Raw genomic sequence first — 72,089 nt, 5'->3', positions numbered from 1 at the left:
CCACTCCCTTTATCAGCTTCCCCTTCCCAGCAATTCACTGTGGCCCCCTCCCCAGGGCTCCATGGAAGACTTCTCATTCTATAGACGAGGAAACTGAAGCTTAGTGATGTTAAGCAACTCATCCGTTGTCACACTAGCAAGTCTAGTTCCTGGAAAGGGACCTGCAGTGGCGCCGCTGGCAGGACACGAACGCATCCTCACATCACGGAAGTGACCAGCCACCTGCAAAGCTCTTTCATAGACAGAATGTCTCCCAAGAATAAGGAAGAAAGGCAAGCTCTAGACCAGTGGTCGGCAAACTGCGGCTCAGCAAACCGCAGCTCGTGAGCCACATGCGGCTCTTTGGCCCCTTCGGTGTGGCTCTTCCACAAAATACCGACTTCTGCGCATGGGCCACGAAGTTTCAATCGCACTGTATGTGCATGCCCGCACATGGTATTTTGTGGAAAAGCCACACTCAAGGGGCCAAAGAGCCGCATGTGGCTCGCAAGCCGCGGTTTGCCGACCACGGCTCTAGACATTTAATAAGATAGGATGAAATGTGGAAATGCTCACTGTCCTTACCAAAGACACCATCCCTAAAGCTTTAACTAAAGTCACCCCCCTCGCCCAGTCCTCAACGCCTGTGTTCAACATCGAAGAACACTCAGGAAGCCTTTGCTCAGCGGCTGCTAGCTGCCCCACTCAGTCCCCGGCAGGCCTGTGTCTGAGCCAACGCGGATGCTCAGCACCTGGAACAGGGCCTGGCACACAGCAGCGGACCATACAACCTAGCGCTGAGCGATTCCCAAGTGGGAACTGGAAGAAGCGCTCCCCACTCCACCGCCCGGTGGGAGACACTGACCCCATCCCTCTCAGGGGAGTCAGCGTGCGGCGCCTCGGGTGTGCTGGGCCAGAACCAGGGCCAGCCTCTGACGTCCAGCCTGAACAGGCCTCAGCACGTTCTTCGGAAGAAGAGGCCAACACAGAGGGACGCTCAAAGAAAGAGCTGCCACTTTCCCCGTGCGCACTTCAGGCCAGCAAAGTCTCAGTGCTTTACAGTTTACAGTTTGCACATCACTGAATTCTAATGACTATCATATGAGGGAGATGGTATATCCAGGGCAGGCAAAAGTCAGTTTATGGTGGTTCGTATGGAAAATAGTACAATAATTTATAAATAATAATACAAGAGTAAACTCTGTTTTACATATTCACAACTGTAAACCTACTTTTGCCCCCCTCCCCCGTATTACCCCCCTTTTGTAGATGAGAAAACTGAGCACAGAGAAATTAAGTAACTTGCCCAAGGTTGCCCAGCTACAAAGTGGGATTTGAATCCAGGTAGTCGGGTTCCAGAGCCCACACCAGGCAATACCGAACAAAGTGGCAGATTCAAGACGCCCATGGATATTCTGACATTCCTGCCATCCGAGGGTGGACTCTTGTACCCTCCCCTTAAACCCAGATGGGCCTACAGCTGATCTGACAGAAGTAACCAAGGCCTAGCTTTTAAGAAGACTAACAATTGCCATTTCTGCCCTCTGGGAGCCTTAAGCCTCTAAGTAAGCAGCCGGACCACCCTGCGGGAAAGGCCAGGGGAGAGGCCCAGGGACTACGTGGAGGACAGGTGTCCCTTGTCAGGCACCAGGTGGAAGAGCCATCTCCAACCCTCAGCCCCGCCTCAGACTCCATGTCACATGGAGCTGGCCCGTCTAAATGCCTGATTCACAAAACAGTGAGCTATGATGAAATGGTGGTGGCTTCACGCCACTGAGTTTGGGATCTTTGTCAGGCAGTTGTGTTGTGTCAACTGGAACAGTGTGCTCTGAACACTTGGACTGTGACGCGCAGAAAGGATACATTTTCCAGAAAACACACGTACCTGGGGAAACCCCGAAGTTCAGCACTGGCTCCAGACTCTGAAAGTCCGAGGGGCCGAATGCCTACCTTCCATATCTTCATCAGAATTAGTGAGGACAGCTTTAGCAATAGGTTTTAAACTAGTTCCCATTTTTTCGTAATTTTATACAAAATCTTTATTTTCTAAATTGCCTTTGTCTATTTGATTTCTTTTGTGGGTTTTTTTCCCCTTTTTTATTTTTTGAGGATCAGCTTTTTCCTAAGGAAGGCTATTAATTTTCCAAATTGTTTTTGTCCCACATCACATAAATTGGAATACATCTCTTTAAACACCAGGATGGTCATGGCAATGGGCTTGAGAGGTTTCTCAGCTGGACGTGAGGTCTGCACAGACCTACGTAATTAATGTTTTCATTAAAAATAACCTCAGATTATTTATTTCTTACTTCTTGCCAGGATAGGAGATGAAGAATGCTCGCACTTGAGCAAAAATCTCACACAGGAAACCTGAAGATCAGAAAGGGATGATGACTGTGACAAGAGCAGCAGTAATTTAGTGCCTTCAAGCAGCTGCACGGTTCCGGGATGGAGTATTTCCCCCAGCGCTGGCTTAATAAAAACAAAACAAAAGAGTAGCTGCTAGGGAGAGCCACATGAGAAGGGGATGAAAGGATAAAGGTCTTAAAAATGAGCAAACCAAACCTTACAGAACTACTTAATACAAACCTCGAGGCACTACGACTTGATGTTGTTAGTCATTTCAAAAAGGAAAATTAAGGTCTTCTTCGGAGCAGTGCACAGGGTCCAGGGGAGGACGCAGAAGGCAGAAAATGCATCCAGAATCGAACCACCGGTGATGTATTCGACCTGTGCCAGTTTTTTTCTTCTTATCCTCTGGCCAAATGTCACCCTTGGATGTATGTAAAGGTTCTTACTAAATTAGAAGGAAGTTAAATGTGCGTGTGCAAAGGACAAATTGGGCCCAAAGGATCTTGCCGAAGATATTAATAAAGCGCTAGAAGCGAAAATGATTGTTGGGCGATCAGAGTTCGTGCTTCAGATGAGAGATGCTGGGAGAGAGGGGAGCAGTTCATTATTTTCTCCTTTGGAGAGGCTCCATCCCTGCATTCCCCAACGCCAGTGCCTCCTCACTAACCCTGAAATGTGTCCACAGGAGCATCATCTGTATCAGTGATGGCGAACCTTTTGAGCTCGGCGTGTCAGCATTTTGAAAAACCCTAACTTAACTCTGGTGCTCTGTCACATATAGAAATTTTTTGATATTTGCAACCATAGTAAAACAAAGACTTATATTTTTGATATTTATTTTATATATTTAAATGCCACTTAACAAAGAAAAATCAACCAAAAAAATGAGTTCGCGTGTCACCTCTGACATGCGTGTCATAGGTTCGCCATCACTGGTCTATATCAAGGCAACGCTCTGATCTCCGGCAGAGGAAGGCTCGCTGCCAGACGACGGGAAAGCTGAGCGGATTGTGAAGACATCAAATAAGGGGAAATGTAAACTTTTATTCCAAAGAATGAAAAAGTCAGCTATCACACCTTTCTTGATGAGAGAAGTGGGATGCTACAGGGGGAAAAGCACTGGTTTGGGAGTCCACACAAGTGGTCTGTGAGCCTGTTGTCTGTTACCAGTAAGTTGCCTGACTTTGTGTGCACAGCAAATGGCTGTGCTGCACTAAGCTTTGGACTTGTATCTAGAATAACATGGTTGGTTGACAAGCTAAATAAGATGTCTTTAGCTCTAGTATTCTTTGATTTTATGAAATATCAAATTATCTATAAAGGGTCCTGCTAGCAATGAAAGGTGATGATAAAATTATAAAGAGGGAAGAAAGGAAGTTAAAACAGTGCTTTATAGGAGAAGATTCTGAGAACACTTAGAAAAACCCACACTGAATTATGCGAGTAATAATGACACGAGTAATAACAACATACTTCATTTAGCAGCTACTACATGAATGTCAGGCTGTGTGCCAGGCACTTGACATTCACCATCCCCAGCCGTCGTGATAGTCGGCACACTATGGCCACAGTGATATGCCCCATCCCGTACACTCTTCTAGAGTTTTGTCCTTTCACCATCAAGAGGAGAAGACTAGTTTCCTTCTCCTTGAATCTGGTGTACTTGCAACTCATTTGTAGCCAAGAGGATGTGACAGAAGCCATTCTGGGTGGTTCCTGGGACTAGAGCATAAAAGACGGTGCAGCTCTGGCTTGTGAGCTGGAACACTTGCTCTTGAAGACTTCAGTTGCTAAGTAAGCAATCTGGCTGCTTACATGCTGGGGGCTGCTACGATGTGGGAAAGCCAGACAGAGGCCACCTGGCAGGTCCCGAGACAACGTGAAAGGAGATATCTAGACAGCTCCCAGCTTCTCCAGCAGCCCTCTCCCCACGGTTCCAGCTCCAGCCACCACATGAGAGACCCTAAACTGCCCAGACAACCCCTTCTCAAAATCCTGATCCAGAGAAACCATGAGAGATAAAATTATTGCTATTTTATACCACTAAGTTTGGAGTGATTTGTGACTTGGCTGTAACTAATCAGTAGATGTGGCAGTGGTTCTCAACCTTCCTCATGCCGCGACCCTTTAATACAGTTCCTCATGTTGTGGTGACCCCCAATTTCATTGTTACAAATTGAACATAATTGAAGCATAGTGATGAATCACAAAAAAAATATGTAATTATATATGTGTCTTCCGATGGTCTTAGGCAACCCCTCTGAAAGGGTCATTTGACCCCCCAAAGGGGTCGCGACCCACAGGTTGAGAACCGCTGAGATGTGGGGAATTTTGGTACCTGGAATTGGGGTATTTTGTAAATAAAAACCTATAACATGTCACACTGGCCTTGGAACTAGACAGCAACAGGCAGCCAGGAGGGACCTGAAGAGTCTGCTAGTGAGAGCCTGAGAGCTTTAAAGATGTGTTAGCAGAAGCCCCCGGAGGCGATGGGTGAGGGCTTAATGAAAAGTGAGGGAAATATTATTCGAGCTGGAGGAAAGGAGACTCTTGGTATGTATTAGGGGGGGAGTTTAGCCAAATTATCACCAGCAATAAAATATAACCTTTACCCAATGACCTCAATGATTTAGCTAGGAAGACTTCAGGAGGAGTGTCAGGGCTCTGCCTGCCTTCTGGCTGCCTACACCAAACCAGAGGGGAGGAAAATGAAGAAAGATACAAGATATTCAGTTTTTGAGTAGAAGTTGCAGGAATTTCAAAGGGTCCAGAAGAGAATTTTCTGCCAGCAAAGGGTTCTTGAATTAAGGAATGGCTTCCTGGAAAAGATGACATCTGGGGTGGGACAATAGATCCTTTGTTAAGACCCCATAAAGATCTCTTTGATCCTTTCAGACAGACAAAAGAACTCCTCAGGATCATAAATGAGGGCATGCCTCACAGATCCTTATAGAGGTAGAGAAGGACTTACCTTAAGGAGCTTCATGGGTGTGAGTTTTGTCTAATGGAGTGGATTATAAATTGATATACAGGCATTCCATAATGTTTTTAAGGAAATTGTATCAGTTTGGGCTGAAGGAGACAGAGATAGGGCAACATATAAAGAAGCCTTTGAACCCTCAACCATTTGTGGGTAGGAAGCAAGCTGAGAAGTTGTTCAGTTGCAAATGCAGGCCACTTCTTATTGAAAAAAGCAGATGCTTCAGAGACTGGACCCAAGAGAAGAGGCAAAGCCATGGAAAACAACTCCCAGGAAGTTGGTTGGGTTCTAAGGAAGGACTGGAACTATGTGCCTGGATAGATTTTATATTTGAAATAGCCCAGTGCTTGCTGTGTGCCTCCCATTCTCCCCGTTTCTGAATGGCAGCATCCATTGCAGTTATCTGGAGTTTGGCAGTAAGTTCAGCATTGTATGTTATACTAGAGGCCCGGCACGTGAAATTGTGCGCGGGTACGGTCCCTAGGCCTAGCCTGTGATCAGGGCCATCTTCCCCGGCACCCACCCTGCCCCCTGCCACCACCCTCCCAGGTTCCCAGTTTGGCGACTAGAGCCTGATGGCCGGCAGGGGAGGGACAGAGAGGTCCTCCACCTGCTCGCCAGTCCTGCCCCCTGCTGCCACCCACCCTGGTTCCCCATTTGCCAGCAATGGTAGCTGCTGGCCTGCGGGGAGGAACCGAGAGGTTGGCTGTTCCCACCCACTTGCCGGCCCCACCCCTGCTGCAGGCCGCCCTCTGTGTGTGGGGCGACTGGCAGGGCGCAGGCCTTGGCCTGGCACCACCTGCATCCCCTGCCACACACCCCCGGGTCCCCACTCACCATCAGGCGATGGGAGCCTGCCGGCTGAGGAAAGGGACCAAAAAATGGTCAGGGCACCTCATAGAGACTGGTCAAGAGGTCGTTCTGTTCATTCTGCCATTATGGTCGCTGGGCTTTTATTATATAGGATGTGTTGAGGCAGGGAACTTGTCTCTACTGCTTTTCAGTTGGGAAAGTACCCAAGGAAGTACACCAGGACCTGACTTAGAGCCCAGACCTTGAGTTAATGCTTTCATCAAGCTCTTGAGTTTTATAGGAAAAAACATAACTCAAAGCACAGAAACTGCCATATTTAATAGCTTGACTTCCTTTTCTTCTTGACATCTAAACCATTAACTTAGGTCTTACTTCCTCCATGAAGCTGACTGCTTTCATTATCTTGATGATAATAAAAATCGTGATGAAAGCTTTGTGCCCTTCCTTCTCCTTTCCCAGAACCTAGGGGGTATACTTCTTGCTGCAGAATTTGTAGTTCCAACTCGTGAATGACTCAGAAACTACTTATGGAAGAGAAATCTTGTATGTTCTGGAATTTTAGAGCTGGAAGGAACCTAACAAGTCCAATAGTTCAACCCCTTCATTTTACAGATGAGGACATTGAGGTTTTATTTGTCAGTGGGATGATTTACCATAAAGTGGTTAAGTGACCTGCCCAAGGTCATGTAATTAATGACAGAGTCAAGACTAGAAATTTCTCCTGTCATTCCACTCCCGCGTTCAACAGGCTTTCCCAAGAGCCTGCTATTTGTAAGGCATGTGTTGGATTCTTTCCTTCTCTGGTTCCCTTTCATTCTCACTAGATGATGTTGACCAGAATCAGGAAGTACACAGGCATCCAAGCCAGTCTACCGAATCCCTTCTTTTTCAGTAGTTCTAGACAAAGTTTGATGGGTGGAGATGTGAAAACTATTGCCTTTGGCATGGGGTTGCATGGATTTCTGATTATTTATGCCAGATGGCTCGTGTACCACCGATATTCAGGAACTAAATAAATAGGGCATTTTCCAAGTAGAATATTCTTTTTTCTCATATAGCCACCTTCAAATTATACAAACTCCATTTAATTAAAAAAGGTACAGCAACCCTTCTTACCAGCTGCATTAGCCCATTCCCCCACCTTTCCCCAAACCCATCCCTGCAGCTTAGCAAGACGGAGCTCAGCTTGGAGCTCCTCCTGGCTTGCAGAACCTTCTTGTTTGGTTTCTGTCTACACACATCTCGATGAAGTCCTGGCATCTTTCAGCAACATTTTCCCCACTCTTGGCACCAAACCTCTGTTGCACAACTCCCTACATGAGGAATATTTTGTTTCCAAGAACATTAAGAACTTTCTTGATATCTTTGGGAAAATCTCAGGAAACCACTTCCTCTTTAATCCTTTAGGGACTATAAGTGTGGGGTGTGGATTGTCCCATCCTTCCCACTTTCTTTCTTGTTTAGTGTTTATTATTGACTTGATGGTTACATGATTTAGAAAGGAAGGATGATGTCTGGTGAGTGACTCTGGATGGTGCCTGGTATACCTGCACTGAAGAGAATTTAATATTATCCTTAAAAATGTTTTTATTGATTTTAGAGAGAGAGGAAGGGAGAGGGAGAGAAAGAGGAAAACATTGATGAGAGAGAAACATCGATCAGAAGCCTCTTGCACATCCCCACTGTGCCTGACTGGGAATTAAACTGGTGGCCTCTCAGCGCATGGATGATACTCAACCAACTGAGCCACACTGGCCAGGGCTTAGCACTACTTTTTTTTTTTTATTGCTTAAAGTATTACAAAGGGTATTACATATGTGTCCATTTTTTTTTCCCCCGCCCTAAGCACTACTTTTTGAGTGTAAGATTCAAGAGAATCTTAAGTCCTGGGAATAATGCTTGGTTTTATCACTTGGATGTTTATATATTAAGAAGTAGCTACAGCCTCTTTCTTAAGAACTTTCTAAAATAAAATGTTTATAATAAAATAAGTGACAAATTAAAAGAAATTAATACTCAGTACCGCATTGTGTTTTGTTTTTTGGTTTTTTTTGTAGATTAAATAATAACAGAACTTTTTGGAGCACAAGAGAAGGGGCAGACACTTGAAAATATTTTTACAAAAGAAACGTGAGGAACTACATCATTCAAGCCAAAGCATATGTTAAATTTGATAGCAAACAAATTAATGCTTTTAGAATTCTGAAATTTTTAAAGAAAGTGTAATATTAAGATGTAAAAGAATGGGGTATTTTATCTATGGAGAGAAAAAAATATTGCAGTTTTTTCTTATTCCTTGGTCCTTTCTGTAGAAAAAAAAAATCCATCTGAATGAATGGTGAGGTATATAAGCAATGGCAGATAGTTAAGGCCTATAAGGATGCCTTTTGATTTTATGGACAAAGATGATAAGACTCTATGAACTGGTGAATCCTCAGAAGCTTTCTCCCCAGGCAGGGTGGCTGCCTGGATCATCCCTGACCAGCCTGCAAACATACTGTTCACATCAGGCAGCTCCTCAGAGGAAGTGGGGATGGGGCCGCCAGGGGCTGCAGAGCTGCCAAGCTTATTCAGGGAAAGGAAACAAAGGTGGAAAAAATCTGCATCCGTGTCTCCCACACCCCGTGCTGGTGGTCACTCCAGGACTAGTCACCAACAGCATTTTTGGTAGATGAAATAGCTGCATTCCCAAACAGCCACAAAGTGGGCAGATTACTGTAATTAAAACAATCTCCAGATTCTAGGTCTTTTAAGGCCCAAATGAAGGGACAATGGAGAGGACCTGGTCTGGGCTCTGCTCTCTGTGTCTCTATTCCAAAGTGAAGTTAGAATGGGGAAGACACACAGCTTCGTAATTCACAGCGACAAGAAGAGCAATAGACACTTGGTCAGGTGGAGGAGGGAGAATTAGTACAAATAGGGAAGCAGGAGTGGGCTCATGGAGTGCTGTGCCTTGCTCAGCAGCTCCCTCCTCTCCCAGCCCTGGATGGATGTAAGTTTCCTGAGGGCAGGCAAAGCGACCATCATTTCTATACTCTGCATTTCTTTCCTCCGTGGCCACGTTGGTGCCTGTACCAGCATTTCCTGCAGTATGCTGCCAGGAATGTGAGTCCCTGCCCTGTTAAAGGCCTTATGCATATAAAAGGGCGGGCAGTGCAGTGATCAAACAGGCCTTAAAATGGTGCGTTAAACAAAACAAACAGTTGAATGGGGTTGTCCTAGGTTGTCCTGGACCGTTAGTAAATCAATGCACCATCTGACTCGTTAAAAGGGAGGGTGGATTACTTTGGCTTCTCTCAAGCTTTCTGACCAGAGAACACCTCATTCATGGCTTTTTGCAGGACTCTACTTTACGGACAGCGCCTTCCATGTGGTAGATGCTGCACAGTGTTGGAACTGAATGAGCTTACGTCTTACCCTTTCACTGGTTACCCCTTCAGCATATTTTGCCTTGATTTTTCTGTGTTAAATACTTTCTTAGGCTTATTCTCCTGTAATCATTATCATACTTTTTAAAATATATATTTTTATTGATTTCAGAGAGGAAGGGAGAGGGGGAGAGAGATAGAAACATCAATGATGAGAGAGAATCATTGACCAGCTACCTCTGGTCAATGACCCACACTGGGAATCGAGCCTGCAACCTGAGCAGATGCCCTGACCGGGAATCGAACCTGTGACCTTCTGATTCATAGGTCAATCCTCAACCACTGAGCCACGCCGGCCGGCCTATTACCATACTTTCTATCGTTCATTACTTTTTTAGTCTGTCTGCCTTCCCCACTGTAAGGCCTGTGAAGGCAGGTTCACCCCTTGTCCCCATGAGCTCCCTCTTCGTGGATGTTCATAACAACCTTCAAGAAGGGGTGTTCCAACTGAATCTGCCATTTTGAGCCGCCAAGGCAATCCCGTAAGTGCGGCTGTCACTATTGCTGTGCTCTGCACACTGCCCCTCTCCAACTCCAGAGCCCCGTTGGCCATGGCGGCAGCCGCCGCACGATCCCCCGCTGACTCACAAAAAGCCTATGGAGACCTTGGCTCCTGAAACCCTGCTTTTGCCATTTTCTTTTTGTTTGTTTGAAACAGCTTTACTGAGATATAATTCACACAGTACAAACTTTACCCATTTAAAGGGTACACGCTAATGATTTTTGGCATCATCACAAAGTTGTGCAACTATCCTCACAATCACCATTGGAACATTTGCATCATGCCGAAGAGAAACGCTGCGCCCGTTAGTTATTAATTCCCGGCCTCCTCAGCCCCTCAGGCCCTAGGCGACCACTAATCTACTTTCTGTCTCCGTAGACTTGTCCATTTTAGACATGCCACTTAATCAGCATCATGTGTCTTTCTGTGATGGGCATCTTTCACTGAGCATAATGTTTTCCAGGCTCATCCATCTTGTAGTATGTGCCAATGCTTCATTCCCTTTTGTGGCGGACTAATGTTCCATGGTAGGGATATCTCACATCTTATTTACACATTCATCAATTTATGGACATTTGGGTTGTTTCTACCTTTTAGCTATTGTGAAGAGTACTATTCTGAGTAGTCCTATATAAGTTTTGCTTTCAATACATGCTTTCAATTTTCTTGGATATATATACCTGGGAGTGGAATTGCTGGGGGTCATGTGATAAGTCTATGTTTAACTTTTTGAGGAACTGCCAGGCTGTTTTCCAAAGGGACTGCACCATTTTACACCCCACCAGCAGCATGTGAGAGCTCCATTCCCCTGCCTCCTCTCCAGCACTTGACTTTTTGATCTAGCTACCAGCGTGGGTGTACAGTGGAGTCTTGTGGTTTTGATTTGCTTTTCCCTGATGACTTCAGTATGTTCTCATTTGTATATCTTCTTTGGAAAAATTTCTATTCAAATCCATCTTTTTACCATCACTATACCGTCTCAATTACTGTTGCTTTGCAGTAAGTTTTGGAATTAGACAGTGGTGAGTCCTCTAACTTTTCCTTTTTCAAGAACATTTTGACTATTTGGGTCCTCTGAGTTTCCATATCAATTTTAGGATGAACTTGTACTTTCTACAAAGAAGCCAGCAGGGATTCTGATAGAGATGGCATTGCTTCTGAGGATCAATTTGGGGAGCATTACTAACTTAACAATATTAAGTCTTCTGATCCATGAACATGGACAGCCTTTGTATTTATTTAGATGTTCTTTAATTTCTTTCAATAATATTTTATAGTTTTCAGAGCATAAATTTTGTATTTCCTTTATTGTAGGGAGCAGCTCTAGGGTCAAGCCTCAGGCTGACCTGTGGCAGGGCCACAGACAAGTCCCAGCCTGGAGGGCAGGGCTCTCCTAGCATAATTAAGCCTGGCCTTGTAGCCCTCCCTAATTCCTTCCTAAGTAGCTAATGGGCTGTGGGAGGTGCAGCAGGTGTTGCCAAAACAAGAACATTTGTATACATGTTAATCTACCCTTGTTTTAATCAGACTATAAAATAAAGCATTGGTTTGCAGGCTGGGTCCTTTGTGTCTTCATCCAGGCACAGGAGATCCACCGAGCCCCAGCTGTATTCTCTTGTCTGTCTTTTCTTCAACCCATCACCGCCCCTCCTCAGGTTCACCCTTGGCTGTGCTGGCGCAGCACACTTTATTAAATTTATTCCTAAATATTTTTTTTGTTTGTAAATAGAATTTCCTTATTTTTATTTTCAAGTTGTTCACAAACAAATGTCTAGAAATACATTTTACATATTAATCTTGGACCATACAATCTTGCCTTTGTTAGTTCTAATAGTTTTTAGTGGATTCCTCAGAGTTATCTATATGCCAGATCATGTCATCTGCGAACAAAGAGGTTTTCACTTTTTCCTTTTCAATCTGAAGGCCTTGTATGATGTTGACTTTTTAAAACTAAGAGTAGAACTTTACATTTACTTCTATCCCGTTTAATTTTGTTTGTCTTCGCCCCGGGTTCTTTTCATTTGGATAGTTTTTCAGTGCATTTTGTTTATAATGCATCATTTTATTACCAGTAGTGTCTGGTGTTTTGCATTCAATAAATGTTTGTAAAGTTAAAATGTGGCATAAATCTGCAATTTTGGTACGCTATTACACTCTGTGTCTTTCATTGCTATAACTGTTAAATAATATTGGTGCCATTAAAATGTCTAAGGCCCCAAGATGTCAGCAGTGGTGGCAGTGGCACCCAGAACCTGCCCTTTCACAGCACCAAGAGGCCACACCAGAGGCCAGAGAGCAATGAAGATAAAGCCTCAAGAAGCTTTGGGGGTACAACCATTATTAGAAGAGTATGGGGGTTCTTCACAAATAATTAAAAATAGAACCGTATATAATCCAGCAATTTCACTCCGGTATATCACCAAAGGAAATGAAATCTGTAATATGTTAAAGAGCTATCTGCACTCCCACATTCCTTGCAGCATCATTCACAATAGCTAAGATACGGAAACGATCAGGGGATGAGTGGATAAAGAAAATGTGGTATATATACAATGAAATATTATTCAGCCTTCAAAAGAAGGAGATCCTGTCATTTGCACAACATGGATGAACCTGGAGGACATTATGTTAAATGAAATAGTGCGGGCACAGAAAGACAAATACATCATGATACCACTTACACGCGGAACCTAAAAGTGTCAGACTCAAAGATGCGGAGAGCAGAACAGTGGCTGCCAGGAGCTGGGGCGATGCGATGTTATTACCTACGGCCACCACGCTGTACGCTAGATCTTCAGAGCCTCTTCATCCTGCATGTAGGATTTTTGACCGCTTTGACCACCCTTATTCTTATAACTTATTCAGAATTAGCTCTGGGGATCTAATCTACAACATGGGGACTATCGTGAATAATACTGTAGAGCATTCTTGAAATTTGCTAACAGAGTAAATCCTACATGTTCTCATCACACACACACACACACACACACACACACACACACAGGCAATCATGTGAAATGATGATATGTTAATTAGTTTGATTATAGTAATCATTTGACAATGTATACATATATTAAAACATCATGTTGTGTACCCTAAATATGTATATTTTTTATTTGTCAGTTATACCTCAAGAAAGCTGGGAAAAAATAATGAATAAAATGGGAAAAAAAGAAGCAATGTAGACAGCGCGGGCACAGACCTCGCCACTGGCCTCGAGGACACCGACATCAGGGGTAAAGGCCTGGCCTCCTCGCCTGGCGTGGACAGCAGGCGGCACTGGGGGAGCCAGAGCAGGGGAGGAGGAAAAGCAGCTGCCAGGATCCGGGTGAGAAACCTCAATTCTGTGAGATGTGAAATGCTGCCTGTAGGATCTTAAAATTAATGGAAGGGGACATTCTCAGGGGGCTGAGGACCCCAGAATAAATAGGTCGGGGTGAGTGTCAAATGTGAGAGCTATTTGCCATTTCACCTCAGGTGGCAGTGGTCTGGGAAAATGAGCTAGACCTGCAAAAATCTACCACAAATGATTTCTTTGCTTTCTCCTTCCCCGCAAGGTGCCAGCCCATTTTTCTTCTTTCTGTTAATTTAAAACCCTTAAGCTGTCTGCTCTACTTCTTCAAATCCCATACAGACTGCAATTCATTACTTTTTGGCTCCAGCATCTGCCATCTACTGAGGGAGATCTACCTGAGTCCCTCAGAGTTTGCTGTCACGCCACTTCACGTACCACATGGCCACAGGGCCTTCCACAGCTAGCCTGTGTGCTCAGGTGGCTCCATGGCCTCCATAGTAATAGTTACTATTATGTATGTAACTGTATGTCTACATGAATGCATGTGTATGTATGGCTATATATCAATATGTTCATATATAAAAATATGTCCATATCTATGGACATTCTTAAGACTCACAGGTGCCCTCTAAGGGTAAAGACACTTCCTCTTTCCTGGTACATGGCAGAGTCCAGGCTCCTACCCCATTCTTCCTGCTCACACACAGTTGAGGGAATGAAGTTTAGATAAAAGCGAGCTCCCCCATTTTCAAACCTGAGATGGTCATAGGGTAGGTTAATCTACTTTTATGTGACAATCTTGTTTACAGAGAAACTACCCATTATGCCCAATGTCTAAAGTCAACAGAAGCCACTTAACAATGGTAAATCATTATTTTCACACTGAGCCTGGAATGATGAGTATAAATTTAGTTAAATTATTGCACAGCTAAAATAAGTCAAAGCCTGGGTTAATACAGGTTTATGCTTCAGGAATTCTAACTTGTTTCAAGAGCCATCAGAAAATTAGCAAATTCAGGAATTCTGCTTTGATCTTTGGTATGTAATCAAATTATGTACAAAAGGCTAACTCTTGTACCAGATTTACAAACCCATCACCAAGCTGAAACAGTTGCTGGGACCTGGCCCATGTGGCTCAGTTGGTTGGGCATCTTCCTGTGCACCAAGAGGTTGCTGGTTGCATTCCCGGTCAGGGTCAGGGCACTGGCCTGGGTTGCAGCCTGGGTTGATTCCCTGTGGGGCGTGCAGGAGGCAGCTGATGGATGTGACTCTCACACTGATGTTTCTCTCTCTCTCTCTCTCTTTCTCTTCCTCTCGCCTCTAAAAATTATATATATATACATACATGTATATATAGTGTGTCCCTAAAATATATATATATATATACTTTAACAGCTGATAGCTCAATTTTGAAAATGAAATATATTTTAATAAACACTGTCTTTATAACTATTCAAAGTGTGTGTGTACATTGGGGGGGCACCCTATATAAACATAAAATAATTGCTTGGGTCACAAAATAAAGATTGCAAACTGAAGTTTTAAGCTCGTTGCCTGCTTGACCCGTGCTGGCTGAATGCAGAGCCACGTGGCCACGAGGGCTCCTCCACGGCAGCAGCTGGACCGGCTAGAAAGGGAAGCTGCTCCTTCTGCATCGACTCCCTTTTGCAACCTCGGTGAGTTCCTCAGTGGCGGGACCCAGCCTGCCAAAATGTCAGCACCGGGCCTGGTCCAACGTAAATGCCGCACTGCGTGGCCCCCGCACTGAATTAGTTATGCCGCCACCGCCATTCCTGACTCGGAGGTGACTTCCCAGATCCAAGGTCTGTCAGCACGAAAGTTGGTACAGCTGTCAGACAGCGAAGCCAGTGCCGCTCACACCCACTGTCACCAGCCAGGTCTGAGGAAGCCTGGAGAACTGTGGGCTCCGACAGACCATACATGGGTCACGGGCCTTACTGTGACACCCCCACCCCCACCCCCTGGGGCAGAGGGCCTGGGTGGAGAGGAAGGGGTGCTTGGGTCCGTCTGCCAGGCAATTCTCACAGGTTTCTGACCACCAGTCTAGGAAGGCTCGGAACCGAACTTGCTTCATACATTAAAAAGTGAGACATTTCAGCCACAGTGACAGCTTCCATGGGCCTGTGGGGCCAGGCCTCCAGATACAGCCACAGGAAGTCACGCTGACAACCCTTCGCTCCTCATCACCCCCTCCTGCCCCCATTCACAGCCCCTAGCCTTCCAGTGTTCCCAGGGATGCCTCCACTCTGCTTCCCACCCCCACCCCCCACCTGCATTCTGCGAGGGAACATTAACAGACGGATTAAAAGGCTGGCGCCTAGAGTCCACGTCATTATTTTGGAAACTTGTTCTTGGTTGCTCCTCTTACAAGAAAGGGTCTATCCTGTAAACTAGGCCCCGGGATGTCTTACTCCAAACTTCATGATGCGTCAGACTCATAACCTGGGACCAGGCAGTGCGCCCGCAGGGGCCCCACATTCACCAGCTGCCCGCACGGAGCTGGGGATTGGGCGCTTTGGGAACAGAGGCCTGGACGGAGACCGGACCTTCCCTCCCTCCCTCTCTCCCTCCCTCCCTCTCTCCCTCCGCCCCTCCCTCCCTCCCTCCCTCCTGAACCCTGGCTCTGCCCGCACAGTTAGCCCCTCAGATGATTCCAATGCAGCAGCTGAGCCACACAGCTCGCCTGAAAGCACTGCCCTGCAAGGTTCCCTCACCTCCCTCCAAAATACCCCCTGACGGGCTGCTCAGAGTGCCATGGGCTGAACATTCTCTCATAGGCGACACAAGGTTGAGGGTGGGAGAGCTGGCCACTTAGAAGGTGCAGAGAGAGACGGGACAATGAGTGCTGGGCAATCAAGGCTGAAACAGAAAGAGGGCGCCGATGGCCAGACATATTCTGACCACGTCACAGTTCCTTCCAGAGCAGGGCCAGCACGCTTCTCCTGTCAGTGGCTGCGTGCAAGGGTCTTCCCCCCGTGGGCCATGGGCTCTGCAGCATCTGCTCAACCTGCCGTCACGTGAAAGGACAACAGGCACACAAATGAGCATGACTCCTCCAGCCGAACCGCATTCATAAAAGGGGAGGCTGCAGGCCATGGCTGACGCCTGTTCCAGAGTCAGTGTTACAGTAAGTATCTTCATTTTATTATTTTAAAAATATATATTTTTATTGATTTCAGAGAGGAAGGGAGAGGGAGAGAGAGATAGAAACATCAGTGATGAGAGAGAATCACTGATCGGCTGCCTCCTGCACGGTCGCCACTGGGGATCGAGCCTGCAACCCGGGCATGTGCCCTTGCCCGGAATTGAACCCGGGACCTTTCAGTCTGCAGGTTGACATTCTACCCACTGAGCCAAAACTGCTAGGGCCAGAAAGTAACTTTAAACAAATCATAGAGGAGGAGGAGATGGTGCAGTGTCGGGTTCTAACTACATTTAACAGAGGATTTAAACACAGCGGGTGGGGAAACTGACCAGCACGCTGGCTGCAAGAGGACTCCCCTGCAGGTGGGGAGGACTGCACACCCAAGCCCTCTGGCCTCCCCTGGGAGCACGCGGGAGGGAAGCAAACAGAGAGGGGAAAACAAACATTAACGTAAACAGAGAACAGCTGATAAATGCTCTGGAAATAATGAGTATCACTCACCGCTACAGAGGCTGATATAGAGAAGATGGAGAAAGAACAAAGGATTTAGAGCCAAATCCAATTCATCCAAGTGCGATGGGCACTGCCTGTGAGCTGAGATCCTGCCCTTGGGGAGACTGAGGTCCCGCAGGGGACAGGCTCCCAACCAGGTGGTTGAAACTGCACACAAGGGGAATGGAGACCCACACCTACCTCAGCCTGCAGGTGCAGGAGGCTTCCTGGAGGTGACACAAACAGAACCTTGCAGGATGAAGATCAATTGGCCAGATATATTTTTAAAAATAAAGGAGGAGCAGAAAGGTCGTTACAAGAAGAGGCAAAAACACGAGCAAAAGCATGCAGGTGACAAGTGGCAGAATGGCAAGCTCAGGCTGGGGGGTGAGTAGGCCCAGGCCACCGGGAGCTGTGCCCCCACCGCAGGGCCAGGCATGTCTGGTTACTGCCAGGTGGGGCACAGTTCCCCAGCAGCCCCTGTTGGTTCCCTTAATCCCTGCACACACTTCCGTTAAACAGTTCCTTCCTTTAAAACCTCTCCCCACACCCAGATGAGCATGCCATCGCCTTCCTGCAGGGACTAAAAAGCATGCCTTGAGGAGATGGGTAAGCACCTGCCCCTCCCCGCTGGGGCCAGCGGTAAGAAAGTCACCTTCCTTCAAAAGCACCCTCTTCTAGGTTCCTCAACTTCCCGTGCATAGCCTCAAGGTGGGTGGTTGGAAGCAGCTTATAGGACAAATGGGTTTGGCTTCTCCTGTAAGAGCTCATGATTGAGTTCAGGAACTAGGTATGCAAATTACTTCTGACAAAAAAAGGATGAAGGAACTGCTTGGTAGAGGTACAGGCTATGCCCTGTGGGTCCATGGGGACAGGGATGAGTAGTGGCTGGCGATGTCCTGACCCCACCTAGGGAGTGTGTGTGTGTGTGGGGGGGGGGGGGGGCGGTGAGTGTGGACGTGTGCTTGGGGCATGACAACTGGGGTGGCCTCAGTCTGGGAAAGGCAGAGTGGGTGCACATGGGGGATGGGCTCAGGGCTGTGCTATGCTCTGTACAGACCCTAAAGTGTCAGGGATGGGAAGACCGTAGTCCCTAGCAGCCTAGACTTGGAGACAATCAGAAACAGAATTCTGGAAGAAAGGCAAGGGTTGGGGTTGGGAGAGTTCTAGTACAGACAGGAGCGAGTCTTGCAAAGGGTGTGCAGCATTAGCAATGCAGGGTGCCAGGGCCCACTCACAAAGCTCTACAAGCGACTCCTATGTGCACTGGAGCTTGATATCCTGCAGACTAGAGGGGCAGGTGCCAGAGGTACCAGCGCTGCCACAGAGGCCACTATAAAGAATCAGGAATAAAGAGGACACCCTTTCCTCTACAGAGACTAAACGAGTGCTGGCGGTTGGAAGCAATACCATTTAAAAAACTGTATTCTTTTGCCAGGTGATGCTTCTTCATTGTTTAATGGAGGATCTTGTAGGTTTTAATTGCCATCCTTTGTTCATCTTGTGATGCTGGTGGAGCATACAGAGGGATGTATTCCCAGGTTCTCTGGGGTTGGCTGGTCCATCTTTTTCAGCCTGGAGGCTCTTCAGGCTCTGCAGCCTCCCACCTGCAGCCTGTGTCTGTCCCTGCCCCGGCAGGTTGCACATTAGCAGCCTGGGCTGCTGAGCTCTAGGGCGAGCCTCGCCACTCCATGCCAGTGTGCTGATGCCCCTAGTGAGGGCCTAGGACAGTGGTCGGCAAACTCATTAGTCAACAGAGCCATATATCAACAGTGCTTCTTCAAAATAGACTCGCCCAGGCCGAAAACTGACTTCTGCGCATGGGCCACCAAGTTTCAATCGCACTGTACATGCGCGCCCGCACGTGGTATTTTGTAGAAGAGCCACACTCAAGGGGCCAAAGAGCCGCGTGTGGCTCGCGAGCCGCAGTTTGCCGACCACTGGCCTAGGAGCTCTGTCTTCCCTTTCTCCCTCCATGCAGACAGGGGGTATGTGAGAGCATTTTGGCCCAGCTTCTCTGCCTATTACATCGGTTCCCCGCCAATGCAGGCCCATCCTGAGCTTCATGGACCCTGGCTGAGACCTTGACAGCATCTTGGCCCCTGCAGATCCTTTCAATCAGAGGACTAGCTTCTATTTCTTGTACCTCTAACCACAGGCTTGGATCTTATTACAAACTGACTGATGAAGACCTGCGGGAATGTTCCCACCCTGACTTGAGTTTTGCTTGCCTCCTGGAAGGAAGTCCACTGAAGTTTGGTACTTGTGAGCCAGGCACATCTATATGTTCTTATTTCCCAATAATTTTTTCAACAGCCCGAAAAGGTAAGTATCACTTTAAGTTTTATATAGATAAGGAAAGTGGGGCTCAGAGAGGTTAAGTAACGTGCCCAGGGTGACACAGCTACTGGGGGCATATAGAAGATTGGAGTCCAGATCTCCAAGAGCTCAGTTCTTCCACACTGCAGTGGCTGGCTTCCTGCGGGCCCTCCTATCTGAGTTTACCAAGACGCCTGAGATCTGACAGCGAGTAATCCGGCTGCCTTTCTTTGGGTCAGACACCCTGTAGCTAGGTTTGTTCCCTACTGCCTGTGGCATCTGCATCAGGCTTCCTCCGCTCCCTCCCTACCAGACTCCCATGTGCCCAAGCCTGCCCAGGGCACACAGATAGCAGGCACTGGCAGCCTGATTACTCTACACCAGCGGTTCTCAACCTGTGGGTCGCGACCCCTTTGGTGGTCGAACGACCCTTTCACAGGGGTCGTCTAAGACCATCCTGAATATCAGGTATTTACATTACGATTCATAACAGTAGCAGCATTACAGTTATGAAGTAGCAACGAATATAATTTTATGGCTGGGTCACAATATGAGGAACTGTATTTAAAGGGCCAGAAGGTTGAGAACCACTGGTCTAGAGGTTTTTCTGGATTCTGTTATTTTCTTTTAGCTTTTTAAAAATTTACAATGTGCTATTATTTTTTTTCATTATTTCATAAAGATTTAATTTTCTTTTTACTTTTGAATTAATAAGTTTGTATTCTTTTTCTTAGAACTCCCCAAATTGCATAAGCTTCTGGACCCATAAAACTTTGGTCCTCCCCAACAGTGGCATTTACAAAAGGGCTGTCTAGATCTAGGGCCACAGCATGTAAAAGTTGGCAAGATTTTTCTTTCTAAAAATTTTGCTGCTGTTGTTCTCTTTCCTTTGGGAAGTTAAAAGGCTCAAATGAGGCACAAATTGCTGTCCTTTCCTTGCTGGTACCCAGGTGAAGTCACTCCATCAGGCATCAGCATTTAGACAGACAGAATGAGAGCAGAGAAACCTCCTCATGCAGGGAACAAAGCCGGGGAAGAACGCAAATGCGCCCTCTAAATGCCTATTAATTACACATGTACACAAACACAACATGCATGAGATTTAATTTTTGCATTCCTTAGACTAACCCTGGAATACAAAGAAACAAAATCATCAAAACTTCAATTAAGTCCACCACAGTTTTTCTTGCTAATAAATACAGATAGAAGCCATAGATAATATTCACATAGAAAAAAAGAGATGAAGCACATCTGATTATCCACTTATGAAACTACTTGAGTGAAGTTCCCCCAAATACTCATCTAAACTCCAGACTTGATGATTTCCCTCACTACTTGGTTCAATCGTTTTCAGGTTTAAGTGAGGGCATGGAAAAAAAGGAAAAGCACATCACATAATTTGAGCACCGAAACTTGATTAATGGTGGGGAAATCAGCACTGTTTGCCTTGGTGATTAAAGTGAACAAACCAAACGAGAGACTTCAATAATGTTCTTATGTTAAGCTGTGATGAAGCAGGTCTATAATGAAACAAATGCCCCGAAACCTCAACTGGAAAGAGAAAACGATGAAACCTATTAATTTTTTAACTGCATGAAAACACTTTTATGTATATAACGTACATAAAATTCATGCGGGTGGGAATGAGGGAAGGAACATATTTCAGTTATGAGGCCTGTGCTTCATTCTACACTTGAGGCTCTTCTACAAGTCTCACTCTATTAAGACTGAAAATGTCTGGAGACAGGAACGCAGGTTAAACACAGAAGTGGGTGATGTTGTGAATGGGAACCTACTGGAAGATGAAAAATGGGAGTTTAACACCAAAATGGGCTTTTCCCAATCTCTGATCTGGACTCAGATAAAACTGGCACCTTGCTTCTCTGGCATGATCGCATCCACCTGCTGGTCTAGGCCAGGGGCTGCCATCCCTGCACAGGTCTTTTGCCCACAACTCTCTTCCATTTCTACTCTCCTGGTCCCCACTCTAATTCTGATTCTTACCATGAAAACCTTGATGCGTTGTCCTAAGTAGAAAAAGAAATCTTTCCTTACCAGCCCTCTCATACGTGTCTGCATTGGGTCTCTGGTCTGACAACACAGAATGCACCTGACAAAACCATCACAAGTGATGAAGGAGGCACCGTCATATCTTTCCAGCCAACTGTGTAGAGATATCCAGCAGGCCAGATGCTGGTCAGTTCATGACAGTAATCCCATAAGTATGGGGCTGCCTAAATCATGGGATACAACCACATTTACACATCATTTAAAAGGGCTGAGGTAGGTCTATATGTATGCAAACGGATAAGCCTCCAAGACATATTATTGAGTGAGAACATTCCAGAATGATAGCATTTGCACGACAGTGGGATCTTTGTTTTACTGAGTTCACCTGCCAGAACCTGGAACAGACCCAGTGCAGAGCAGGCACCTAAACTTGGCTGAATATCCAGACATGAATGTTGGAGCTTGTACAAAAGTATTCACATTAAGTAGTGTCATATATCTTCTATTGGTTTATGATATAGATAAAGAACATGTATTTATACATAATAAATGTATTCATATTCTCTACATATCTATAATAATAAAAGCATAATATGCTAATTAGACTGGACATCCTGGATGTCCTTCTGGGATGAAGCCGGGGCTGAGCCACTGGATTGAGGCAGCCGCCACGGCTGTGAGGGAAGGATCCAGGCAGCTGCCCATGGCTGAAATGGAGGGATTCAGGCAGCCACCCACAGCTGCAAGGGAGGATTGAGTCAGCCACCTCCGTGAGGGAGGGATTGAGGCAGCCTGGCTGCGAAGGCCTACTCTTGCATGAATTTCATGCATCGGGCCTCTAGTCTTAATTATATTATACTAGAGGCTCAGTGCATGAAATTCGTGCACAGGTAGGGTCCCCGGCCTGGCCGGTGATCAGGGCTGATCAGGGCCTTCTTGGCTGCCAGCCAGAGCCTTCCTTCCCCCAGTTGCTGGCTGCCAGCTGGGGACTTCCTTCATTTCATGCCAACCCCCAGTGGTCAGCACATGTCATAGTGGGTGGTTGAACTCCTGGTCTGTCAAAGTACCGAGGGGACAATTTGCATATTGGCCTTTTAATGTATAGGATACCACATTATACATTATGTAAATATGTTGTATATTATAAAATAAATATTTATAGCACTTACATATTTTGAATATTATTTGTATGCAAATATACACATATATATGTGTGTGTAAGTATATACACATGTATGTGTATATAGAGAAACAGTAACAGAAATGATCTCATATACAAAGTTCTAATTGTGGAGGTGGCGATAGGGAGATTGGTGTAGGTTCTCAAAGGAAACTTGATGTTATTTGTAAGTTTCAGTATTTTAGAGGGATAATATGTGCAAGCATTACTTGTAAAAGTAAAAATTCTTTGGCATCATTTCTTGCTAGGCTGTGTGGAAGTGTGGCCATGTGCAGTGCAACATAAAATAATCCTAAAACTCCTTCTACACGCTGCGCACAGCAGGTGTGGGGTCTGTCCTGACAGCAGGCTGCCCAGGTTTCTGTATCCAGTTGTTGCGAAGCCAGCCAAAGGGTCCTGACCCCTTTCCTGCTCTCTCCTGTCATCCAGGAGTTACTCCCAGTAGGCGACACTGTACCTGACTATAGTGAGCTCTGGAGGAGAAAAGGTGAGAGCAGCCACGTTTCTGAAGAGCAAACTCCATTCTCCTTGCTCTCCCACTGTACCTGCTCTCCCACTGTGCCCCCTCTCCCAGTGTGCCCACCCTCCCAGTGTGCCCACCCTCCCACTGTGCCCACTCTCCCACTATACTCCCCCTCCCACTGTGCCCACTCTCCCACTGTGCCCCCTCTCCCAGTGTGCCCACCCTCCCAGTGTGCCCCCTCTCCCACTGTGCCCACTCTCCCACTGTGCCCACCCTCCCACTGTGCCTGCCTCCCACTGTGCCCGCCCTCACTGTACTCTCCCTCCCACTGTGCCCACCCTCCCACTATACTACCTCTCCCACTGTGCCCACCCTCCCACTGTGCCCACCCTCCCACTGTGCCCACCGTCCCACTGTGCCTGCCCCCCCCACTGTACCCGCCCCCCCACTGTGCCCACCCTCCCACTGTGCCCACCGTCCCACTGTGCCCACCCTCCCACTGTGCCCACCGCCCCACTGTGCTCCTCCTCCCACTGTGCCCACCCTCCCACTGTGCCCACCCTCCCACTGTGCCCACTGCCCCACTGTGCTCCTCCTCCCACTGTGCCCACCGTCCCACTGTGCCCACCGTCCCACTGTGCCCACCCTCCCACTGTGCCCACCCTCCCACTGTGCCCACCCTCCCACTGTGCCCACCGCCCCACTGTGCTCCTCCTCCCACTGTGCCCACCCTCCCACTGTGCCCACCATCCCACTGTGCCCACCCTCCCACTGTGCCCACCATCCCACTGTGCCCACCCTCCCACTGTGCCCACCGTCCCACTGTGCCCACCCTCCCACTGTGCCCACCCTCCCACTGTGCCCACCCTCCCACTATGCCCACCCTCCCACTGTGCCCACCCTCCCACTGTGCCCGCTCTCCCACTATACTCCCCCTCCCACTGTGCCCACTCTCCCACTATGCTCCCCCTCCCACTGTGCCCACCCTCCCACTGTGCCCACCCTCCCACTGTGCCCGCTCACCCACTGCAATGCGTCTGCTCTCCAGGCTTCTGGAAAAGAAGCCTCCATCACTGTCGTGCCCCCCCCCCACCATGTCCTTCCCTCCACTGACCTGTTTGCCTTAGCTGGGAAAGGAGTTGACTAGGTGAAGTGCACTAGGTGGAAGGAGGCATATTTCTACAGCTTAACCTTAAATTTCACTCACCCAGTGGAACTGGAACAGAGGCAAACTTTGAGCCTCGGGGAGAGAGGATATTTGGGGCAGAGCACCCAGGGCCCCAGAAGGTTCTTTATGTGGGACCAGGAAGGGGTGGAGAGCAGAGAGATATATGGAGAATCCCGGCCCCAGCAGGGTCGGCTGGCCATCTTGCACCTTAGTGGTGAGCAGATCTGGTGTTGACAGTGAGCGGCAGGGAAGCAAGGGAGTTCTTCTCCCTGGATACGTCAGACACCGCCTACAGCACCATCATCTGCCTGCCCCGGTGAAAGACGGGGTTTTACACCCCAGAGTCAACCTCCTGTCCGACAGAACTATTCCGTGAAAATGGTTCCCTCACTACCAAAGCGGTGAGCCTGAGGGTAACGAGGCCCTGCGGGTTCTGTTTGGTTATTTCGCATGGCATATGTAACTACAGTAGAAGGGGTAATGAGCAACTAAGTTATGAAATGCATACAGTAACCAACTAGGTTTCTACTTCTGCTTAAACCTTTTTTAAGGAGCCCATCCCTTGTATATCCAAGCGAACCTACTAGTTCCCAGGCCTTACTGACGTGGGAGAGAGGAGGGGGCTGGTGAGTGCTCTCCCTGAAGGACCCGATCAAACACCGCCGTGCACCTCGGTGAGAGAGACACAAAGCCCCCGTTCGGAGAGCATCACGTTCCATGATCTCATTCCGACCAAAGGCCGCTCTGATCCTGCTGTGCTCACAGAGGAAAGTGGGTCACAGGAATTCACTGAGATCATAACGGGCCAGAGAAATGCTGGAGGACAGCGGCCCAGTCCTGCTGGACTTCATGGAATGGAAAGAAATGGAAATTTAACCTATGAGTCAGTAAATCGGCCATTTAGATAATTCTGGACCAGTCAGCATGGCATTTGTTTAATTCACTACAGGCTAGGAAGACTGGAACAGGGCCGGGTGCACTAGAGAAGCACAAAAAATGAAAGGGTTGGTGTGTGTGTGTGCATGTGTGTGATTGTGGTGTGTGTGTGGTATTTTATGTGTGTGTTGGTGTTGTATGTGTGTGTGGTATGTTATATGTGCTGTTTGAGTATGAGTGTGTGTGGTAAGTTATGTGTTTGTTGTGCTGTGTGTGTTTGTGTGAATATGAGTGTGTGGAGGGTGTGCATGTATGTGGTGTGTTATGTGTATGTGTGTTGTGTGTGCGTACATGCATGTGTTGTGTTATGTGTGGTGTGTTATGTATGTATGCTGTGTGAGTGTGTGGTGTGAGCATGGAAGTACATGTACATACACACATATGTGCACTGCTGTGATTGGAGGAAATGAGTTAGTCACGTTGTTATCTGAGTTAAGTGATGAGCATTGTAGACAAATAGTTAAAAAGGCTCCATTGCTCTTTCTCATGTCACATCGGTGGTCTGTGATATACTGAGGTGACACGCCTCACTGCGATTTTATTATGGGGGAATTGTCACATGGGAGAGTGACTGAGCAACGGAGGACGTGAAATACGAACTCCTATTCCACGCTCTTATAAAGAGAGCAGGCTGGGCATTAGCGTGTGATCACTGACATACATTTCTCCTGAAAGGAAAAGAGAAAGATCCCCGCAGACACTCAACATGCAGATGGCGCTCACTCCTCCTCAGGTCACTGCTTGGTGGTGAGGTTTGAAGGGAGAGCCAAGTGCTCCACGACACTTCCTGCAGGGCCGTTGTCTGGCTCCCATTACACCCCTGTGCGTAAGGCCATTCATGTGCTGCAGATGTCACTCAAACCACCCACATGGCAAGTGCTGAATTCCTGGAAAAAGAAAACCCTCAAAGAGAGATATTCAAACACATCCCAATCACACGCCCGGAGAAGGGGACCCGCCACCTGAAAACTCAGCATAGCCTGGTGCTACTTTCATCATGTAGCCCCAATGATAAAGGCCAACATCAGATGCTCCACGCGCAGAACCGGGCCGGGAAGCCTCCGCATCCGGCTGCCTCCATAAACACCCCTGGGCATCCCAGTGTAACTAGTGAGCGTGGAGAGTCCCTCATGGAGAGAGCAGCACATCTACGCGTTCTATTTTGGTTTGTCAGCAGAGGAGACTAGCCAGGCTCAGAGTATAACTGGGCATCTGAAAAATTTCCCAAAGAATAAGCCACGTTATTAAGAAAAGTATTGGTCATAAAACTTATCTCCAAAAGTTGCCACATACAAAGGCCTGGGCTGTGGGGAGACTCTCACAGGGAGACAGGGAGTGCATCAGGCCGCGGCTAGAGTCAGTGCTGGGAGAATAAATCGCTGGATGCGGAGGTACCGGCCACCAGCAGCACGTTTTCCCAAACAGTGTCCTCACAGGCAGCAACCTGAGCGCGCGGACAGGCGTCCTGAGGCAACAGTTGGGAAACACTATGCACTATGACTCCCCTGTCCCTTCCCGGGACGAGAGCCTGGAGCTCCACTCGTCTAGGAAGAAACAGGTGGAGGACAAAGGATGGAAGCTTCAGCGTTTGGTGGTAACATGAACATGAACACCAACCCCACCTCCCTCACCCCCTACGCCCACCCCCACCCCCCAAAAGAGAGCCCTGCAGCAGTCCGCATGCTAAGGAGCCCACAGACCTCCTTATCCTCTTCTGGGAGAAGCTTCTTAAAGGCCACAGAACCCCCACCCCAGGGAAACACCCCAACCAAGCACAGGCCTGGGCCAGTGCTGTCAGGTGCGATACAGCACTTCCCAGTTAAGTTTGAATTTCGGGTAAATAACAGATAACTTTTTAGTATAAGTGTGCTCCAAATATTGAAGGGACCCATTTATACTAAAAAAATAAAACGTATTGTTTAGCTTCAGTGCAGATGGAAGCAAGTGCCCTCGGTTTCTGCCTCCAAGTCTGGCAGCCGCAGCCAGAAGCCGTCCCCCTTCTGTGAGTTTCAGGACAGTGCTCCGCACAGCACAGCTCACGAGGCGTGAGATGGTCAGAAGATGGGGTGCTGGAGGATCCCCAAGAAATCTCCGCTCATCAAAAGGAAGCAGAATAACCGAGAGCAAAGAGCTGAACAGATTCCCGGAAGCAGAACTAGGAATGAGGGGATGGGCGAGGAGAGATCAGCCTGACAGGCAGCGGGAGGGGCGGAGCAGCGTGGCCCAGCCACGCATCTGGCTGGGAGGCTGCCAGGCAGAGTAACAGGCACCGAAGGGCTTGGCAGACAATGACTGAGGTTCTAATAAAAAGCCCCGCCTCACAGGTGCCCAGCAGAGAAAGGCTTATTGTTTCCCAGGTGACCTCATGCGTCCCACCTGCCCCTCCCCGTCAGCATGTGCACTGACTGCAGTAAATATTAAGAACACGATCAGAACATGAAACCAGCTAAGCCGAGTGTTGTGGGCGCACAGCGGTAAATTCTGCCCGGGGCGTCAGAGCAATTGATAGATGTTTTAGAAAGGTCATGTCTTGTGCTACAAAGACAGTCAGCGTTCGTCTATCATGTTTCCAAAATACACTCCCTACTGAACACACTGACAAAACCATGTTCACCTTTGTTTCTATAAATCTTGGAAAATCATATTTGAAAAAGGAAGTGCCGATGGAATTCTCACGCTCGGGGTGGAGGCGAGAGATGCAGCTCAGTGCAATTAGCGCCTCTCATGGCAGGAGGAAGTCTGGCTGTTATGGCCGCGGGACGTGGAGGTGTAGGGGTTCTCAGCTCTGTGCTTGACCCAAATAAAACAGCTCAGAAAAAAGAGTCTCCTGGATCCGATTCCGTTTCTCTTGCGTTAGTGTCTCTGCTACCTCCAGGTGGGGGTCCGAGGAAACCCCTGAACAGTGAGGACATATTTAGGAGCCTACGATTCAGGAAGTACAACACTAAACTGGTCAATATCAGGCTTGGGAATGACTCATATCTACAAAGTCACACAATTACTCCCCCTGATGCACGAGCAGCCCCCAAATTGGTGCCCCATCCCTGGAGGAGCTGCCGCGGCTGCAATGGCTAGGACTCAGCAGGAGGGGAGCATGCTGGGCGTGCCCACGCCTCCCACCACGCGGGGCACACTAACCAGCGGGGCGCTCCGAAGCCTCCCGGGCTTCCCCATGCTGCGTGCTTTCCCGAACCTCCCCGGGTCCTGTGATGTCACAGGAGTGCGACACTCAGAGACCGCTGATCGTCCCCACCCACTTCCGGCTTCATCCAGGGAGAGTTCATTTCTAAGGGAATCCTGGGGAGCCTCCTGTGGAAAACCGCTGAGACTAACCTGCTCCCCTTACCAGGCCCGTGGCCGCAAGAATAATCGGTCTTACCAGGACTTTTCTCCCTGCCATCTTTTCCACCCACGAAATGCAAGCTCCCCCCGCCCCATGCCCTCTCACATATTATTCTTGCCCCCCCCTACCCCTGCCCTACCTGTCTCATCCCACCCATCCCTCCTCCACTGCTGGCCTCCCTCATTCCATGGCTAATTCACCATCCCCCTGCCTTCCTCCCCCCCTCCCATCAGCTCTTTTTTGTCACTGAGACCTGTTTCCCCTCCAGGGAAACGGCCGGCCCGTCTGGAGCCTCTCGTAGACGCCAGTAGGGCAGAGACAGTGCTGGCCTCTGACTCACCAAGACCGTTTCAGAGCCGCTGCTCTCTCATGCCAAGGCCAAACGTTTTCCTCCACTGAGATCTGTGCCATGTGGTCCTGCTACCCATTCTTTCCGTCGCTGAAATGTAAGGCTACTCGGTATATGTTGGTCCAACCAGGGAACAACCCTCCCAGCTCCTCTAAGTGGACTTGGGCTCCTGGCTCACAGTTTCATTTTCCACCCCATGGGTTGCCAACATCCCAAATGACTTCAACATCCACAGAGAGACTCCATTTAACAAGCCTGGCCTCAATATTCCTTCACCTCCGGTGATCTATCTGCGTGACCATTCCTGCCTGTCTCACTTCCTTCCCGCCTACTCTTCAACCTGGCCCAGGGCGCCTTCTGCCTCTGCACTCTTTGAAATTGCTTTGGCAAAGGTCGCTCATCACTTACCATCCAGACCCAATAGACTTTGTAGTTCTCATCTAACCTGACCATTGACCACGCTGCACCATTCGATGCTGTGAACCACCCCACCCCCTTGACACACAACCTCTTGCCTGGCTTCTGAGATCTCACTCTCTCGACCCTCTCTCTTGCCTTTCCTACTTTTCCTTCGCTGGTTCTTCTGCTTCAGCCTCCTCCATCAATACTGGGGACCCTACGTGCTCTCCTGTTGGTCCTTTCCCCCTTTATCATAGCTACCCATCTCTGTGGGCCATCGTATCCATGCTCCTGGGTACAGGTCCATGATCCATCTCTCTAATTAACTTCTTGCCTTGAGCACTAGAGCTCTATATATTACCTTACCTTAGACACCCACCTCATACTCATTCTCACCATACCCATAATCAGACCATAATTAAACTCTCCCTCCAAACCTGCTCCTCTTCATGTATTCCCTGCCTTGGTAAATGGCACCATGTCCACTCGGAAACTGGGAGTCACTTTGGACTGTCCATCTCAGCCCCATTCTACTCAGGGCAGGTCAGTTCTCCTTTCTCCACGAACCTCGGACTCACTTCCCATCTTTCTACTTCCTACTGTGGCTGGTTTGATTCAAGCCCTTAGGACTTCCTACCTCGAAGGCTAACACAACATCCCACCCGCCTTCCCTCCAGCTTCCGATTGACTCAGCACGCTGCTCTCATGAGCTTTCCTTAACAGAAATCAGACCATGTTACTCTCCAGTTACAAAGCTGTAATGGCTCCCCACTGCCAAGAAAATACAGCTCTAAACTTGAAAGCGTGGCTTTTTAGCTTCTCATGAGCTGATCCCCCTTCAGCTTTATCTCTTGCTAAACACCACTGTATCCATACAAACCCTGCAATCCCGCCAGACCAAGTGCTTGAAACCTCACAAACACACCCTGGGCCCCACACCTCCGTGCTTTTGCTTGAGAAGTTTTCCAGGCTGCACTGCGCTGTCCTTTCCCTCCCTCTTCGATTCACTCTCCCAGACATAAATGTGAGTAGTTTTTGAAGGTTTTGTTTAAGTATCACCTCTTCCGTTCAGTTTTCCTAAACCTACCCAGGGAAGGTTGGCTGTTCCTAGATTGTAAGCCCTCTAACAGGTCCTGGGTCTCCTTCACCTTCTAATCTACAACACCCAGCACAGTGCCTGCTAACCAGCTCGACCTCAGTGACTGCGTATGAAACGAATCAACAGTAGCCTCTGCTCTTGCAGCTACGGATAGACCTTCAGTTTTCCCAGAGCCGCTGGTATGGAATGCTCACATTCTCCACCTCGTCTAGAATGGCACGGAGCTTTGCATGTTCTATAGGGGAAATCCATAACAGGTGAAAGAGTAATGCTATTGCCCAAGTCTGGACAAGACTCTGTATGTATATGTGCACATACCCGTGTATGCACATGTATCTGTGTGTGTGTGTGTGTGGTGTGATAGAGAGAAAGATAGATAGATAGAGAGAGAGAGAGAGGGAGAGAGAGAGAGAGAGACCTACCTACTGTTTCTTTGCTGTCTCTGCTGCTAGAGGCACAGGGCATGTGTTTTTGGGATTCCAAGTAGGAATGCAGAATATACTTTGTCATGAAAACAATACTAAAATTAGTGATTACACAATTCCTATATTTATTCAGCTTTATGAGTCATATTAATATTACTATAGAGTTACATTATGGACTAGAAAGCTAAATAATCAGTTAAATTAGGACTACATTGATATTTCGGATGTTGTAGAAAACTTAATAGGTATGGTACATTCTGTGAGGTGCCATCCAGATACCCCTTCAAGAATCAAGAACTTCAATAAAACAAAAAAACAAACCTAGGAATAAATTTAACCCAGGAGGTGAAAGATCTGTATATTTCTATAAAACATTAGTAAAAGAAATTGACGAAGACACAAATAAATGGAAAGATATTACAATGCATTTTTTAAATTAATAGAATAATCCTGAAATGTTTTTATGGAACCAGAAAAAAAACCTCAAGTAGCCAAAGCAATCTTGAGAAAAAAGAACAAATATGGAGGCATCTCATTCCCTGGTTTCCAACTATATTACAAACATTATTGCACAGCATTAAAAATAGATACATAGATCAGTGGAACAGAATTGAGAGCCCCCAAATAAATCCATGCATATGTGGTCAATTAACTTACAACAAAGGGGCCAAGCATATACAATGGGGGAAAGATAGTATATCAATAAATGGAGTTAGAAAAACTGGGCAGCCACATAAGAATAAATAAAACTCAACTTTTACTTTATACCATCCAAAAAAACCTAACTCAGAATGGATTAAAGACTTGAACATAAGACCTGAAATAATAAAACTCCTAGAAGAAAATGTAAGCAGTAAGCTCCAGGACATAGGTCTGGGCAATGATTTATTGACTCTAACACCCAAAGCAAAAGCAAAAAAAGCAGAAATAAACCAGTGGGACTACATCAAACTAAAAAGTAAAGAAAACCATCAATGAAGTGAAAAGGCAGCCTACTGAGTGCGAGAAAATGTTTTCAAATCATATATCTGAAGTGCTAATATCCAAAATACATAAAGTACTTGTACAACTCAATGACAAAAATGCAAATAATCCAACTGAAAAATGAGCAGATTTGAATAGACATTTTCCAAAGAAAATATACAGATGGCCAACAGATACATGAAAAGATGCTCAACATTATTCATCATCCGGGAAATGCAAATCAAAATCACCATGCAATATCACCTCACCTCTATCTGAATGGCTATTATTTAAAAAGAGAAGAAATGAAAAGTGTTGGTGAGGACGAGAAAAAGGAAACCCCGTGCATTGTTGGTGGGAATGTAACGGTGCAGCTACCGTGGAAAGCAGGAGAAGCAGGTTCCTCAAAAAATGGAAACTAGAACTGCCTAGTGATCCAGCAATTCCACTTGTAGGTTTTTATCCAATGAAAACGAACACTAACTCAGAAAGAGATATGCGTCCCCTGTTCATTGCAGCATTCCTTACAATAACCGAGACATGGAAATAACCTGAGTGCCCACTGATGGACAAATGGGTAAAGAAATTGTGATACAAGCACAGACACACGGACACAATGGGATATTACTCAGCCATAAGCAGAATGAAATCTTGCCATTTGTAACAACATGGATGGACCCTGAGGGCATTATGCTAAGTGAAATAAGTCAGAAAGAGAAAGAGAAATAGCCTATGATCTCTCTCATGTGTGGATTCTAACAAACAAAACACAAGCTAATGGACACAGAGAGCAGACGGGTGATGACCACAGGTCGGTGGAAGAGGTGAGATAAATAAAATTTAAGGGGCCGAAACCGGTTTGGCTCAGTGGATAGAGCGTCGGCCTGCGGACTGAAGGGTCCCAGGTTCGATTCCGGTCAAGGGCATGTACCTGGGTTGCGGGCACATCCCCAGTGGGAGATGTGCAGGAGGCAGCTGATCGATGTTTCTCTCCCATTGATGTTTCTAACTCTCTATCTCTCTCCCTTCCTCTCTGTATAAAATCAATAAAATATATTTAAAAAAAAAAATTTAAGGGAAAAAAATGAAACACTCATTCCTCCAGCTGCTGGGGCACATTAACAGGAAGTCCTCAGTTGTCAACCCTATTTAGGGGTTTTCTCAGCTGAAAAAACTGCCTCATTGAGGGCCGTGCCTCCTGCCAGGGGAGGCCCACATCCAACGACTGATGGTCACAAGGGAGAGAGGCCCTGTCCCCTGGCCACAAGGGGAGGATTCTGAAAGGCCCGCTTGGCTCCAGAGCCCGGAGCTCTCTCAGCCGCAGCACAGCTCAGCTTCTCCCTCTGCCAACCGCTGCTCTCACCCCACAGGTGTGGTCCCGGGCCCTTCCTCATAAACATTTAGCTCAGGCTGTGCTTCCTAGGGAGCCCTACCTACCTTTACAGAGGAAAATGAAGCCTGAGTTAAAAATAACCAACTGAAGAATTAATTGTGAATGCAATGTTTAATAAAATAAAGCTCCCTGCGTTCTGACCCAGTGTTCATATTCATGACCCTCTATCCCCTTCCCAGCCTCATTCACTGTTCTGCGCCATGCGAGTGGATGGCTTTGGGCAGTTGGTCTTCCCTAACTGTTTGGTAAGGGTGCTCGACCAGACCTGCGTGGAGTGCCTCTCCCAGCTATGTTTGAAAGGAGGTTTGGGGATCTCATTCCTATTTGCAGAATTAATTTGCCCGTGCAGACGATATCCAATCTACTTTATGGACGTAACTAAATAAAAACGTAGCCTTTCATTCTAAACTTCAGGGCAAGGAAAGAAATATGGCCGTATCCCACAAGACGATTCTTCCTGTTACAGGTGGGGGAATGGGGATGTAGCTTCTCTGCCTCCTTCTGTGATTCTAGAACAAAACTCATTCATGCTGACGGAAATAAACACACAAGCAAACAACACAATACATGAAGCCTTGTCCCCGTTCAGGTTCATTCTATCGGGCCATGTCTTCCTCTTCCATTTCCTCACTGTCACTAGCAGATCTTTCTTTGGGCTCCAGGTTCATGGCTTTCCCCTATATCTCTAAGCAAGCATTTTAACACGCAATTTCAGTGCCCATAGGGAATAGGTGTCCATTTTGCCAAGCTACCTTTTGTCTCTTTGATACTCTACTCTGAATCCTCTCACATTTGGAATCTGTCTTCTCTGCCCTTACTGTTTTCCCCAAGAGTTTGGAATTGATGGCTGAGTGGGCAACGGTTTTGCAGGAACTTTCATCTATCCAGGCCCTTTTCTTGAGCATTCATTACACAAAAGACAGCTTTATCTATCTATCTCCCCACTACGTTAAAAATTCCTGAGGTACTCATGATGGTGACTTACAAAATAGATAGAGAGCTGGCATGGCTCAGTGGTTAGAGCATCCGTCTGTGCCCTGAAGGGTTGCAGGTTTGATTCCAGGTCAAGAATACACACCTCGGTTTCAGGTTCAATCCCTGGCCCCAGTCAGGGCATGTGCGGGAGGCAACCAATTGATGTGTCTCTCTCACATCTCTCTTCTCTCTCTCTCTCTCTCTCTCTCTCTCTCTCTCTCTCTCTCTCTCCTCCTCAACACCTCTTCCTCTCTCTTTAAACAAAAAAAAGAAAAAAATAGATAAAGAGCAAGGTAGGTAAGGCGCATGGGTGCTCATGGGTGTCTGCTGAATCTAAATGTCTGAAGTTGAATTCCAGCTAAGGCAATGCCACTGTCTTTTAGAAAACACATCAATTTCCATTTGTTCACTTTTTAAGTTTAAAGACCTTATTGGAATCACAAAGAGAACCAGATAAAACAAATATTTAGAAATGGGTGTGAGCCTTGATTTTGGACTTAAAAGCAGAGGTCTGTTCTCTCATTCTCTCTCATTCTCTCTCTCTCTCTCTCTCTCTCTCTCTCTCTCTCATCATTTATTCATTTCATCTAATCTATAGACACTTCACATAGGAGGGATGCAAAGAGGTAGCACTGGGAGTGAAGCTTGGCTAACTGGTCAGTACTGTGCTCTTCAGAAGTGAGACTGGCCAGAGAGCTGCAGAGGAGGCAGCGATCCGTTTACTGACCCTCTCTTGAACTGCGCTTATGGGAAAATGCAAAGATGGAAGTGTGGTCAGTTCCAAAAAAGAGGGTGGCATGGGTCATGAGAGCTTTGAAATGCAGGAGGCGACAATTGCGCCTGCGGCCTAACACAAAGCAAGCTGAGAAGGATCTTAGAAACTGTCATCTTTCTTTTCATCCGGTTGTTTTATGGGTGAGTTTTGTCTCCACCAAGTTCTCTTTGAGCTTTTCTCTTCACCTCAGTGGAGGGTTGGGCATATTAAGCCTTGATAGCAGTAGCTCTGGTCTTGAGAGCAATCCTTTGAGCAAGAGTAAGCAAACCCAAGGAGCTGGCCCCAGGTCCGAAACAGCATCCGAGAGCCCCGCGCCTGCTCTCTGCCTGCAGCTGCACCCTCAGCGCCAGGAGAACCCACAGCCAGGAAGGAGAAACAGAGCCGCCCTTTATGCCACTGGAACTGCTCTGGGCTCCTCGCCTCTTCTGTTTCCATCGTTCCCGACTTGGACTATTATGGTATTTCCTGAGCCATTTGCTCAAGTCTCGAGGAGCCAGTTACTCCTCTCCAATGCACCCTGAAGATTTCTTCCAGAAACACCTCCCAGAGCACAGCCATCGCCAGGCCCGTTCTGCTTTGGTGGTTTCCTTGCAACCAAATGAAGAAAATTCCCTGGACTGGCAATCACGAGTTTCCATAATGTGTCCCCACTTACCCAATGAAGACATGCAGGCAATTACAAGAATATGAAGCATAGAGTTAAAAGGGGGTTCCCATCCATTCCTCAACTCCCGTTCCCTGAAGCAACCGTTCTAACAATGTCCCCCTCATTTTTGTAGCCTTATTTCTCCTGACTTCCTGTATATCTCCAAGGCCTCAGCTAAACAAATATCCCTGCCAACTCTACACATTTTTCTGTGTCCTGTTCCCAAACCTTTGTTCATAACATTCTTTAAACCTAGACTGTTGAGACCCTTCTTCCCTCCATCTTTGAATACCCAATCCTGCCAATCTTTTGAAACCTAACTTCCATGTCACTGGCTCTGGAATGCTTTCCCCGATCTACTTATTGAAATTGATCTCTTCTCCGCTGAATTCCCATAGCACTACTTCTAGTCCCTGCTTATAGCACTTGCTGCTTTAATTTCTGCTCTTTGTATGGAGCCAGCCTCCTTTACTTAAGTGTAAGGGTGCAGAGCCAGAGAGCATTCCTCAGTTCACCTCGGCACCCCCTGCAGCTGGGCCCTTGGGCCTCCTGTGAACGTCCTCCTGGAGAGTGAATAAATGCCCCGGAGTAAGAGAAAGGCGCCTGGAGCTGTGGCTTTGGCTTCCAATTCACCTTTTACTAGTAAAATGCCAGTGACATCACCTTGATGAGTGGGCTCTGCTACCATCTTAAAGAGTTGAAGGGCGGGGTGGAGGAGGGGCTGCAGAATACTGAGGGCTCCCGGTGGCTATTTGGAGCTTACAGTCAGAGAACTGAAACAGAAAAAAAAAAAAAAAAAAAAAAAATCCAAACAAACCCAACCCCAAACAACAAAGAGCTAAAAAAGAAAAAACCCAACCCAAACAAAAAACTCGCACCCAAACAAACTATAAAACTCCTGCTATTTTAAAGAGAACAATATGGCTCTTTCAAACTGGAAAGCTGAACAACCCCTCCTATTATTTCAATAAAACCCAAACAGACCTTTAACCTCCAAAACAACAACAAAAGCCCAGCGCCTCGCCCCTCCTCCGCCGCCGCAGCGGCTGCGCAATGACCAGGATTCTCCAGGGAACCATGAATTCGGTTTCACGTTCTTTCAACAGGAGAAGCTTGAAAGGAGTCATTTTCAGCATAAAGTGGGGGTAAGTGGAAGAAGGGGGTCACCAAAAAGGGGAGACAATTGCACAAGGTCTCAGAGTACAAGATGGCCAAACGTACTTGCTTTCCACATTAAAGACAGCCCCGGGGGTGGTGAATGGAAACGGACAACACCTACATACGGCAGAAATACTTTCCAAGCAGCGTGTTAATGCGTTTTTGAATCTGGTTGAGAGTACACAAGCTGCTTGTATAAAATAACGCTCTAATAAAAGCCGAATCAGCTCCGAGGACCTTAAACATTGCCACAAGCTATCCCATTACCTGTTGCCTTGCGGCATGGGCCCATCCACAGCAATTTTCATCCCACCTGTAGTTTTGCCAAAAAATAAAATCAATCCCCCAGCAATCCCTCCTCCACGGCTTAGATCATTATCAACCCATTTGTGAGCCTGCTCCTCCTCAAAGTTATTGCTAGGACTGTATCCAGTGACAGTTAAAACAACTCAAAAACCCTTTCAACTGCAAGGCTTTGTGCCAAAACTCTTTTACCTCATTTGTACTTGGACTTTACAAACAATTTCCATTATTTTTTCAGTGATTTTCTATTCAAGTAAACTTAACTCATTCTCCAAACAAAACTATAGTCTTTCCTGATGGCAGTATCGAGAGAAGAAAAGAGCGACTGAGAGTTGACTGTAATTATGAGTTAGGAGAGAGATTATGAGCTGCTGTGGGGGAGAATTATGAGAAGAGAGATGGTGTGGCCAAGAGAAAACAGAAATAGAGAGGGCCTGCTGCACACGGCAAGGGGTTGGGCAGCGACATCCGAGGCCATGTCTGCACGGCACATGCTGTGCATCTTTGGAAAAGGCCAGTAGACAGAGTTCCTTCCCTCATGAGCCTGGGGTTCTTATGTGGGAACTCATTGGGACCTTTCATGTTGGCAGACACGCCAAGATTATGTTCCTGTGCAACAGTGCCTCTCGCTGCAGTGCTGAGAGGCCCACTTCTCCCTCTCCATGGAGAGCCTCCCCAGCCCCCTAAACACCAGGGGGCCAATATCACCCTACCCACTCCCAGACACACACATCTACACTAATAAAGAAGAAAGATGCATATTGATCATACCTTCATAATGACCACCAGCCAATCAGGAGTGAGTATGAAAATTAACCCAACAAAGATGGTGGGTTAATTTGCATATGCAGGCGCTGAGTGGTGAGGGGTGGGGTGGATGTTCTGGGCAGCATGGGAAGGCAGAAAGGTGGCTCCAGCTGGAGCAAAGGTGGTGCCGGCAGCCAGGGGAAGGAAAGCCCACTCTTGCATGAATCTTCATGCATCAGGCCTCTAGTATCCTTTATAAAGGCACCAGGCCCTTTTACTCCACTTCCTAAAGGCTTCTGATCCCCCACCTCTCTCTTCATCCCATTCTTCACACTGGACTAGGATAACGGCCTTTTCATTGCATGTGCAAACTTTGTGTCCTCTGCCAAACAGTTCTTCCCAATCTCTCACTCTGCAATGCCAACCATCCTGGCCTCTCGCTTCCTAAAACGCTCCTTTCTCCCACAAAGGCCCTGAAAACTACCCAAGTGATTGTTCTGCTTGCAACATTCCTTCCCCACACTCCCCCCCCTCCCCCATGTCCCTTTAGGATCTTTCTGGGGTTAACTGGAGCCCGGGTCCTGGTGTGTGCTCCCTCAGTAACAGAGAGGAGTGCTTTGTAGCTCATTGTTCAAGGCACTCTGAGGTCAGAGACGGTGTTTGCCCATGTGCACCCTCATTTGTAATATGGGGTAAAACAAGAACTTAGGTAAGGGTTAAGCAAGTTAATTCAGGTAGAGAACTTTGAATAGCCCCTGATACATACAAGGGCTATGTATGCTTTAGTTATAATAATAATAATTATCACAGTACCTAGAACAAAGTGTGTACTCAATAAATAGGTGTTGAAGGAATAAAGGAATAAACAAATCCTATATAACAAAAGGGTGATATGCAAATTGAACGAAAATCAGAACAACCGGAATGCCCAGGGCCCCTCACCCTGGCTGGCCCCACCCCGAGCGGGCACCCTGACCCCAATCAGGGGTGGGGCCAGCTGGCCAACCGCCCATGGCCCCTTGCTCAGCCGGCCTGCCCCCAATGGCCCCTATTGTGTATTGGGCCTCTAGGAGATGAATGAATGGATAAATTCACCCACCCAGAGGGCTGCTTACTTTTCCAGCCCACTGTTACCCATCATAGAGTACAGGTGTGCCAGCTGGAGCAGTCACAGGAGTAACGCCCCTCCCTCTCCACAGCCACTACAATAAATGCTAAAACAGCATTTTTGGTGTTCTATGACTTTGAATTTATCCTACCTACACTTTTACTAAAAAAAATATTCAAAGCAAGAAGATTTGGAATTAAAAGGTAAAAGGGTTCAAATATATGGTAACGGCCGGAACCTAGACTTCAGGTGGGAGCACATGGTAGAGTACACAGATGTCAAATTATAACCTTGCATCCCTGAAAACTATGTATGTTATGAACCAATGATACTCCAATAAATTTAATTCAAAAGGCGACAAAGGGATATAATGTCACAATCTATATACCCAGGCTTCTCAATTTTGTCTTTATAAACGAAGCAATCTCTTTCTGGGTGAGACCAGGCTCGAATTATTCCTAAGCCAAATCCTTTAGGAAACCTTGCATGTCAGGGCACCATCCCAACAAACATTTACACAGAAAATGTTTACACAGAAAATGTCAACTGATGTTGTCGAAAGGGAAGCGTTTAAACCTTTGTTCTAGTACATTCCATACTTCAGATTCTTCCAAGTGTTCAAGAGAAAGGTTATCAGCCACAACAAATATTAGTAATAATAAAAGTAAGAATTACAATGATGAGGGTAATGATAAAGTGATAATTGCTTACACTATTTCTACTTGTTATATTGATGTGCAATTTATGATATTCTATATCAGGTTCTATAATCTATATTTATAAATAAACATCACCGACCTGTTTTTCTCTGGAGCAAACTGGATCTGAGCCCAAAAGTGGTGGCATCTTGGGCCTGTGTGGGAGCTGAGGGCAGTAATGTCCTTGGGCCTTCCGGGTTCCCTGCGGGGAGGGGCGAGTTCTGTGCGCGTCTAGATTCATTTCTATCCGCACCAGATGCGTGGAGGGCATCTTGAGCTTTCTTCTTTTCCTTCTTTAACATGTTGACCAGAATATCTGAGGCGTGACTTAAGGATTTCACAGCTCATGCTAGATTACAATGATCGGAACGTGAATGTTTCCAATGAGATTAATATTCCCAATAATATTCACTATTTCCCACTCGGTGAAGACTGACTAGAGGAAGGCTTCAATCTCCTGGAGTCACGGGTGGCGCCATGGGCGCTGGGAGGGCACTGGTCTTCCACTGTGGTGCCATCGTAGGCAGATAGCCAGCCCAGAGCTCAGGAGCACGCTCTGCATGTGAACCGGTGCAGCCTTACCATTGTTATGAAAGGTTTATAAAGATAAAGTGAACACTGACAGGCAGTAGGCCATGGCTCTATGAACATGTCAGTGAGCAAATTAGAGTTAACCCAGGAGGCTGCTCAGCAGCGCCGAGAGAGAAAACCCAGAGCCCGCCCCGCTGGGGAGCAGCCAGATCAATCCTGGTGCCCAGAGCACCTCCAGGCTTCGTTAAAATACCTTACGTGGGCTTTAAAGTCACTTTGTTTAAAATACATAATTTTGGGTCTGAAATTGAACTAGAAAGAGGTAACTTATTAGTATAAATAGTCATTTTTAAGGGTATTGATATTTACATATATTATGGGAAATGATGGTAAGAGAGAAAATCATTGCATTCTACCCCACCTCACTGTTCCATTGTGCTCAGCACGCCCAGAACCCTAGGGGGTTCTTGCCATCATTCTAAGGAGAAGCGATAGTCCCTCTTGAGAATGGCAGAGCCCTGACTGCACGTGCAGGAAGACCAATTCAAGACCTTCGCCGGCCCTGGAGGCGGCTTCATTCATGCAAGAGTTTGAGAGAACGCGAGGACAGTGCAGGAGAGAAGACTGACTCTCAGAAAGGAGAGGAAGCGTCCGGTTACACTTCCTCTTGGGCAAGTAACATGGACATCATTTGCCCTCCATCTTCTCTGCTTTGACTCCAACTTTCCCATTTCTGGAAGGATAATCAGTTTTTCTCTTACAATCCCAATGCGGCTCCTATTCTTTGCCTTAAAAAAACTTGCACCAGGCAAAGGTGCTCACACCTCTGTGAGTCTGACATTGGCCTGACAGAGAGGAACAGGGCTCCGCCCGGGTCTTCCACTCCTCGGTGTGTTATCAACAGCAGCAGACACCCGCCGGCTTCACGCACTGCAGTGCCAACCTGCTTTCTTTTCCCCGCCCAGCGATGCTCACGGGAGCTTGTGCTGTGTGTCAGGCTGTGTTCCAGGGACGGGAATATATGATACCACGGCAGACGTGGTAGTGGGGAAGGCGGGTCACACACACGCATGCATGCATAGACACACACATGTATAGACACACACGCTCACACATGTGAGAGAGTAAAAGTGCTTATTTAAAAAGGCCAAGATCAACTGAGTGGCTGCTCTGCACTGGGCGCTACCCTTTCTGAGAGTGACGTTTTTATGCTGAGATCTGAATGGCAAACAGAATCAGGCACAGGAGGGGGACCTCCGCAGAGGGAATGGCCGGGGCGAAAACCATGAGGAGAAATGGCTTGGCAGAGGTTCCCCAGCAGGGGCCACTTCGCCCCCAGGGGCCATTTTTGGTGTCACACTGGAGTGGGGGTAGGTGTTGGTGCTGAACTCCAGGGAGGAGGGGCCAGCGGTGCTGTGAACCCTCCCGAGAAGCATAGGAGAGGCCCCGGGCACAGCACTGCGCAGCTCAGACGGCAGCGGTGCGAAGCTGCAACACCCTGTGTTAGAACAGCAACAAGGTCACTGTGGCTGCGGCCTGACCCAGGGGGCAGGGGTACGAGAAGTGAAGTCAGGGGGTGGGGGGACACGATCACGCAAGGCCTCATGGCCTGGAGAACGCAGTCTGAGCAGAATTCCGAGTTTGATGGGAGGCCCTGGAAGACTGCGACCACGTGTTTTGGTTCCTACTTGATAAAGCTCACAACACAAAGCTACCTACCGTCTTCTCATCTTTCCTGTCGTCTTCCCCTTCCCGCTCTGTTTAACGTGGGCCTTCCTTCATGCCCAGCGCTGTGCAGGGACCAGGGGACCCCCCCCCGTTATGTTTTCTGAAGGGGCGTTAGAAGGGGTGTTCAAACTGAACACGACACGAGAATGACATCATTTTCACTCTCTTTCCAAGACAAACATTCAACGCCGTCCACTCGTTTTGGTCGCATTGCTGTCTCTTGTTGACCTCGAGTGTTAGCACTTTTCCCTGTTAAGTCATGTCTCTCTTATTCCTGTCACAGTCTTGGCCCTCTTGGTTCTACAGGAAAATATATGAAAATATCCCCCAACCCAACTGTGAGAAACGATGAGGTCTCAGGAGGCTTTCCCGGCGAGGGCCCTTGCTAAGTGTCGACGCTGTGAGGTGTGGATCTACCCGCTCTTGCCCTTCTTCTGAGCTCCCCGCTGTCTGAGACACGTGTCCGTCTGTCCCACTGCCCAGCGCCCTGCCACGCCCAGGGAGCCTCTCAAGGCTCTGCTCTGCACGTGGGCTGGCAGGCAGGCCGCTCCTCCCGGAACGGAGTGGAGCCAGTGCCTGGAGAGCTAGGAGTGAGTCCGGGTGCGAGCTTTAAGCTCAGTGTTCCCATCCCCAGGCCTCTTACCCAGCATCATTTTGAATAAGTCTCAGAGGGAGGGGACCCTGCTCACGTGACTGGCAGTCAGGAAGGAGTCTATGTGGCCCCATGGACCGCAGTGGAGAAGGGAGATGCCGTGTGGCTCTCTCTCACTCTCTTCTTAAAATAAACGGATATACTCCGGCCTGGACTGCTCCCTCCCTGTCACACCTTGTTTCATCTCGCCTGGATGCACAGACAGTCAGCAGCCCAGAAGGGGATTAGGAAGCTGGCAGGAGTAGTTAGGGGAGAAGATCCTCAATCAGGACCAAGGCCAGGAAAAGCAGCGGAGCTCAGCTGGGGCTGGGCCAGCGCCGAGGTCCAGGCTGGGACGTCTGGGGGAGAGGGAGGGAGGGGAAAGGAATGCAGGGTGACACGGCCTGTGGCCCACAGGGCCTGTGTGGGGGTGTCCCTCACAGGGAGCCTCGCTGCTGGCTGGCCATGAAGCAGCTAGCGCTCACTGGAGTCAGACATACAGGGTCTGCTAATTCTCAACCAAAACGAGAGGCTGAAGCTAATCAGGCAGCCTGCCTCCCTCCTATTGGTGGCGCATGTGCTTTCTTTCCTTTTACCTCTTTGTGACTGGACTCCCTTCATGTGTAGGTTATTTTTATGCATTTTGCACGATAGCTGAAGCTAAAATGCCTTTTAGTAATTTTTCAAACATGAACCAAAATACTTATTCATAAAGAACTGACCAAAATAATGTCTTGTGTATGTTTAAAGTCTGAAAATGTAACAAAAATGTCAAATCTTTCATGAGAGGCTTGAAAGATAAAATAGAAAACAATACTGAGGACATGGGGAGACCTGAGGTCTCCCTCCAACAACAGGGGCTATTGCAGTAACCACCTCGCTGTCCCCCGAGGCCACTCCCAGCATCCACCACGGTCAGCACCCTAAACACACCGCCTCCCGGGGCCCGGGGAGTCCTGTCTTGAACACTCACAGACACTCGCTTCCAAATTTGGGAACATCTGTATGTGGAACACAAAGCAGTAGATCTGGCATTTAAATGAAAAGTTACATTTAAATCAATCTCTGCTCTTCATAAGCTAAATTCCATTTGTCATGTTTCAGCCATCATTTCAGTTTCACCCACACACAAGCCACAAATTCTGGGCCATGGTGAGGCTGTGGTCAGCCCGGTGTCCGGTCAGCTAGCTAAAGATAACCAGTTAGCTTACTGGCTCAGGACTGAAGCAGGAAGGGCACTGCAGAGCAGTCAAAAATATTTTTAAATTTTAATGTGAAAAGACTATGTACAAAAACCCACACATTTCAATAAACTGAAATTTTTAGTCTCTCTTTCTCTCTCTCTCTCTCTCTATATATATATGTATATATTTATATTTATATAACCGAAACATTATAGTAACTATTACATCTGGCTAAAAACAAAGTAAAGATTTTTCAGTTGTTGCTCTATTTTGTTTGCTGAAGGGCTGGGGTGGCTCAGTGGTTGAGCATCAACCTATGAACCAGAAGATCAAGGCTCAATTCTCAATTCTCGATCAGGGCACAGGCCCGGGTGCGGGGGGGTGGGGGTGGGGGGGGGCATGAAGGAGGCAGCCTGTCTCTCTCTCCCTCTTCCTTCTTCTCTGAAATCAATAAAAAAATGTATATATATTTTTAAAAAGACATCTTAGAGAGATTAAAAATGGCAGCAGAGTAAGTGGATGCTGCATGGACATGCTCCCAGGAACAAACTGGTATTACAATTAAAATACAGAAAAACATCCTGAATAATCAACAGAAAACTCGGCAGGAGGGAACTCTGATGTCTGAGGACCAAAAGTGGAGACGGCATAGAGACTGGTAGGAGGGGCAGAAGCGCGAAAGGGCTGTCCTTGTGCCCACAGACCACAACTGAAGTCCTGGAGAGAGAGCTGAGCTGTGGTGGGGGGGAGGGGTGCTACTGAGAAAGCTGGGATCTAATCCTGAAGCTGGGCTCCCCAGCAGAGAGCACAAAACTGAAAAGGGTACCCACATAACATCTAGCTGTGAAAAGCAGCAGGCTGCTGTCTGCCAGGGTGAGATGGCTGGAAATTCAGGCACCCTCTTAGAGGGCCAATGCACTGAATTGCCTGTGGAGCCACACACCTTGTGCTCTGGCAGAGGGAGGGTGAAGTGGACTGGAGCTGTGAGAGCAGAAGCCAGGACTGGGGACTCAGGGGATAGAGCTCAGAAGGCAGACACCCCACGTTTCCTGGGCTGAGCCATTCCCTCACGCAGACATTTGCCTTGCCTGGGGGAAGACAGTTGACACACCCTATTGGAAAACACCTTGCCCTGAGGCCACTTAAGAAACTAAAAATAACCATTAGCCTCCAGGCAGAAGCAATTGCCTCACCCTGTTGAAAAAACTCTAGCCACACCTGAGGATGGGGGGAGGGGCAATTCAAGTCAAAATCCTACTAGTCTATAGGCAGAGGTGATCTCTGGAGGCTTTGAGTCTATGCCTGATCCAATCAGTCAGAAATAGCCTTTAACACTGTCCTGCACTATAGATTGAGAGGTGGAGAGGATTTACCTAATACACAGTCACAAACCCAGAAAGACAACCAAAATGAGGAGACAAAGAAATAACCCCCAAATGAAAGAACTAGAGAATTCTCTAGAAGAAGAGATAAATGAAGCAGAGATAAGAAATTTATCTGAATCAGAGTTCAGAATAATGATGGTAAAAATGCTCAACAGCATGAAAAAAGATATAGGAACTATGAAAAAAGAACAGTCTGAGATAAAGAATGAATAATACAAATAAAGAACACATTGGAAGGAATACACAGCAGATTAGGGGAAGCTGAGAATCAAATCAGTGAATTAGAAGACAGAGTTGAAAATGTCACTCAATCAGAGAACCAAAAAGAAAAAAACAATTAAAAAAGACATCTTACTTCAAAACGGAAAACAGTAACATGTATTGGAAGCAGGTGGGTGGGGCACCAGGTGCTGTGTCCAGGGGAAGTCTGTGCCCCTCTCCCTGCTCAGGCCCATAGTGGGAGCGTTTCTTACCACTTCAGAAAGGATACTGATTTCATTATCTCTCTGCTGTAGAATATCTCGTAGTTTTTTATATTCCTCCTCTTTCAGTGGCTCCTGACAGTCCTGGTCTTTGATTTCAGAGGACATTGTGCTTGTTCCATCACCCTTCTTGTCCATCAGTAGTTTCTGGAAGATGAGGTAAGAGCTAGTGTCCATATCTCTATTCCAAGTGTGTTTCTTTGAGATGCCACTTTTCCTAATGACTTACACATACCAGCGTGCACATCCCTTCCTGCCTCCTGTCTGTGCCATGCAGTTGCCTTTGCTTGCCGTGTCTTCCCTCTCTCCATCCTGCCTCCTCTTTCCCCTCTGCTATCTGACCTCTTCTTCCCTAAGCTGGGAAATTCCTGCTCCAACATGATCTCCTCTTGAACTTCCTTCCCTTTCTCCATAACCCCAAACCACTTTTCAAAATGACACTTTCCATGTACTGCGATTATTCCTTACATATCTGTCTTCTCCATGACTTACTTTTCTTGCCTTTTCTATGCTTCACAACAGACTTACAACAAAGATGTGTCATTTCACAAAGTATGTCAAATTATAAGTCAGGTGGAAGTAAAGGGTAATGGTACTCCCTTGTACCATCATCAGAGGTAAACCTAAGGCAGAGAAAAACTGAGGATTTATATGGATAAATCCAAACTGCTGGAAAACATTAAAGGTACAGTTCTCTAGATATCGCTTGAAAATAAATGGTTTTTGAACATGGAACTATTCTGTGTAGAAGGTAGAGATTCCTGGCAAAAGAATTAGAAGTCTATGCTTATTCACTAGCAAGTAAGAGACAAGCTCTGCAGGAATTCAATGACAACCACAGCCTTGGTTTGAAGGTCATTCCATCTGGCTGTGTGGATGGGTCCCGACCTTTTCAGAGCTGGTTAGTAGGAAAGCTGCATTGTAGTTTGAACATAGCAGATGAAGGCGTCTACCAGGGGAAAGGCTTAACCCTACCTTTAAATGACGAAAACAGTGATGAATTTTACGCATGTCGGCGCCAACCTCTAGTCTACTCTCTGGATCCTGGTCTTCCAAAAAGGATGCTATTTGTTTTTCCAACCTGAAAATACATAATATATGAGAAGCAACTGTGAGCTAGAAACTTTAGAAATTCTAATAGCATTACTTTCTTGGTTAACATTGGAAGCACAGGATACTGTCCCTAGTTCTTGATGAAAATATAGTTATCTGAATGCTGTGACTAAATATTAAGGGTAAAGAAAGAAATCAACCAAGTGAAATCTGAAACGATGCGATTATTTGCAATTATTCTCCAATGAATTTTCATATGCAGCCTTCAATATAAGAATCATTGATTTCTACAAAACATGCACTCCAGCCAAGCTGAATTTCCATGCCCCTGTGCCTACCTGCAACATTGCAGGAGAAAGTAATGAAAACGTTTATTAGTTTCATTAAAAATTCATGCTACTCAGCAATGACCTCAAAGATGCTGCAAAATCCTTCTCATCATTCCTGGCTGACTTATAGTCTTCACGGTGGCGATGCCAAATCTCCCCACGGCTCCCAGCCCTGCTGCTACCCTTTGGCTCTCTGTCAGTGATATAGCTTCTCTCTAGACCGAGAAAGCCAAAGCTGTTACAAGTGGACGCTTTGGGTTCCTTTCCCTTCATCTCAGTGTCTCTGCCTCTCCACTCAGGGCCTCTTCCTTTGTTACATATTTAGGATGATATCCCTCCTTCTCATGATCAATTTCTCCCTTTGGGTTCTCTCCAGGCCTCTACCAGCTTTACCTGATTAGTCTCCTCTCCACACTGACTCTCTCCTCTTTGCTTAAATGATTTTCCTGTGTGTGTTTTTTTTTATTCTAAAACAAAACACAATGGGAAACAAAACACCTCCCTTTGGAGGGACCACCCAACCACGCTACTCAGGCGTCCTGCTTTAGTTTAGCTGTACGTGTGCTCACTACGGCCCACATTACATCCTGGAGTCTGTCCCACCTTCGCTCCCCCATTAGTTTATAAGCATCTTGAGGCAACTATTGGCTCTTATTCACTCTGTGTCTCCTCTCCCCTACCCTGTATGTAGACCAGTGCACACATTAGGTTCTCAATACAAATATGTTAATTAGTCAATGGATTCATTTCCCTGGAAATTATTCCCTCTCAGTCGAGATGGGACTCTTTATAAGGAAAGTGTAAGGATGACAATCAGTATCTAAGATGCTAAGTATCATAATGGGGCAGCAGCATATCTTTCCCACATTATGATGAAAATATTTGCATACATTCAGCATTTTTCTAAAAAAGTATATTTTTATTGATTTCAGAGAGGAAGAGAGAGGGAGAGAAAGATAGAAACATCTGTGATGAGAGAGAATCATTGATCGGCTGCCTCCTGCACACTCCACACCGAGGATCGAGCCAGCAACCCAAGCATGTGCCCTGACAGGGAATTGAACCATGACCTCCTGGTTCATAGGTGGATGCTCAACCACTGAACCACACCTGCCGGGCCGTTCAGCATTTTTTTAAACTGCATACATCTCTCTTCCACTGTTGCTATCAGCCCGCTCACACAGATGTAAGGATTTCCATCACACGGTAGCTTTGGATTTCACTTCCATCTCTTCCTATAATCTGTGACATGCAATAGCCAATGTTTACAAGTGAGAGGCAGTTTCTATTGCTTTTGTAAGGAGACTTTTCGGTGCTTGCCACGTGTGTTCTTTGCCGATTGACAGCATGTTCCTTTGTAGAGCTTCAAAGCGCCAGACACACAGAGATTCGTTTCTGTTACAGATATTTTTATATGTTTTTATGCAAAGTCTTATAAAATACATGTTTATGAAAAAACCCAAACAATACAGATGTGAATAAATTAAAAAGTGAACATTCCTCTCTTCCCCCCCCCACCCCCCACTCCTGTCTTCTTTATTCACTCTCGATACCTTGAGGAATCCACTGTTAACAGCTGAAATATGTTCTTCTAGCTCTCAATAAAGCTGATTTCTATATCCATATGTATGTATATTTTGTTTGTTTTCACAAAAATTAAATCCCATTATGAACAGTGTTCTGCATCATTATTGTTCTAAACAATGTATAAGGTATTCTTCCATGTCATGTATCTTCCAGTACATGTAGATAGTGCTATTTTCATTTTTTATGGCTACATAACATTCCAAAGTTTGGGTCTATTGAGCCTCTCAAGATGGACACTGAGGCGACATACGTGAAGTTGCTACTTTCCTCTGTCACCCATGTGGAGGCCTGGATCTACAATTCCCACTTAATGAGGCTCAAAAAATAGTGACGTTTATCTAGTCCTATTTTCCCTGAATACTTGGAAGGCATTCGGGATTTTGAAAAATCACCATTAGTTCTAGGATATACCCCTTTTCTGGAGTAAAAGCATTTTGTAGTTTCCGGTGTCCATAAAATTTCCAATAGAAGTTATGGTTAATCAATCGGTTCTTTCCTGTTGCTTCTTCTTTAGGAAATAATTTCTTCTGTGCAGTATGATGTTAAAGTATATATTCCAGGGAACATTCCATGGGGGAGGCGGAAGTGGAGTCCTGTTCGTAGGAGAGCACTGTGAGAGACGTGTGCCGACAGGGATGGCTTGTCTCCCTGGGCTCTGGCCTGCTGCCCACCCTCCTGTCTCACAAAACAATAGTAAGGAAGGACCAGGGACATGATCCCAAGAAAAACTTCTTCCGAAATGAAAGAACTGATTGCTCCATCCTTTCTGGGACTCAACTAGTCTGCTACAAAACGAAGAATAAAAATCAGGCCTTTGACAGGCAGCATTCTTTCTCGGTGCTTGAGACCACAGGGAGTCTTTGGATTAAAAATAAAAATGCCTGGTATTCCCTCCACACATGTGTTGAACTTATTTTCTTATCAACCAAGGACTTGGCCTAATAATTAAAATGTAAAAGAATGCCTAATTCAGATGTGTCTGATGTACTTCTCTAGCAGATAAGAGTGAACGACTGACCCCGAATTCCCCGTATTTTCCTATCTCCAAAAGTAGTTCCCAAGTTCATACCAGTCACTGCTCCCACTGAGGACTCTCCAGTGCCCGAGCCCTGCAGGGCGGGGAGGGCCTGTTTGTAGAACGGGCTCCCTAAGGAGGCCACGTGAACATAATGGAGTCTGTCCTTTAGGAAAAGCCCAAGTAAACAAGAAACTTGACTTTTTCTCTAGGTTCACTAAGAGAACAGAGGGAAGAGAAAAGAACCCTGTGGAGAAGCGAACGTAAATGTGTACCAGCCAGTCCTAATCCAAGCAGACAGGAAAAATCGCAGTTATTTTACTTACGCGTGTGTGAACCCACCACGTGGCTGGTGGCAGGTGACCTATGGACCTACACCCATCTCCACCACACCCACCGTGTGTAGCCTGTCTCCACCACACTGACTGCTTGTAGCCTAGCTCAGCAACTCTGCTATATTACAGATTTTGACATCTGGCCACATCTTAAGAATTGGCTGTATTTCTTAATGTGTATTTTGCCCCCTTGAGACCACTGTATTCCTTTCTTTCTGCTCCCAGTATTTCTTGCCCAAAAGTGAAGTTTTGTCTATAACCATATTTTTGTAGAACTCTACATTTAATGCTGTGAATAAAAAGGAAAAGCAAGCGAATTATCACTCACAATAGCTAATATTATTTGAATGAGCACTAAATGCTAGATACTGTTCTGTGCCTTTGAATACATCGTTTTTAAAAAATATGTTTTTATTGATTTTTATAGAGAGAGGAATGGAGGGGGAGAGAGAGAGATAGAAACATCGATGAGAGAGAAACACTGATGAGAAGCTGCCTCCTGCACACCCTGGTGCATGGGGCGGCGTTCAACCAGCTGAGCCACACTGGCCAGGTTGCATATATCCTTTCTATAATCCTCACAACTAGATGAGATAAGTACTCTTATTACCCTCTATCATAGGTGAAGAAACGGAAGTACAGAAGGTTAAATATCTAGCCCAAGATCACACAGCTTGCAAATGGCAGAACTGGATTCAAACTCAGGTAGGCTGACTTTAGAACCCAAGTTTTTAAGCACTGTATTTATCATATTATAGCAAAGTTATATTTAAATGCAATCTCGGACAGTGTGCTTATAAAAAAGAATGCCATACCTACTAGAATTCTTTGAGGAGGTAAACAAGTGAATAGAAAAGCAGGATGAGCTGAGCAGCAGTTGCTTAGATCTTAACAGGAGCAATGGCCAGCATGACATATAACAGTAAGAGAAGTTAGGAAGGAATCGGCATGCCCCACACCAGGAGATCAGGTACATAAAATGATGGCACGGTTACGTACTGAGTTAACTAACTACGGTGGTGAAGAGAGAGGTATATTTATTGATATCAAAAGTACCTATACTATGTTATGATAGGTTAACAATGAATCCCTTCACAGGGGTTCTGCAATAACCCAGAACCCCCAAAATGACAGAAGAGAAGAGATAAAAAGAAAGGGAAGAAGGAAAGAAAGAAGGAGGGAAGGAGGCAAGGAGGGAGAGAGGGAGGCAAGGAGGGAAGGAGGGAGGGAGAGAGGGAGGGAAGGAACAAGGAGGGGAGGAATGGAAGGGGGGAAGGAGGAAGGGAAGGGAGAAAGGAGAGAGGGAGAGAAGGGGGAGGGAAGCAAGCCTGAGACTTGCCCAGTTGCCTTTGGCTCAAGAACATTTATTATCTCCCTGTGAAAAGAGACACTAGTGACCCAAGCTGAACTCCTCTTCTGCAATATTCTTATGATTATGTTACATTAAACTGTTTATTAAATTAAGGTCACTGTTTATACATTGAGTGTGATTATGTTTTTATTATTCTGAAATAATCTTTGTTTCTAAAAATATTTTATAAACATGTTCCTGTCAGCATTCGTTTCTAGAAACAGGCTGGAAGTCATATCTCTATGGTACTGATGGTGGGAAAGTTAGAGAGAGGGCCGGATGTACCCAGGAATAGCATACCTAAAGGGGGGCATGGCAGCTGCGGAACCCCGGGCAGCTGTGGGGGGTGCCCCGGGAGGGGGAGGAGCCTGCCCTGGTGACTGGGGTCAGTGACAGAAGTATCTCACAGTGCAGTATTGCTCCAGGGAGTTTGCTAAACACAGGTTGGGGAGTGAAAAGTAACGGGCCCTCCCTCGTCCTCTGATCTGGAGCTGGAGGGCGTGAGGTGGATAAAAAAAATCCCAGCTGGTGGGCCAGGGCTGCTTCGTGGAAGAATCATGGACGTGCCTGGCATCCCTGAGCTGACGGTCCTTAGTTCATCGGGCTTCTCACTGGTTCTGGGAGGGGAGCAGGCAGCTCATTCCAAAGAACAAGGGAGGCATTCTGAGTTAAGAACCTAACTGGTGTCAACTACACCAAAAAGTATCAAAATCTGCCTGACCTCTGCCAATCATCTTGCCACGGAGGATGGCTCCACCACGGATGGCCGTCTCTGACAGGCTAAGCAATGGAGATGCTGACATACCATAGGTGCTTTTTTTTTTTAATATATATTTTATTGATTTTTTACAGAGAGTAAGGGAGAGGTATAGAGAGTTAGAAACATCGATGAGAGAGAAATATCGATCAGCTGCCTCCTGCACACCCCCTACTGGGGATGTGCCCGCAACCAAGGCACATGCCGAGAATCAAACCTGAGACCCTCAGTCCGCAGGCCGACGCTCTATCCAGTGGTTCTCAACCTGTGGGTCGCGACCCCTCTGGGGGTCGAACGACCCTTTCACAGGGGTCGCCTAAGACCATCCTGCATATCAGATATTTACATTACAATTCATAACAGTAGCAAAATTACAGTTATGAAGTAGCCATGAAAATAATTTTATGGTTGGGGGTCACCACAACATGAGGAACTGTATTAAAGGATCGCGGCATTAGGAAGGTTGAGAACCACTGGCTCTATCCACTGAGCCAAACCAGTTAGGGCTATAGGTGCTTCTTAACATGAGCCAAGACTCAAAAAGGTCTGGGTAACAGCAATAAAGATATAACAGGAAGCTTGATAACTCTTAGTGTCCAGGAAAATGATAATTAAATAGGAAGAATGAGCGAATAGTTACACAGTTTAAAAAACTGATCATGGTAGATATGAGATGTGGTGAACTATCAGATTGAACAATTTCAATTATTAACTAATTCACCAACCAATATGGGCCACAACGTTCTCATCTGTAAAATACGGAAAATAACATCCCCTTTAGACTCTACGCGCTATGAAATAAGATAATTCGAGGAACGAAGGGAGGGGGCTTACTGCCTGGCCCATTAGTGCCTTGCTATGCAAAGTGTGACCAGAAGGGCACCCTAACAGGCATCACCATCACTGGACCTAGAGGCTCCACCTCAGACCCCTGGACCAGGATTCAGGCCCATCCCAGACCTGCCGACTCTGCACCTAAACACATTCTGAGTGATCAGTTTCACACTAATTAACATTCAAGAAGCATGACAAGGCCAACTATTGTTGCATGTTGAGTCAAGAATATTCACACATCTTTTCAGTCCTGGAAACCAAACAGATTAGTAACTGGCAATCTTAAATGATCCTGGCCCCTGTGCTAGTGACTTTGTGTGTGTTTTCTCATTTCGGTGGAAAAAGAATGACCAGGAATTCCGCAGTCGGTTTTCCTTTATACTGCCTTCTCCCAATTATTTTATGATGGCGTTTCCTGAACGTTCATTACACATTCGGCACTCTCGTGTATTTTATTATTCATCTGTACAGTAAACCTACACATTATTTTCGCTCTTTCATTGACGCGGACAGGAAAGGTCAGAGAAGTTAAGTGCCTTACATATTGTTACAAAACGAGGGAAGGGAAACAGTGGGGTTTACAAACAGGCCCTTTGAACCAGGAACCCCCCTCATGCCACACAAAGCCTCTCAATCAATTCCCTAAAATCTCTGCCCCTTCCTCACAATCCCTGATACACTAAATTTGTCCCTTCAGAACTCTCCTGTACATTTTTTTTTAACCAGTAAAGATACAAACAACAAGGTCAATGGGATCATCCAATACATTTCACGTCTGGCATCTCAAAAACAAAAATTTAACAGAATGCGATAATGGGGGGTCTTGAGACCTAGTGGAGGGACGGCAAAGTAAGGCCTTATTGCGACTTTGCTAACACGATGGACTTCTTTTATGGGCTGTGACCTTTTAAAACATACAGTGTTGCGATAGCCTATAATTTACAAAAGGAAAGTTCAGATAAGAGCAACAGAGCCATGATTTATGATTAACTGCAACCCACAGGACATGAAAAACTGAAGGCTGAGACTGGGCCATCAGGACTGCAACCAAAAGAAACTCAACAAATATTTTTCAGGGTCATCAGTTTTGTGTTTATTTTTTGTTAGATGCTGCTGAAAGAGCGATTCCCAATCGGCTTAAAGGTAGTTATGGCAAGATTCTTTCCTTTTGTAAGTCTCTGGTCTGTGACAAGTATGACATATGTTATACGTTCCCCGCGCCCTAACCAGCAAGCGAAAGACGCGGCCCCTCGTGTGCAAGGAGTTGAGTTCGGTGTCAGCCACTTTCTTGGAATGAGCTGTGTGGACCGCCAGCAGGAGGCCGGGGAGTTCATGGTTTGTGATACAGAGGAAATGCCTATGCGGGCTTTCCCTTCAAGGTTTACCTTCGTGCAGGCTTCCCTTGCCTCCAGAAACGCGCAGCTTTGTGGTGCCCCCAATGCAGAGCCGCACAGCTGCTCGGTACAGCCAGTGTTCTGAAGTAGCGAACGTGAAAAACCCACATGCAAGGCGAAACTGGTTTGCCTCTTTAGTGAGAAGATGCGGCTTACTTAGAGGAAATGCATTTGTGCCATGGACTTCAGTTTATGGAAACTTAAACACTACTTTGAAATAATTTTAAATAAACTAAAATAACTTTAAAGCTATCAAAGATGTTTTAAAAGCTCTTTTATAATGCAATGATAGTTTTTGCAATGAAGGCTTTTGAAAAGTTATAAAAATTAATTCTGATTTTATCAACCCAGATGGTCATATATCCAATTTACGTAAAGGCACATACCTGGGTAAGATTAAACCTTTTAACTTCAGTAGACATAAAAAAAAAGTCTCAGTGGTTTAAAACAAGTGGAAATAAGAGATGAAAAGAACAAATTAACCAATCCATAGATATTCGTAATTCTCTCTTTACATTCTCCGTGTGTCTTTTGAACTCCTTTGTTTGCTATGCTACTTGTGTTTAATGTGAACATGAATACTCATTTACATAACTCCATGATAAATTAGAAATGACTCACAGGGAAGAGCATGGTGGTGTGGAAGGGTGAGGGTGGGCGGAGAAGCCAGTCAGTGGACAGGATCGCTGGCAGCAGGGACCGGAAAAGACAGGTCACATCACAGAGGCAGCAATGACAGCCAAGAGAAACAAGGCTTCCTACCACAGGGCAGAGAACAAAAGAGCAGCAGGAGGAGTTACACTGGGCCAGAGCTTAGAGGAGAGGGCAGGAGAGATGGCTACCCAGGGAAAGGACTGGGGAAAGGAGTCAGATTAGAATGTGCAGAAACTACCAAGAGAGCCCCTCTGAGGAGAACATTGGAGATAGTGAGCAGGTCAGGTCTGGGGAGCAGGAGAAGAAAGACAAGAGGGGAGGAAGGACGGGGAGGTAGGAGAACAAAAAGGGAGAGATGGGGGGAGGAGACGAGAGGAGAAAAAGGCAGACCAAAGGTGGATCAAATCAGAGCATCCTACGGAACAAAAATTCATTGGGAAATTTGGAGAAATAGGGCAAGTTAGAAGTGGACTGGTCTCTCCCACAGCTGCATATCTCCATGGTTAAGGTTCCCCAGCTACAGACGTTCCTTCATTAATTTAAAGGGGCAGTAAGAGCTTTAGCCATTCTTTGGGCCAACTCTCTGAACTCTTTTTCTGTATTTCTGACTTGTATGAAATTCTATTTGTAGACGACATTAAACTTTAGAGATAAACATTTCTCAGCTGGTTCCATTAGCACAAATTCCACATAACAGCCTTTGTTTATATTAAAGAAAGTTAAATAAATATATATTCCACATATATGTGTATATATTTCTTAAATAGACAGACAACTTGTAAAAGTTTTAAAAGACAGATTTCAAAAGATTTTGTTATGTAAAAATAAAAAGTAAGCCCTTGTGGGTATGTTCCCATTTGATAACAAATAATTTGCTTTACTCTTTATCTTATGAAAAATAGTATATAGCTGTTTGGAAACGTGTTAGTGTAATATTAAACCTAAAGCAAGTTTATGTAAATTGATTCATACATTATCATCAGGTTCTATATTAAATTGAAGATGGGTTTACGAGGTAAAGACAGAGACCCTATGATGCCATAAAATCACAATAAGCAATATTGAAACCTTAATAAATTAAATGAAGTGACTCAGACAATGATGCAGGACCCACAAAAGGAAAAACACAAGTTTAGACAAGGAATAAAGAGGACATGAGCACATGGGGAGTCTCAGCAGGCCCTGAGTGGGAAGATGCAGGGCTGTAGTCTCCTCCCGAATTTATCAATGAAAGTAAAGTAAATCTGATAAAAGTCCCAGAAGAAATGCACACACACACATATTTAATACATATTTTAATATATAGCTCAAATATTTAATATATATATTCAGGGGTGAAGGGCCCACAAATGCCCCCATGAAAAACATCCAGGTTAGAAAACAGTAAAGTATGAGTTCATTTTTATTAAAATACATATTTATATGTGTTCTTGAAAACTTTCAAGGATTATACCCAAATAATAATTGTTATCATTGAGTGCTGGAATTGCAAGTGATTTCTCTCTTTTTTCTTTTACTTTAGCCATTATCACTTTTCCACAATGAATATAAACTTTTTGTAAAATAAAAAATTATCAAACCTCTACAACCCTCACATGAAAATTTAAAAAATGGGTACAGTTCTAAAACTTCATTTATAACCAATTCAAATTACGTTTCTTGAAGGCAGGGCCTGGGGGGAGATACACCTTGTTTGCTATTAGGTCCTGACATAAAACCCCCAGTTAAAAGGCAAGGCTGTCACGTGGCTTCCAGACGGTGTGCCTGGCTGACATGCTCTGACCATTTATTTTGGGTCCTGACTGCAGAGGTTGGCAGCTGTGGCTGCATTTGTTCATCATCCTTGGAGCCAGCTACCGGGGACCGGGTGTTAGGCGCTGCTGTAACTTAGTATTTCCATACGTGCCCATCTTCACACTGTGGAGCTTCTTCACCGGGCACTAACCATAGAAAGTTGTAATTAGAACAAACGTTTGTTTCAGGAAGTCTCTAGAGATGCCCAGCTCCAGGTAGACGCAGATTTTCCCTGTGAAGGGGATGCGGGGGAAGCAAGAAAGAAACACAATATTCCTGGCTCTGATGAAGGGTCACATTCCTTCTTTTAAAATAATTCCCTGGAGCTAAAACAAACAAACAAACAAACAAACAAAACCCACAAAACACACACACACACACACAAACCACACAAACCCAATAACAAAAAGCAAAGGCATTAACACACAAAGCATTAAATGGCTGGAGACTGAAACAGTATGTTCATGCTTTCACACTCGAGACTCCCTCAGAGAGAATCAGGCGCTGGGACTCGTGATGAAAGCACCGTGGAGGCCAAAGAATCCAATGTGTCTGCCGTGGTCCGATCCATGGGCCTGCCATTCACGCCTCACCCTTTCTTTTCAACCTGCTTTCGATATTCATTCATTTGGCCCATTAGAACCCAAAGCACTTGAACGTTAGGAGAATAAATTAATCATTAAAGGACAAGACAGCCCTGGGATGGAGACGTGCCTTTTTAATCGTATTAGATAACTCTGTCTCAAGAACTCAGATGCTTCCATAAACGACCCCAGGATAACTAACACAAGCTGCAGACCATGCTTTTCGTTTTGGCTTTAATAGCTTCGAAACGTAGTGTGGGGACCCAAAACTCTTTGTACCGAAGTGGAAAAACCTCATCTGCAGTGAATTACATCTCATGAGTGCTTTCAGAGATCAGATTTTTATGAAATAAGAGAGACAGCATTAGGCACTTGTGGCCTCTGGGATATTTAATCCACAAAGCGGAGGTTATTGCTGTACAGCCAGCCAGTGCTCGAAGCTGAGGAAGGATGCCTAGCACACAGGGGATGCGAATTCAGAACGTCAGCAGATCATCTGTCGGGTTTTTTTTTAACATTGATTACTTGGTGGTGGGAATTAACTGCTTGGTAAATATTGACCACGGTACAAGATGTTTCTCAATTTTCTACCCACTGAGGCATTTTAGAAAAGAACTAGATTAGGGGCTTAAATTCATCACTGCATAAAGGGATAGTCTAAGAAGATGGGAAATAAAAATCAAGAATGGACTGACTCCTTCATTTCGCATCTATTCAGAGAGCATTTACTGACTGCCTACCTCATATTATGCATGTCTTCATCTTCCCTTCCCTGCATCCTGATCTGTAAATAGCTTTGAGTCTACGGCCATACCACCCTGAACGCGCCCGATCTCGTCTGTAAATAGCTTTGAGTTGGTGTTCAATGCTATTTGTAAAAAGAAAGGTTTAAATGCAAATATCAATTAGTTATTTGCGAGGCAAAATTATTTTTGGAAATTATGCAAGTGAAATAAAAACTGTGATCATACAAAATAAAGCTGAAATAGGGTTAGAAATATTACATGGGACACATACGAAAACATTATCTGTTGTTCGTGTGAAGTTCAAATTCAACTGGATGCGCTGCATTTTTGTTTGCGAGAGCTGCCACCCTGAGCTGAAAGGCAGAAAGACCTGCGGCTTTGCTCACAGCGGGGCTCCTGGGCCCAGACGCACAGGGGCCCTGGACGACTGCTGTTGGTTAGTAACCTAGTCACTAGCGACAAGGAGAGGTAGGCCCCAGGCCGCTGCTGTTTCCTGAGAGAATAAAAAGGTTCTGCAGACACTGCCCACAACATCCAAATGCTTCCCCACTAATAACACACTCCATTTGCAGTTGATTTTAAAGCTAAAACTTCCGAGAGCTGTAAGGCTGTCTAGGGCCGTCCGGGAGCCCGAGTCTGTGAAGCTGATTTCCTCAGGAACAATCCGACTGGGAGAGACCTCTCCGAAGTCACATCACTTCTCCGGGTCTGTTTACGAACCTAGCAAATAAGGAAGCCACACGCGGCCTTTGCCATATGGATCCTGCTCTGTCTGAAATGTTCTCCTGTCCTCGGCTTCTCCCAAATGGTCTTAACTCATGGGTCTGCGGAAAGTTGTCCCTCATCTCCCCACTCAAAAGTAATTTCTGACCCTCCAAGAACCCAGCCCACCTCTCACCCAGGTACCGCTTTCTACCCTCTGTTATGGATATTTGTGCACGCGTCTCCCTTACAAGACTGAACTCACCGAAGCCGGACCGTCCCCAGTTCACTCTGCGATCCCCAGCTGCCGTCCAGCACCACGCACCGCATTCTGCTCAATGCCCCGCGTGGCCGGGGACACAGGTGTCTGTGCCTCCGAGGAAGGCGGCCTTTTTAGGGGCGTTTTGTAGAAGTCACTGCCTGTGCATGGTCTGACTCATGTCAGACTCCCCACATTTTAGAGTCTAAAATGTGCTGCCTCTGAGCAGATCTGAGAAGCAGCAGGAAGAGAAATGGCCAACACGATGAGAACGCTACTGCACGTGTTCTGGAGGCTGTGTAACTGCAGCAGTAGTCTCCGCTTTTTAAAGGCTGACTGGGGCCACTTATGGACTGGACAGACAGGTTGCCTTTCCAGCCAAAATAGGGACCAGCATTCACAGCAGAAAGCATGGCCATGTGGGTGCAGGGGGGGCGGGAAGCGAGCTTGAAGCAGGCGACAGGCAGAACCAGAACCAGGAAAGAAACAGTACCTAAGCCAGAAGCAGAAGAAATCCTAGGGGAGGGCCCACAGTTACGCCTCGACCTATAGTCACGGTGAGTTATTACAACCTATATGTTATTTGCAAGGAATATTCACGAAAGGGCGTTTCAGCCATCAAGTGTTTTTTCAGAAAAGGACACTGAGAAGATGAGAACATAAATAGCAAACCCCAACCTTTTAGGAGCACACACCGTGCAGCCTTCGCTTCCCTAGCTCAGCCAGGACACACGCGCTCCGTGGGTCAGAGCTCAGCTCAGCCAAGGAGGAGGGCTCTGCTCACACCTGGACAGGTGCCGGGGAAGCCCTGGGCAGGGCAGGGTCACCAGAGAGTCCCCGAAGAGCAGGTGCTGTCCCGTGTGATCCCAGCCACCTGAGCTTCCAGTGCGAATAGTCAACGGAGGCCGTGTGAGCACGTTTCTGAGAAATCAGCCATACTGACTGAAACAAACAAGAAATCCCATACATTTCCGCTCTTCCTCTTTGGCTGATAACAATGAGGAACGACGGGGTGAACTTTGGAAAAGTTAGTAATCTGACCCACATGGTGGCTAATAAGAATAATTAGGGTCCGTCCTGTGTTTCTTGGTAACCACCCCATAGGTTAGTGGCCCCATGATTACTTGAACTATGAGGAATTTCATTATTGGCATGAACGCTTGAGTTTTATCAGCTGTGGCTACTTCTACATAAACTGTCTCATAGGAAAACAAGCCCTGGTTAGTATACTTCGAACACACCAAATGAGCCCACGGCAGTGGGTGGGTGTCTGCCTTACGGCCTGTTTTCTGTCTTATGCAGAAGCCAATCCCTTAGGAGGGAAAGGAGGACACATTTCCCCACGAGTCCGGTCCTTGTCTCTTCTCAGACATTCCATAGACCATTTCTCCACGGCATCGTCAGAGTGAGTGAACAACAGTGAAGAAAAGCCAGGATTCCATAGTTTCTGATCATGAACAAGATAGAAGAGTCAAGCCAATCTAGAATACTGCTCCCATTTTGCCCTGCAGACGCCTTCGAAGCAGGACTCAGGCTTACGTCATCACTGGAAACCCCACATCTTTGTGGCTCAAGGGCCAGAAAGAGCAGCTCTGGAGACGGACAAAACAGCATTCAAATTCTGACTCGGCATCTCACGTGCTAGCTGAATGTTATTTTCCTCATGAAGTGATTGTGGAATTTTTATTAGACTACGTATATAAAAAACGTAATGCAATGCCTATTGGCAAATGCTCAATAAATGGTATTTATTTTTTTATCATAACTATTACTACATGTTTGCTGAGTGATGCGATTATAACTTATGGAAAATGTGATGAGTTAACATATTGTATCTTTGACATATTTTTAAACATCTTCACTTGGTCTGATCATAAACTTTTTGCATTATACATGAGTAAAATACAGAATAAAAGTTTACTCCAATCCTGGAACCCCAAGATAATACTGTGAAACTTTAATGTTTATCCTTCCTTGTTTGTAAGCATATATGCATATATGTGCATCTGTAAATGTAAATGCAGTTTTGTTATAAAGGTAACAAAAATATAGTTTGGAAGAGTTCCCAGCTCAGCGTCTCTTTGTATAGGTTTCACTGACATTGACATCTGCTGCATTATATTCCACTGAAGGAATGTATCATAACCCAACTCTTTGTGATAAATGGTATGATAAATATCTTCATACATATATCTGTGTGTCCTTAAGGACACATCTGTGGAAGTTAAATTCCTGAACCAAAAAGCATAGCCATTTAAGAAGTTTGTACAAATGCTTTCCAAAGCTGTCCAGCAAGGGGAACAAAATAAAAATTATACGTGGAATTTGCTCAGACCTCAGGGCATGCTTCCCTGCCCACTGCCCTCTCCCTGGTCTGTCTCCTCTGCCTGCAGTATGAGAGATCACCAACGCAGGCTAGCACCCTTCTCATTCTCACCAACAAGACTGGAAAAAAAATTACAACTCAGTTTAATTTGCATGCCTTCGATAATTAGCAGCTTTGGTTTCTTATTGGTTGCTTTTTTCCTCCAAACTTATAGGAAAAGTGACGGCTATCAGGGAGCAAGCAAGGGGAAATGTAGAAAGGAGAGGATGCATGTGGCTGCAAATTTCGATTAGGGGCTCAGAGGAACTAAAAGGCCGCTATCGGCACTGTGCTCCGCCAGCCCGGCGCCAGCTGATCTGGAAACCCACCAAGGAAGCCAACGAGACGCACTCACAGTGGGAGGTGGGCTTGTGAACGAGGAGCAATCTGATTTCTCCAGCAAAGTAAGAAATTATAGGTTAGGCGGTAACTACCATGGCATGAATGATGACCCATTTCAAGGCCATGGCAAAGTCATCACAGGTACGCTCAGTTAATAAGAAAACCACTAGACCAGTGGTTCTCAACCTTCCTAATGCCGTGACCCTTTAATACAGTTCCTCATGTTGTGGTGACCCCCAATTTCATTGTTACAAATTGAACATAATTAAAGCATAGTGATTAATCACAAAAACAATATGTAATTATATATGTGTTTTCCGATGGTCTTAGGTGACCCCTGTGAAAGGGTCGTTCGACCCCCAAAGGGGTCGAGACCCACAGGTTGAAAACCGCTGCACTAGAAAGACTGGGCTGGGAGGACGGGAGTGAGAAAAAGAACACCAAGACCCAGAGTATAAAATACCCATCTCAAGTCACCACTGCTCCTTAGAGGTAGGTGGCTGGAAGGAGGACAGGCTGTTGGGAGGCCCGGCAGGGCAGGGTGACCTTGGGGGGCGCGGGCCTTGCCTGGAAGGACGCCGAGGCAGGCAGGAAGCAGAGCTCCTGGAGTGATGCTGGGTGAGAGGGCTCCGGAGATGCGGGCCAGGTCAGTGGGAGGAGGAAACGGGGCACCTGCATGGCGGGGAGGGGGGGGAGGGGCATCTTACGTTTTATTCTGGTGGGCCTTTGTCGGAGTTGAGTGTATACTGTGAACTTGAATTTACATAATATGTGGGGCTAATTCTCCATTATGTGCCAAAAAAAAAAAAGAGTCTCTGGAACTATCATTTTTTGATAGCTATAAATGAAAAAGAAGTAGAATTTCCCCTAATGTTTAGCCGACTACAAAGATAATCACCATCCCATAGTCCAACGAATGACACAGATGGTCCTGGCTCCCTTTGGGGGCATGAACTTCATCGGCACTAGGATGTCCTGCACTGGGATTCTCCGCTGTAAAAAAAAAAGCTTTGGATTTCCTCTCAAGTCTCAGATCTTTTCCTAAGTGTCAGAGGTGGGTATCCATGGCACTTGGTAACATTGCCGAGAGTCCTGAAGTTTGCTTTGATATGTGTCGATGCTTCTTGGAGTGAGTCACTTTTTTTGCATTTTATTTTAAAAAGTTTGATCTAAAAAGACAGTTATTTGGCTAATTAAAGTATCTTTCATTAGATACTTTACCCTTCTGGGTTTTATTGCCCATTTTGTCTCAATCTTTAATTTTTTTTCAAAAGCAGATGTCACTCATCCTCACGTAGCTCCTTCTAAGCCTGCGCCATGCTTCTGTCACAGACCGAGGAGCGGTTGTAACACTCGGGACTGATAGTTAAGGCCCAGAGTTCAGCACAGCAAGGCCCAGGGATGGAATAGAAGGAGAAATCCCAACACTTCTTCCAAGCTAAGACACGCTGTTCCCTCTGAACTCTCTTTAGCCCACAGATTTGTAAGAAAATGAGATCCATTAGAAGACATCCCCAAAGGCTAGGTTCTAAGGTCAGTCAAAAAGTTACCCCCATCAAAAAACCCCACAACCAAGTAATCAAACAAAATCCTTCTCCGTATTAACAACAATTTTTCAACTCAATTCATCTTGCCCATTTAGAAGACTTCAGGATGTTCACAGACAATTTTATGTTTGTGTATTTTTAGCACACTGTTTACAGATGTTGAAATGCTCAATTCAGCAAATGGGAAACAGAAGGCTTCTCTGACATGTCCAGCATTTGAAAGAAAAAAATGGAGAGTTCTGAATAAAAACAACTGGAAAGTACCTGAAAGAAGTATTAAGGTACTAAAATAGAATGTTCACATCAAACTTCCCTGGAGAGAGGCAGAGGATTCTAACTGGCAGGAGTCCCGGAGAACGGGCGGAGGGGAGAGCATGAGCTCGAGGCCCATGGCTTCGTGGTGGATATACCGTTCCTACTAGTAAGTCCCTTGGGAAGTCATGGAGGCGATGAAGCCTCATCAACATCATTCAGGCAGAAAGTGTCTGCCTTCTGCTCCTGGCATCTTTCTCATGCTCAGACATGGGCATGCGCATACATACTGCTTTCTTCTTCATGTCTGTGTTTCTTAGAGTTTTCAATGAAGACATACTACTCATATGCTTAGGTAAAGTATGTCCTATAAAGTAACTTGCCTATATTTACAAAGATTTTGTTTAAATTTATAATTTTATTTTAAATAGAAATATAAACTTTACGCATAAGTTCTCTGTATCTTTAAATTTCCAAATGTCTTGGAGGTTTCAGCAAATCATTCTCACTTAGGGAGGATGTGGAGCTCTGTTATGGTTAGGAAGTGGATGGTAAGATGGGAGCCACTCTAATTTGGAAGCATCTTATGAACATTCCATTCTGGAAATTTATGGTTTTTGTTTTATTTATCCATTTAGATATACAGTCTTCTATCAACCGTGTAAGAAAAACACCGCTCTGAAGCGAATGATGAAGAGTACACAACATCATAGCCAGAATATACAAAAAATAATACAAATATTAACGATAAAAACACTTGAAAGTTAAAGGTCCAGAGGCAGATCAATTTAGAACTCAAACCCAACCATGTGTGTTGCAATTATTTGCTATATGCCGAGAGAACATTTGTTTTTAATTCAGCTGTGAAATTCAGTGTAAAAGCTGACTTAACAAAGAAGGGCATTTTTTTCTGTTGTTCTTAATTAAGTGAAACAATTTTATTCTGCCACTTGGAGGTGTGAAATCAGCAAGTGACATTAATTAATTTAGAAGTAAGCATTTAAAAACTTTTATTGAATTTATTGGGGTGACATTGGTTAATAAAATTATATAGGTTTCAGGTGTGCAATTCTATAGTACATCATTTGTATACTACACTGTGTGTTCATCACCCCAAGTCAAGTTTCCTCCCATCACCATTTATCCCCCACTGACTCTCTTTGACCTTCCCCAACCCTTTTCCTCTACAGCAATCACCATGCTATTATCTATGTCTATGAGGGTTTTTTGTTTTGATTTTTTACTTTGCTTACTTTCTTCACTTTTTCACCCAGCCCCCAAAGCCCCCCTCCTCTGACAGCTTGAGTCTATTCTCTGTATCTATGACGCTGCTTTTATTTTGTTCATTAGTTTGATTTGTTCATTAGATTCCACATATAAGTGAAATCATATGGTATTTGTCTTTCTCTGACTGGCTTATTTCACTTAGCATAACCCTTTCCAGATCCATCCATGCTGTTGTAAAAGGTCAGAGTTTCTTCCTCCTCCTCCCCCTCCCCCTCCCCCTACCCTCCCCCCTCCCCCTTTCTTCTTCTTTCTTCTTTCTTCTTCCTCTTTTTCCAGCTGAGTAATATACCATTGTGTAAATGTACCACAGCTTTTTTATCCACTCACCTACGGAAGGGCACTTCGGCTGCTTCCAAATATTGGCTACTATAAATAATGCTGCAATAAACATAGGGGTGCGTATATTCTTTCTAATTGGTGTTTTGGGATTCTTAGAATATATTCCAAGAAGTGGAATATCTGGGTTATATGCAGTTCCATTTTTAATTTTCTGACAAGTATGAGGTGATAGCTCATTGTGGTTTTGTTGCATTTCTCTGATGATTAGTGATGTTGAATATTTTTTCGTATGTCTTTTTGCTATCTGTATGTCCTCTTTGGAGAAGTGTTTATTCAGGTCCTTTGCTCATTTTTTTTTTAAGAAAATCCTCACCAAGGATATATTTGCATTGATTTTTTGCATTGATTTTTAGAGAGAATGGAAGGGAAGTGGAGAGAGAGAGAGAGAGAGAGAGAGAGAGAGAGAGAGAGAGAGAGAGAGACAGACATGGATGTGAGAGAGACACATCAATTGGTTGCCTCCCTCACAATATGCCCTGACCAGTGCTGGGGATGGAGCCTGCAACGTAGGTACATGCCCTTGGCCGGATTTGAACCTGGGACCCTTCAGTCTGTGGGCCTACATTCCATCCACTGAGCCAAACCAGCTAGGGCATTTGCCCATTTTAAAATTGGATTTTTTTTTTTGGTGTTAAGTTTTATAAGTTCTTTATAAATTTTGAATATTAACCCCTTACCAAATGTATCTTTGGTGAATATGTTCTCCCATTCAGTTGGTTGTCTTTCATTTAGAAATAAGCTTTAATTTTCTGTAGAAATTTTAGAAAATACAGCAGGTCAAGAAAACAAAAAACAACAATAAAATTAAAAACAACAAGACAACCTATTTATCATTCCAATAACATTTTCATGTTTTTTTTCTTTCGATATTCTTAATGCATGATATTGTATGTATATTCCAAAAAGAGACATTAAAATTTTCCTTACTCCTTTGTTCTAGTAGAGAAGCCTGACAAAATACCTATATAAGTGAATAGATTCCTTAGCAGCAATAAAAATTGTATCAAGGAACCAGAGGGAACTAATAATAATAGTGGTGTTTAGTGCATAGCAGGGATTACTTTACCAGTCCTAATAGCAGCACTGGGAGTGGGTATGATCATTATTATCACACAGCAGTAAGTAGCTGAGACACAGAGATGGTGTCTTTTGCCCCTGGACATGCAGCTAAGATTAGAAGATTGAGGTAGAATGACCATTTAAAGAAAATGCATCTTCTTAGACCAGGAGAGTCAAGATTAGAATTCAAGTCCATTCAAATTTCCTCTGACTCATCTCAGTGACTGTGGGCAGAGTTCAGAAAACAGTGTGGGCACAATACTGTGTAATTTCAGGTAATTCCTCAGCCATTCTCACTCGTAAGATGAAATCCATAACGCCCAGCACACAGTGGACAGCAGACCAGCACACAGTGAACTAGATGTTAGAAAGTGCTTTCCATCAGCAGAGGCTGGTTCTGAGGACTCTTGTTGACACCAGTCACCCTGGGGCAGATCTGAGTCAAGTTCCTAAAGATGAAAAATGAGTGGCTCATGAAGGAAACCAGACTGAGGCCCCAGCAGAGGGTGCACTAATTCATTCAATGAGGGTCTAAAATGAGCCAGGTAGTTTCCTAGGTGACAGGAACATAATGGAAAACAACACAGATTTCCAGTGCTTATGAAGCTCCCTCATGAAGTAGAAAGAGATGGACAATAGACAAACATTGGGTGATGTTGCTGCTATGAACCCAACATAAAAGGGCAAAAAGAGTGACGTGGGGAGGTGTATTTAGATAAGGTGGCCTGGGAAGGTCTTCCTGTCATGCGACATTTGAGTATGAAGAATGTTTCAGGGGAGGCATGGTGAGGAGACCAGGGTGACGAAAGGGAAGCATGGGAGGGAATGAGGCCCCAGAGGCTGCCAGAGGCCAAGCCATGCAGGACCCTTGCAGGTCATGGGAAGAGGTTCTGAATAGTGATAGGATAGTCAATATGATTGTCTTTGGGACAATTTATTCCATAATAACAAGGAATTATTATATTCTTGAGATTTATCATTTTCTAATGATCAATCTGGTATAGGACAGAGTTCACTCACATTTCAATTTTCAAGAGATTGTTCAGACTCCTGCATGGGTACCTCTCTTTCATATTCATTCTCTCTCTCTCTCTCTCTCTTTCTCATGCTGGTCTACTGAAACGTGCTCCTCTCTGACTCCACAGTGGAGTCACTAATCATATGCACCCCTATGTTCATAGTAGCACAATTTACAATAGCTAAGATTTGAAAATAGCCTAAGTGCCCATCAGCAGATGAGTGGATTAGAAATGGTGATACATCTACACAATGGAATACTATGCTGCTGTAAAAAAGAAAGAACTCTGACCAATTGCAACAGCATGGACGGAATTGGAGAGCATTATGCTATGCGAAATAAGCCAGTCGGAGAAAGATAAATATCACATGATCTCACTCATTTGTGGAATATAATGAACAACATAAACTGATGAACAAAAATAGAGCCAGAGACAGAGAAGCATTGAACAGACTGTCAAACTTCAGAGGGAAGGCAGGAGAAGGGGGAAGGGAAAGAGATCAACCGAAGGACTTGTATGCATGCATATGAGCATAACCAATGGACTCAGACACTAGGGGATGAGGGGGTGGCATGTGCCGGGGGGTGGGGGTGGCTGGGGAGAGGTCAATGGGGGGAAAAGGAGACTATGTAATACTTTATGTAATACTTTAAACAATGAAGAATTAAAAAAAGAGACTGGTTTAGTATCTAGATGATATTCACTCAAATACTGTAGGGTACTTATGTATCTGTTGTCTTCATTTCATTTCTTAAATAGTCTGTTACATTATAAGACTTATAATTATAGTTATTGTCTATTTCAAATTACATGGGATGGTCTTGGTTTTCATTATTCTGTCCCATCCTTTTGGGAAGAAGTTATCAAATTTTAGGTTCAGGAGAGCCACTATACCTGCAGTTGAAATTTGTTTTGTGGTTCTAATCCAGGTCAAACATATGGAGAAACTGAACTGAGTTAAACCTTTATTTGACTAGCCTAATAAGAAATGGAGCTGAAAGTTCCATATGATGGAAATGCTAACTTGAAAAGGATGAAAGCCCTGATGGTTGTCTTTATGTTGCTCCCTCTGTAAAGTCTTTCCCCGTCCCCCTGCCCTTTGCAAAATGCCCTCCCCACCTTGAGCGCCAGTGTCTATGAGGGCAGCTGGCTGCCATCGAGAAGCATCGTGTCTGGTCACCCGCCCTTTCTCCAATGCCATCCTCCGGCCGGAGCCTCGGCTTTGTCTCCGAGCCCCCGCTTCCTCACACAGTGCCTGACACCCTATTCTCATATTCAATCGGTGGTTTTCATTAGGAAGAATGAATAAAGCTATACATTAGTTTTTATTCCAAAGTGAGATTCGGTAGAAAAATGAAGCCTTAAAAGTTTGGATGTCAAGGAAACGTTCATTAGTATAGATATATGTCCTTTTGAAACAAATTCTGTGTTTGTGAGTTTGAACACACAGTGTGTTTGGTCTTATATTGGAACTACATTTAGTCTTAAATTATTTAATTTTATAAAGAACTAAAAGAAAAGAAATCCCATCAGATAACAATTTCCAAAATAAATCCAAGTAGAGGGCACAGCCTGGAGGATGGAAAGTGAAGGCCTATCCTCAGATCTGCAAATGGTCTCAGGGCCTGAAGGTCAAGTCTGGCCCAGCCCAGTTTTCTAGCCCAGCTTTCCAGCCTGGTTCAGCCTGGACAGCGGGTGTTATTCCTGGGAGGAGCAGGGGGTAGAACAACAGGGGCCTAAGGACCCAAAGAGCAGGGGTAGAGGCTGCCATGGCCGGTGCCCCAGGTGCTGCAGGAACCACTTCTCATCTAGTAAAATGGACACCAAACTAGGGCATCCATTGCTGAAGGTAACACCTGCCTGCTTGGATGGACTTCAATAGCCAGTATAATAAATTGTGTGATTATATGCTCATGAGCCCATCAAATCCCTTGCGAGTCATTCCCTCTGGGGTTTCAATGTAACATGCATAATCTTTGCTGTATTAATATTCGCTGCTATTCTTTGGTTATGTGCCACAGAATGACACAAATAATGGTGCTTGACATTCACTTAAAGCAGACACGGCTCCTGCCCTCATGAGCCTGGCGGTGGGGCCACAGACAACAGTCAAACAATCCCCGAGATAAGGGCTCTGACGACAAAGCACAGAAAAGGTAAAAAGGTGTAGCGTAGTCATGATTTAGTTAAGGTTGCGGGTCGGAGAACAATGTAAACTGAGGTTCGAAGAACAAACCAAACAAGGTGTGTGTGCATGTGTGTGCACGGGCACGTGTGCGCGCACACACAAGTGAGCCACCCAGAAGTCAGAGCAATTGCATGTGCAAAGGCCCAGGATGAGAGAGAGGGTGGGACACTGGAGGAACCGGCCAGTCAGCTTTGCTGAAGGAAAGGGGGAAAGGGGAGGAATGGGAAATAGGCTGAAAACTCAGAAATGGATCTGATCAGGCAGGGCAGACACTCACAGGCCATCTAAAGGGTTCTGGTCTTTTCCCCAAACAATGGGAGGTCAGAAGTCACTGAAGAGTTTTAATAAGAGAGTGAAATGATAAGAATTACACCTTTAAAAAGGAATACTCCGGCTGCACAGAAAATGACTCAGAGGGGGGCAAAGGGGGCTGGGGAGACCTGTTACGACACCATGTTAGGAGTGGGAAAGATGGCCGAGTTTGGGCAAGGGTAGCAGCAGCAGAGGTGTGGCGAAGTCATCCGATTCAGAACGTGGTGTGAAGGCAGTCAACAGAACTCCCACTGAGATTGGATTTAGGGCCCGATGGAAAGGATAGAAAGAGAGGTAACTTCAAAGTTTCTAGCCTGGGCAACTGTAGGGCTCGCAGAGATATTGATGGCACTCCAGGCAAAGACCAAGTCTGGAGAAGAATTCAGTTGGGGGCAGGCTGAGTTCAGGGCCAGTTATGAGTTAGGCAATGTGATCAGTGAGCATGGCATTCAGAGAACAAATATGGGCTAGAAAATAAGCACGTGTCATCAGTATTTGGATGGCGCCTGCAGTGAGGGTGTGGATGAAATCCTCTAGGTCAGTGGTCAGCAAACTGCGGCTCGTGAGCCACATGCGGCTCTTTGGCCCCTTGAGTGTGGCTCTTCCACAAAATACCACGTGCGGGCGCGCATGTACAGTGCAATCGAAACTTCATGGCCCATGCACAGTCGGTATTTTGTGGAAGAGCCACACTCAAGGGGCCAAAGAGCCGCATGTGGCTCGCGAGCTGCAGTTTGCCGACCACTGCTCTAGGTAAAAGTACGAAGTAAAAGAAGAAGAGGTGGTCCTAGGACCGAGCCTAAGGAATGCCAGCACAGAGGAGGACCTGCTCCAGGGAGCAAGGAGCAGTAGGAGATGGTACTGGGTGGTTTATAAAGCTGAATGCTGCTGAAAGGTCAAGAAAGACTGAAATAAGCCCATTAAATTACCAACACCAAGGTCATCACTGACCAGAACAGCGCCTCAGTGTGAGAGGCAAAAGCCAGATTGGAGGGTGTTGAGGAGTGAGTAGAAGAAGGGTGTGGGGATTGTGGGTGAAACCAACTTCTCCGACCAGTTCAGCTTAAAGGAGATGAAAGTGAGGGGGATGTTGGGTCATGGGGGAGTATTTTGCTTTTAAATATGGGAAAGACTTGACTCAAATACCAATAAAAAGAGTCCAGTAAAGAGGGAGAAGTTGAAGATAAAGAGGGGAAGGATAGCTGAGGGTCCTTAGATGGCAGAGGGACAGGGATTCAGAGTACAGGTGGTGAGGTCGGCTGGCTCTGGACAGGAGACGGGAACTCTCTCCATGTGACGGGAAAGAAGGGGAGGGTGAGCACAGATGCAGGCTGGTATGTAGGGTTGGCAGCAGAGCAGGAAACAGGAAGTCCTCAACTCGGGCACATAGCAACTGATTATAAAAAGATACGTTTGTGTGCACTGAGGGGCTGGTAGTCAAAGATACATTGCTGTTAAATTAACTACAGCAAAATAAAAGTTTCTCACTGGACAGTTTTGTCTTATTTGGCTTTGGTTTGTATAATTACTGGTCTTTTAATTTTATATTATCTTTTATCATACAGACTTTTCTTTTTAAAAAAATGTATTTCTTTATTGATTTCAAAGAGGAAGGGAGAGGGAGAGAGAGTAGAAACATCAATGATGAGAGAGAATCATTGATCGGCTGCCTCCTGCACACCCCCTTCTGGGGATCAAGCCCATAACCCGGGCATGTACCCTTGGCTAGAATTGAACCTGGGACCCCTCAGTCCGCAGGCTGATGCTCCATCCACTGAGCCAAACTGGCTAGGGCTCATACAGACTTTCCTAATTTTTTAAAAGTCAGGTTAGTCCAGGTTAAATTTACAGATAGTAAAATTTTCAATTCACCCTTTCTACATGTGTATAAGTATGAACCTTGACGAATGTGTATAGTTTTATGACCTCTGCTAAAATAAAGATATAGAATATTTCAATCACCCCCTCTAATCACTAATCTGATTGCTGGTTCTATACTTTTGCCTTTTACAGAATGTTACATAAATGGAATCATCTACTATATAGCCTTCTGTGTCTGCCTTTTGTTACTTATCATAATGCTTTTGAGATTCATCCAAAGTTGTCGAACATATCAATAATTCACTCAATTTTTATTGCTAAGTAAGATTCAATTGTTGAGCTAAACCACAATTTGCTTGGCCACTCACTGGTCTAGACTGTTTCCCAGATTACAAGTAAAGCTGCTGTAAATATCCACGTAGAAGTCTTGTGTGGGCATGTTTTCATTTCTCATGGATAAGTACCTTGTAATGGGATTGCTGGATTATCATGCTATGTTTAACGTTATCAGAAACTGCGAAATAGTTTCTCCAAAGGGATGCAACATGGTGCATCCCCACCAATATGAGTTTCAGCTTTTCAATCTCACCAGCATGTTATTGTTAGTTTTAAACAGCTGTGCTAATAATTGTACATTACTATCCCATTAAGGTTGTAATTTGATTTTCCTAATCACTAATGATGTTGAGCTTCCATGTCCTCATTTGCCCTCTGTTTATATTCCAATATAATGTCAGTCCTAATATTCTGTCCATATTG

General features: G+C 45.7%; 1 long non-coding RNA gene across 1 annotated transcript; it reads right to left on the bottom strand.

Annotated features, from left to right (window-relative positions):
* Window positions 1-39,585: 39,585 nt before the first annotated feature.
* On the bottom strand, window positions 39,586-46,478 carry LOC118660322. Its single transcript, XR_004968870.1, has 3 exons — window positions 46,381-46,478; window positions 45,414-45,552; window positions 39,586-39,780 (listed from the first exon to the last, which is right to left on the bottom strand). It is a non-coding gene; the product is annotated as an uncharacterized LOC118660322 (long non-coding RNA).
* Between the last annotated feature and the right edge of the window lie 25,611 nt (window positions 46,479-72,089).

The sequence above is a fragment of the Myotis myotis genome, unplaced genomic scaffold (assembly GCF_014108235.1).
Source record: "Myotis myotis isolate mMyoMyo1 unplaced genomic scaffold, mMyoMyo1.p scaffold_m19_p_7, whole genome shotgun sequence".
Taxonomy (NCBI): domain Eukaryota; kingdom Metazoa; phylum Chordata; class Mammalia; order Chiroptera; family Vespertilionidae; genus Myotis; species Myotis myotis.
Note: the sequence above shows the minus strand (reverse complement) of the source record. Positions and strands in the feature narration are given on the sequence as shown.